General features: G+C 42.1%; 3 protein-coding genes across 3 annotated transcripts; 2 read left to right on the plus strand and 1 right to left on the minus strand.

Moving 5' to 3' along the window:
• Positions 1–5,639: 5,639 nt before the first annotated feature.
• Positions 5,640–9,910, minus strand: LOC141126456 (gamma-crystallin-3-like). Its single transcript, XM_073612400.1, has 3 exons — positions 9,864–9,910; positions 6,887–7,129; positions 5,640–5,961 (listed from the first exon to the last, which is right to left on the minus strand). The coding sequence occupies exons 1-3, from the start codon at positions 9,870–9,872 to the stop codon at positions 5,686–5,688; spliced, it is 528 nt and encodes a 175-aa protein (XP_073468501.1). The 5' UTR covers positions 9,873–9,910; the 3' UTR covers positions 5,640–5,685.
• A 21,069-nt stretch (positions 9,911–30,979) lies between these two features.
• Positions 30,980–36,294, plus strand: LOC141121762 (gamma-crystallin-3-like). The gene is made up of 3 exons (XM_073611483.1): positions 30,980–31,093; positions 32,510–32,752; positions 35,973–36,294. Exons 1-3 carry the CDS (start codon positions 30,995–30,997, stop codon positions 36,246–36,248), a joined length of 618 nt encoding a protein of 205 aa, XP_073467584.1. The 5' UTR covers positions 30,980–30,994; the 3' UTR covers positions 36,249–36,294.
• Positions 36,295–57,762: 21,468 nt separating this feature from the next.
• Positions 57,763–61,686, plus strand: LOC141126465 (gamma-crystallin-3-like). The gene is made up of 3 exons (XM_073612409.1): positions 57,763–57,861; positions 58,824–59,066; positions 61,365–61,686. The coding sequence occupies exons 1-3, from the start codon at positions 57,763–57,765 to the stop codon at positions 61,638–61,640; spliced, it is 618 nt and encodes a 205-aa protein (XP_073468510.1). The 3' UTR covers positions 61,641–61,686.
• The last annotated feature ends 3,266 nt before the right edge of the window (positions 61,687–64,952 follow it).

The following is a 64,952-nucleotide window of genomic DNA, read 5'->3' on the forward strand; positions in this document are numbered from 1 at the left end:
AAAATCTTTTATAAACTTCTATGTTATTTATATGCAAATTTTATTTTATAAATAATCTTTTTCTAGATTGCTTTATATTAAAATTGTTTAAGATTATAGAAAAAACAAAACGATCTTACTATGGCCAGGTTCTGTGGGGAGGACTGGGAGGGATTCATGACAAAAATACACCTTTCCCAGAGCTCAGTGGGGGTTAAGGAAGCCAATTTGGACAAATCATTTGTCAAACTCCAAAAATCAGTTGAAAAGAAAAGAATTTTAAGGGTACAAATTTTTCCCAACCTTAAAAAAAGTACATGAAGCACTAAAAAACAAACGGGAATCAATCCTACAATCATTTTCTTTAGGGATGATGTCCTTATTATGTTATCAATATGAGATTGAAATTAATGAGGTAGATGAACAAATAATAAATGGTATGCTGAACATGTGTCTTTGGCGGGCCTATCCTCCTTTTTAGGTAAGGAGCGCGAGCTAAGAGAGCACATTGAACAATATACCATTGAGATTATAAATAATAAAGAGATTAAATTTATACGGGATCAATCAGCACATGATATGGGCTTTGCCTATGAATGGAATCGGCAAACACAACCAAGATGTTTAGCTAAACAGAATAACCATTTGCAGTCGAATCATACTACTCATATATCTGATGCTTGTTCTGTTTCTCTTACATCTTCTAGCCAATCAACTGTCTACCAGGACATTACTAATGAAAGATCTTCTAAAAAACGTAAAGGAGATTCTAATATATCCTTTTCAGATAATGTAAAGAGCGCACCGGTATCTACGCACGAGCGTGAATCACCAGTGGTTCGACCAAAAAATTCACAAGGTCTCAACACCTCTCACCCTTCTATTAGAAAATTCACGTGGCACTCAAAATTGCAAAACTAATGTTTCAATGGTTTCTTTATCTATTCCTATTTCTTGTTCTTCAACTTTAGCACCCACAATAATGCCTACTAAGGTAAGTGACTCCACTCCTTCTATAGTTAGCAAGATTGACCCAAAAGTAGCTTCAATTTTTTTTACCTCTAGGAACACCAGAGAACAGAAATCCGGTGAAACCACATACCCCTACTGTATAATCCCTGATGAGGGGAAACAACTCCAAATCTTGAATCTTTCATCCAATACACTTACCTGTGAGGAAACCAATGTCTTGCAGCTGGGCCTTACTTTTTGCCCAGATGCAAACATTGACTGCTTTGACGTCATTAAAGACATCCATCTATTCGCTCGACGGTTAATGTTTAAAACCATTTATCATAAATCAACTCACATAGACCATCTCACCACTTCCACTGGTGATAATGATTTAACAATTAGAGAAATTCAAGCTATACAGGATTTAATGGAACTATGGAAGGAAGATGGTGACGCTAATGGAAGGAAGACGGTGACTCTATTAACTCGCCTTTTAAACCCCCCCCATCAGGAGTAATTACTTCAAATAGATGTTTTCCCCCTCCACAGTTATTTAGACCCAAATCAAAGAATTTTCCCACTTTGGGTAACAATCCCAACATTTGGGCTTTTGTACAACAAACAACCAAAGAAATAGAGGATACTACATGGTTGAGGTCTTTCCAAGATAATCTATCCCCCCCCCCCCTTTGAGGAAGGCATTGATATCATTACAAACAAACACTGAACTTGTAATTAAATCAGCAGATAAAGCCGGTAATTTGGTGGTAATGAACTGCAATGATTATGAAAGAATGTGTCTGTACAATCTCCAAAATCGAGAGTGGTATAGACCCATTTTAGTAACAGTCATTGAGTCCTATTGTAAAGAACATAGAAACATCATCTTAAAAGCCTATTCTAAGAACTTGATAGATAAATCAACTTGGACGTTCTTGGATGTCAATAAACCTGAAAGTCTTGACCTTTTATGCTTTACCAAAAGTTCATAAGTCATTAACAAATCTCCCCGGTCATCCCATCATTTCCAGATGGAAAATGCGAGTAGCTTAATTGATACCTATCTAGGCCCCCAAGTTAAATCTTTATTTTCCTATGTGCAGGATACAATTGATCTCATTAGAATAATCAAAGGCATTTCCATCCCTTAGGATGCATGTCTTGTCACTGTTGATGTGGAGAGCCTCTACAACACGATCCCACATGATATGGGATTGCAAGTTGTAGTAGATCACCTACATGAACGAAGTCAAACCACATATAAGTATAATGAATTTATCTTGGATTTATTAAAGTTTATCTTTACAAGGAACGTATTTATGTTTGGTCTCTCCCACTACCTCCAGGTGCAGGGGGTAACGATGGGGACACGCTGTGCCACATTGTATGCCAACCTGTACCTGGGGGGTTGGGAGAGAGACCATTTTGGAAGAGAAGATATTAAAAAATATTTGGATTATATAGTAACGTTCCATCGCTATATTGACAATATTTTAATGATATGGTCAGGTGCACATCAGGAGTTGATTGAATTCATGGAAATCTTGGGTAACAATAAATACAACCTCAAATTTACAATGCTATGTGATAAGAAATTTATCCGTTTTTTGGATATTCAGATTTTTGTTGAAACAGATGGCTCCCTGGGTACATCCCTATTCAGGAAGCCATCAGCCAGTAATGCTATTTTACACGCATCAAGCTCCCATCCAAAATCTTTGATTAACAGCATCCCCTACAGTCAATATCTCAGACTGAGACGCAACTGTAGTAGGGATGAGAACTTCAAAACTGAGGCAAATGCCCTTTATTTACGGTTTACGTGAAAGGGGATACACGCACAGTAATCTCAAAAAAGCATTTCATAGAGCCACGTTAGGGATACTCTAATTTTCAAAAAGAAAAGTAAGCCCATATCACAACCAGTGAGAATAATAACGTCTTACACAAAGCAACGTAGAAAAGTAAGACAAATTATTAATAAATCTTGGCCACTTTCATTGGCAGGTCCCATAGTGAACAAATATGTAGAAAGACAGCCACAAATAACCTATAGACGAGCAAAATCCTTAAAGGACCGTTTGGTCCAAAGTCATTATAAAACTTTAACATCATCTACTTTACCTTCTGGAACTTTTTCATGCAAAAAGTGTGACAATTTGTCGTTTTATGCCGAATAATAATGAGATAGAACTAACTAATGGTCAAATCCATAGGATTAGACATAGAGTGACATGCCAAACTCCTGGCATTGTATACCTGATGAAATGTACCTGTAAGTGCTTCTATATCGGAAACAGTAAGAGACCCTTCTTTAAAAGAATAAACGATCATATATCCCTTATTGAGGAACATAAAATGGAAACCCCGATAAATCGCCATGTGGCGTTGTGCCATGGTTTCAACTTACACACTATAAAATGTATGGCCTTAGAACACATCCCTACTGATGTTAGAGGTGGCAGTAATGATGAAAAGTTCTTACAATTAGAATCACGATGCATTCATCTATTGAAAGCGACAGCTTACCCCGGATTGAATGAAATGTTAAGCTATAAACCCTTCCTATAATATTGATATATATCCATCTGACTGACATTACTGGCCCTTCGCTATTAACTTTGCTCTTTCCTTCTTCCCTTGCCTCTTCCTCCCCTCTTTTAATCGCCTTTTTATCCCCCCATTTTCCCTTCCCCCCCTCTCCCCCCCTTTTCCCTCCCCCCTCCCCCTTCCCAACCCCCCTCCCTTTCCCCATTCCTGCCTTCCCCTTTCTTTCCCTCTCCCCTTCCCCTTTCCCTTTCCTCCCCTTCTTCCCTCCCCATTTTCCCTTCCCTTACCTTTCTTTTATGTCATGAATTCCGGTTTTTCGTTACACCTCCAATTGCCCCCCTCCCGTCCTTTCCCTTTTCCCCCCCTTACCTGGTATATATATATGCGAGATTTGATTTATTTACTCTCCTAATTAATACCTATAAATATTGGACCTTATGCCATACGTTACATGCTATTAATGCATAGATTGTTTGACCAATATATATGGCTAACAACCTGACATGTCTTTTGATGAATTTATTTTATTTTTATTTCTATTTTCTATTTTTGCCCGCATTACTCCTAAATGTACTGTTCTGAGACTAATATGAATTTTCTTGTAAATATATGTGCGTGTCCGCACCTGACCACACTGTCTGATCCTGTTGAAATCCATCCTCCTCAAGAATCCTTTCCATCTTTAAGCCCTATTGAGTCCCCATTTAAGCCCTTTTGCAACCTTGTTTCCTGGCATTGGGATGACCATATGGACGCTCGGGGCACTTGTGCTATAATTGGCCAGACGCCCGTTATACCGTCCCGCATGCGTTCTGTCGCCTCACTTCTATTTTCTCCTTTTCACATGATCTTTTCGCATCCCTTTGAGATGCGGTGAGATTTTCCCTCCATCCACCAGAGGGAGTGACGCCCCTCGCCTCTGGAGCCGATGGTTAGGACCCAGCCGCGACGAGCGAAGGAGCGGGCGTGACGCGGTTCGCGCATGCGCGGTATGGTCCTCACATCCGCTTCTGGTCTAGGCTGGATGGGGGGTATTTAAGGCCACTGGTTCCAAATATTAGAAGCTGCTGGAACCCAGGGATACATGCATGCTGCTATTGAATGCCAGGTAATCATTTGCTATTTTCGGATTTGAAAAAATCTTTATGTTTATATTTTCAAGAGAACGCATTTAGTAGTTTTTGCTCTGTTGATGAAATACTCAATCTGTTTGCCTTTATAAACTGCAACTGCTTCATTGTTCTCTAATTAGTCTTTGCTTTCTGTGTTCGTTTTTCTGGATAGTTTTATCAATAGACCTTGGCATTCTTTGACAGCGTTTGTCCCCTGATTCTGAGTCTACCGCAGAATTTTATTTCTGTTAGTTGATTTCTTTTATATACTTGGCTTCTTTGTGTGGAGATCGGTTTAATGTCTATATTTAAACTAAATTTGATTCAATTTGTTATTTAGTTGGTCCTTGAATCACCCCTAGCATATGGTTCTTTGGACGCATATGGATACCTTGACCCATAAGTGGTTTATTTGATTCTTTCAAGAGACCAAGGTAAGGAGTGTTGTCCAGACTGCAGACACACGCATGTATAGTTTATATTTGTCAAAACTTGTAAAATTTTCTAAATTAAAATATTATATGTATATTATGGCTTTAATATCTATTGTTAACTATAATCACTGTATGTATGTGTTTCTTTAATAGAAGGCTTGTACCGTTTTCTTGGACAGCATCCCCTGAAGAAGCCTGATATATGGGTGGAACATGTTGGGAACTGTATCTATTTATGCTGTATCCATAAATACCTATTGATTGTACTTGCCAAACTGCTGTAATTTTTTATAAAATTTTATTATTTTTTTTTCTAAAACAATAAAAAAACTTTCTTATATAGTATAGTTGTTACTACTATTTTTCAAATCAAATTGCACCTCGAAAATCTCACTCCTCTTTTCCTATATACTTGTTACAACCACTTAAAGCTTTGACAATAAAATGAAGAGCGACTCTCATCCAGTCTACCGTATATAGTCATATACTGTAGATGATTGTGTCTCTGACTAAAAGTGGCTTTTGACCGCTTGTATGGGTTGCTGCACTTTACAAATTCTCATCTCATCAAATCAACATTGCATAAAAAACAAACAGAAAAAAATGTCTTTATCAAGTTTATTGTCTAGCAGAAAACTTAAAATGTTTTTAAACATTTAATAGAGATGATGGAGACGTCTGAAGGACCCAATTCTGGGACTTGTGGCTCCCCAGTCGGTGTATCTCCTGTACTCTCCAGGTCTCAGGTAATACTGACGTCCTCTATAGTTGGGCTCCTCATAGAACATCCAGTAGCCATCATGGACATGGCAAGAATTAATGTCATTGTAGCGGAATCTCTCATAGACATGAGGGCAATCCTCAGTGAACTCCATCATCTGACCTTTGAAGTCTTCTCTCTCATAAATCCTGATTCTAAAGGAACCTTGGTGCTAAAGAAGGAAACAAAACTTGAAATTAACCAAGCAGTCAAACATCAACACTAACAATTTTCTCACTTCGGAGTTTTCTTCTCTCACTTCCAGTGCCTATATATATATATGGATTTTTCAAAAATGTTCTACACTTTTGTTTAACTCTCTTTATTACGAATTTCATGAAAAAATATATCACTTTTCTGCATAGTCACCTTCCTTTGCGATGCATTTTTCCTAGCCTCGTATCTTTTTAATGCTATCAGCAAAACTCCGCGCCCTCACTGTTTCCAATGGAAATTTAAAAGTGTGGAAACTTTTTGAAGACCCCTCATATGTATTATTTATTTATTTTGTTAGGCATTTTTGGTCTGTGTTGTTTTGACATATCTTAAGACTTATGCCTCGTACACACAATCGGACTTTCTGACAACAAAACCGTGGATTTTTGTTAGAAGGATTTTGGCTCCAACTTGTCTTGCATACACACGGTCACACAAATGTTGGCCAACAATTACGAACGTAGTGACACACGAGACGTACGTGATATCTCCATTACGAACGCTAGTTTTACAAGACCGAGCGCTTCCAGCTCGTGCTTGATTCCGAACATGCGTGGACTTTTGTCCGACAGACTTGTGTACACATGATCAGAAAGTCCGACAAGAAACATTTGTTGGCGGAAAATTTTAAAACCTGCTAGCCAACATTTGCTGGTGGCAAGTCTGACAACAAATGTTCGATGGAGCATACACACGGTCGGACTTACCGCCAACAAGCTCACAGCCAACATTTCCCGTCGGAAAATCCGACCGTGTGTACGCAGCATTACAGTGTAAGATGGATCACAGGCGTCAAGATCCTAAGCTGGCTACACAGGAGATTTGTCACATGACTAGGGGCAGCGGTATGCTTTAATTCACATTGTACTGCATTGTATTACCTGGGGGCTCAGACGCACAGACCTAATGGAGTCATTGTAACCCATCCATTGCTGGAAGTCAGGATACTCTCCTCTATGGAGGAAGTACTGGTGTCCTCTGTAGTTGGGTTGCTCATACAGGATCCAGTTTCCACTTTCCACGCGGATGGAGTTGCAGCGTCTGAAGTATGAGGACAGGTCGGGACATTCAGAGCTACACTCGTAAGAGCGACCCTGGAAGTTCTTGTCTTCGTAAAAGATGATCTAATGGAATAAAAGGGTAGACATTTATTCGTATAAGCCGTGAAATGAATTTTACTTCTTGATTGTCAAAAAAAAATGAAGGAATGTTCCACACTCAATATATAAACCTAAAAACTCAGCTGAGCACACACAAGATCACAGTTAGATAAATATTAAAGCTTAACATTAGACAAAACATTTTTATTTTTTATCAGGGTGGGGAAGAGTTCAAACCTCTGTTAGACTTTGATCTTTGTTTAAAGCCTTATTGGTTAGATTTCATGTCACACTATGTCAGTCTTTCTCATCGAGGGTTTCTTCGGAGGTTGCCAGTGGTTCCTTGAACAATGAGCAATATCTGTCTCTCAGTCATTATTGACATCAGTGATCTTTTTTAGCTATTGGTAAGGGGGGACACTTTTTAATTTATATCAGTATAGTAATGGTGACCCACTGACCATTAAACTAAGGAGTCACACTGACCATTACAGTAAGGGAACACTATGCTGACCACCAATTTAAGGAGGCACTTTTCCACTGACCACCAACATAAGGAGCATTCTTCAACTCAACACCAATGGGCACTACAATTTTCATTGTCAGTGTTTCTCCCCTGGCAATTATCATTATTCATATAATTTTGTGATTATTTCTAATTTTCTCTTTGAAGTGAAACCTCAGTCAAAGAGTCAAGGAGCATTGTGCTTTTAGTTTCAATGAGAGTACATTGGGGTAATTATCCCTGTATATACATATAGCTTTTTTTTCTTGATTCTAGCCCTGACAAAGTCCCCAAAACACATTTGTTTTTGATGAAGAAAAAAGTATTTTTTGGAATGTGTGAACTGTAGCCCTAGCCCCTAAAGGGCCGTTGGGTCCCCCTTCTCCTGCACAGCCAGGAAACACCCATTTTTGGCAAGCACTTATTAGTCAATAATTCAGTCCCTTGGCTTGGTTTTGATATTTTTTTTTTTTTTTTTTAGGGGATGTAACTTGGACAGGTTTAGGGAAGTATGGGGTGCCGTGAGGACAAACTGGATAAAAATTGCTGACTCCCAGCACAAATTCCCAGGCTGTACTCCTTTAAGAAAACTTCCAAAACTAACTGTGGGAATCTTGGGAATCTTAATCTTTTCCCACTAAAAGAAATCTTAAGGCATGCAGCTCAATACTTGAAATGTTCCCAGCAGGTATGAAGGTAGACTAAGCTCTGTCCCTCCTGAAAACTAGCTAAGTCTTGCACCTGGATGTTTTCTCCCTTGTAGGCTTGGGGCGGGGGGGTTAACAAATAGAGATCACTCACTCAGTCCATTCCTGGAGCAAATATGGCAACTTCTCTCCAGACCTTCTTCTGTTAAGGTCCCTCTCGCTGGCATGTTGTCACAGCCAAGCCTGACTGAGAATGCATGGGGTGGGGAAGTCTCTGGCTCGTTTTCTTCTCCCCCTCTCTCTCTCAGCAGCACACTTATACCTGGAGGCAGAGCCCCCCCCAGCACCGGGGTCCCCTCCAGGACTCTGGATCCTGGACTCTCTCCCAACATGGCCAGTCTCCCGAATACCTAAAGGGCACTCTCTACCTACTGGTTGGTCCTTCCCCCAGGGGTTAGTTGAGTCCCCATGAACATTCAGGCTGAACTCTCCACCCTTCCGCCCACTAAGTTCTGGGACCTTCTAGAAGCTTCCTGAAGCCAGGGGGAGGTGACTGAGACCTTTACATGACCCTTAATAACCTGGCTTCATAGGCTATAGTGAAGCCCAACTAAATTTACCTACATTAACCAACTATGTCCACAAGGGGGTACTAAAGAACTAATGCGGTGCTCCCATCTTTTAAATTTTTTTTTTTAGTAAATTCCTCTGAGGGTCGCAGTTGTTGGAGAAGCAACCTCCTCATACCACATGTAACATTACAACAAATCACCACAAGGTTCAGCGCTCCAACACCCGAAAAGCAATAAAATCCTGGCAGAGGCTCTAACCTTTCCATACTCTGTTAGAAGGATTGTTTATATTGCCATCAATGTTTAGTTACATAGTTACATAGTAGGTGAGGTCGAAAAAAGACACAAGTCCATCAAGTCCAACCTATGTGTGTGATTATATGTCAGTATTACATTGTATATCCCTGTATGTTGTGGTCGTTCAGGTGATTATCTAATAGCTTCTTGAAACTATTGATTCCCCCCGCTGAAACCACCACCTGTGGAAGGGAATTCCACAACCTTGCCGCTCTTACAGTAAAGAACCCTCTATGTAGTTTGATTAAACCTCTTTTCTTCAAATTTGAATGAGTGGCAACGAGTCTTGTTAAACTCCCTGCCTCGAAAAAGTTTTATCCCTATTGTGGGGTCACCAGTATGGTATTTGTATATTGAAATCATATCCTCTCTCAAGCGTCTCTTCTCCAGAGACAATAAGTTCAGTGCTCGCAACCTTTCCTCATAACTAATATCCTCCAGACCCTTTATTAGCTTTGTTGCCCTTCTTTGTACTCGCTCCATTTGGTGGTGCACTGGTGCCCAGAACTAGACAGTATACTCTAGGTGCGGCCGGACCAGAGTCTTGTAGAGCAGGAGAATTTGCCTTCACTTGCTTTGTCAGACACTTGCCAAATAAAAAGGAAAGGATGGAAAATTTACCAAAGACAGCAACAAAAACAACATTAATTACAAAAACAATTTAAATTAAAAAAAGTATTGGAAAAAGTCAGCCTTTATTTTTAGTCCAAAAAAAATAATTGTTTTTATAAACTCACCTTTCCCATTTTGCTTGATTTGTCACCGTGCTACTATTCGTTTACACCAGTAATTGCTGGGATGTCTATGGCCCTTATATACGTCCTTTACTGCTTACACACTCACATGCTGACATTGTGCTTTGTGTGGAGTATGAATGGCCTTTTCCCTTTACTGTGTTGAACTTTGCTTGGTTTCTTTCTATAACTATTGTTTGGATCTTTCTGGGTGCATCAGCATTCATATGTGCCCACCTGAACAGAGACGAGAGATGAACAGAGATGAGCTATACACACACGTGAAGGGTCTACAATGTATATATATATAGATATGTTTTTATGTACTGTATGTAATAGCATTATGTTAACCACTTCAGATCTCACATCTGATCAGCCCCATGGATCAGAACAATTTAAGCATTTCTGCTACGGGCCTGTTTATTCAACAATTATACCCCGTACACACGGTCGAATTTTCTGACGGAAAATGTGTGATAGGACCTTGTTGTCGGAAATTCCGACCGTGTGTAGGCTCCATCACACATTTTCCATCGAATTTTCCGACACACAAGGTTTGAGAGCAGGATATAAAATTTTCCGACAACAAAATCTGTTGTCAGAAATTCCGATCGTGTGTACACAAATCCGACGGACAAAGTGCCATGCTCAGAATAAATAAAGAGATGAAAGCTATTGGCCACTGCCCCGTTTATAGTCCCGACGTACGTGTTTTACGTCACCGCATTCAGAACGATTGGATTTTCCGACAACTTTGTGTGACCGTGTGTATGCAAGACAAGTTTGAGCCAACATCCGTCGGAAAAAATCCTAGGATTTTGTTGTCGGAATGTCCGAACAAAGTCAGACCGTGTGTACCGGGCATTACTCTTTCCTTAAAGTGGTTGTCAACCCCCATGAGACATATTTACATATAGATAGGCCTATAATAAGGCTTACCTATATGTATTGAAAATCTCTCCTGAACGTGCGCCCTTCAGGAGATATTTCATGTACAATGCGCCGATGATGTAATTGTTGCATTCGCAGTGAAGGATCTTCCTCCAGCGTGTGCCGTGACTGACGGCTCCCGCACGTATGCACGGGAGTGACACCATGCGGCTCCGGCCAGTCACAGAGCCGGAGTCCGCGGCCCCGGAAGGAAGAGGGGTGAAGATGGATGCTTCCACCAACGGGGACATTGCGGGCTTCGTTTGCAGGTAAGTGGAAAATAATGGGCTAGCATGCGATGCAATCTTTTTCGCCTTCACTGATGTGCACTGATGGGCACTGATAGGCTGAACTGGTGGGCATTTATGAGGTGGCACTTATGGACACTGATGAGGTGGCACTGATGAGGAGGCACTAATATGCTGCACTTATGGGCACTGATAGGTGGCACTGATATGTGGGAATGATGAGCACTGATGGGCACTGTTAGGTGGCACTGATGGGCACTAATAGGTGGCACTGATGGGCACTGATAGGCGGCACTGGTGGGCACTGATAGGCAGCACTGGTGGGCACAGATAGGCGGAACGGATAGGTGGCATGGATAGGTGGTACTGATGGGCACTGATTGGTTGCACTGATGGGTGACACTGATGGGCAGTGATGGGCATTGATGGGCAGCACTGAGCAGCACTGATAGGCAGCACTGATTGCCAGCACTGACTGGCATTGCTAATGGGCACTGATTGGTGGCACTTGTGGGCACTGATTGCTGGCATTGGTGGGCACTGGTTGGGCACTGTATGTTGACACTGTTTTACTATACTGTAATCAGGGCACTGATGATCAGTGCCCTGATTACATTCCTATATGTCCCCCTGCTTGGAGATGCCGCTGATCGTCTCTCCTCGCCACACACTCTGTCAGTGTGAGACGAGGAGCGCCGATTACCTGCACTTCCTTGTTTACATGTGACAGGCTGTGATTGGACACAGCCGATCACATGGTTAAAGAGCCGAGCTCTTCACAGAGATCGGGGTCGCGCCGTGTCCTAGCAACACGGCGTGACCGTGATTGCCGCCGCGGTCGCACGAGAGCGGGCGTTCTGGGACGCCATCATATGACGTCGTCCTAGAACGAGAGCCGCACCACCCCACCGTGATTTGATGCTGGCCGGGTGGCAACCAGTTAATGGCATCCCAGTCTAAGTCCGTAGGGTTTAATATTGAGTTGGTCCACTCTTTGCAGCTATAACAGCTTCAACTCTTCTGGGAAGGCTGTCCACGAGGTTTAGGAGTGTGTCTATGGGAATGTTTGACCATTCTTCCGGGAGCGCATTTGTGAGGTCAGGCATTGATGTTGGATGAGAAGGCCTGGCTCACAGTCGCATAGTGTTCTATGGGGTTGAGGTCAGGACTCTGTGCAGGCCAGTCAAGTTCCTCCACCCCAAACGTGCTCATCCATGTCTTTATGGACCTTGCTTTGTTCACTGGTCCAAATCATTTGGTGGAGGGGGGGTTATGATGTGGGGTTATTTTTCAGGTGTTGGGCTTGGCCCCTTAGTTCCAGTGAAGAAAGAAAGATGTAACCTGTCACAACCAAAGTGACATGCCTCCATCTCTTATAACATATATGCAAAGGAGAAAATTGGTCATGGGACTTTAAATGAAACATGTTACATCATGGTAATACAAAGAGTATGTAGAGTAGAAAATGTATTAACATATAAAAAATGGACAATTCGTATCCTCAAAATTCATGGTGTAATATAGTCATAAAAGGCCATTGAAAAGAGCCGACATAACACATGATTGGTATAACATGGATATACAAGTACATGATCAAATTTACTTGGGTGGTACAAAATGAGTTAAAATGTAGAAATCAGACCATCTTGACATTATTGATAACTTTATGCATTTCATGGATCACGGCCACTTGTCAGGAGTATGCCAAGGATATCTATAAAAGTCAGTTAAAGAAATGGTCCGGCTTATAAAGGGGGGAAGGAGGGTGTCGCAGGCAGTATCTGACCCAGGGCTGAGGCAGGAAATATCCCGTCCATGCCAAGAGAGAAGCCAAGAAATGGCCCGATTGACACAACACAATTTATGGGGAAAAGTAGCTAACCCATACAGATATTGGTGTCTCCACTGAATGAACCAGGAAAAGCATGCTTGTGTGTTGAAGGAAGCATGAAGACTTAGTTGCAGTGAAGGGAACTCTTAAGGCGTCAGCATACCAAGACATTTTGGACAATTTCACGCTCCCAACCTTGTGGGAACAGTTTGGGGATGGCCCCTTCCTGTTCCAACATGACTGCGCACCAGTGCACAAATCAAGGTCCATAAAGACATGGATGAGCGAGTTTGGGGTGGAGGAACTTGAAAAGAGTCCTGACCTCAACTCGATAGAACACCTTTGGAATGAATTAGAGTGCAGACTGCGAGCCAGGCCTTTTCGTCCAACATCAGTGCCTGACCTCACAAATTTGTTTCTGACCATACAGAGGTTTAACAGGACAGGTTCCACTCAGAACAGGCTTCGCCATGGTCGACAAAAGAAGTTGAGTGCACGTTCTCAGCGTCATATCCAGAGGTTGTCTTTGTGAAATAGACGTATGAAACCTGGCAGCATTACTGCAGAGGTTGAAGGGGTGGGGGGTCAGCCTGTCAGTGCTCAGACCATACGCTGCACACTGCATCAAATTGGTCTGCATAGCTGTCTTCCCAGAAGGAAGCCTCTTCTAAAGATGATGCACAAGAAAGCCCGCAAACAGTTTGCTGAAGACAAGCAGACTAAGGACATGGATCACTGGACACATGTCCTGTGGTCTGATGAGACCAAGATAATCTTTTTTGGTTCAGATGGTGTCAAGCGTGTGTGGCAGCAACCAGGTGAGGAGTACAAAGACAAGTGTGTCTTGTCTACAGTCAAGCATGGTGGTGGGAATGTCATGGTCTGGGGCTGCATGAGTGCTGCTGGCACTGGGGAGCTACAGTTCATTGAGGGAACCATGAATGGCAACATGTACTTTGACATACTGAAGAAGAGCATGATCCCCTCCCTTCGGAGACTGGGCCGCAGGGCAGTATTCCAATATGATAACGACCCCAAACACACCTCCAAACACATCTCCAAGATGACCACTGACTTGCTAAAGAAGCTGAGGGTAAAGGTGATGGACTGGCCAAGCATGTCTCCAGACCTAAAGCCTATTGAGCATCTGTGGGGCATCCTCAAACGGAAGGTGGAGGAGCGCAAGGTCTCTAACATCCACCAGCTCTGTGATGTCGTCATGGAGGAGTGGAAGAGGACTCCAGTGGCAACCTGTGAAGCTCTGGTGAACGCCATGCCCAAGAGGGTTAAGGCAGTGCTAGAAAATAATGACAGCCACACGAAATATTGACACTTTGGGCCCAATTTGGACATTTTCACTAGACATGTGCAGAACGAAAAAATGTGTTTTGTTTTGTTTCGATTCGTTATTTACATAAATTTGTTTCGTTAAATTTGTTTCATTAGTTTAATTCATTTTCGGAATTTGTTTCATCTATTAGTTTTTGAATTGATTCAAATGTTTTGAATTTGGATGGATTCAAAAAGTTTTCAACTCAATTTCAAATAGTTTTTCGAATTCGAAAAGTTTTCAAATTCGAATCGTTTTCTAATTCCCAAAGAGAATAAAATAGAATAGAAAATAAAGGAATAGCATAGAAAAAAAATAGAATAGAAAATAATATAGCTAAATATATTACCATATTTATCGGCGTATAACACGTGCCGGTGTACAACACGCACCCCAATTTAAGAGGGAAGTTTCAGCGAAAAAAACTTTTTAAAAAAAATAAACCACTTTGAAGCAAAATAATGGTCAGTGAGCATCTCATCATGATAAATCTCCATGCCTTAGTAGAAGACACAGCCCATATATTGCACTGTTATCAGCATGTGGAAGCACGCACAGCAAGTACAGGCAGCACATTAACTGAGTGTAATCGAGGCCAGTGGGACTGATCTGTGTATGTGAGTACTCTGGCTTATAGCTGTATGTTCCTCAGTGACTCAGAAGTTAGGGGGCAGCAGAGGATGGATGGTGTACACATGGATGTAGTATATACTATGGTGCAACTTACTTGTGCACTACGGGAATCACTAGTCCCTGTAGTATTGTAGATGCCGTCACCGAGGGGAAGGAGGGGCCGAGCGCTGCCGAAATAGAGCCGGATCTCCTGTGTACTCGGCTCGACATCTCGCTCAGTCCCGCCCCTTGGCCTGGATCCTATGATGGACACAACGCCGGTCCAATGCCGGGACATCCATGCTAGGAGCCGTCCAGGGGGCAGGACTGGGCGTGACGCCGAGCCGAGTACATAGGAGATTCGGCTCTATTTCGGCAGCGCTCGTCTCCTCCTTCCCCTCGGTGGCAGACTATATCGGCGTATAACACGCACACAGGATTTTCCCCCTATTTTAAGGGGGAAAAAGTGTGTGTTATACGCCGATAAATACGGTATATTGTTTTATTTTCTGTTATATTCTTTTCTAATCTATAAGTTATTTATTTTTTTATTCTATTTTATTCTCTTTGGAAATTGAAAAACGATTCGAATTCGAAAACTATTTGAAAAGTATTCGAAAACTATTAGAATTCGAATTTCGTCCGAATTCTTTTTCTTGTTATTTCGGATTCATTTAAATTCGGTACTATTGTAATTCAGAAATTCGGATGTAAACAAAAATTCGTACAAATTTTAATTTGAAACAAAACGAATCGCATGTGTCTAATTTTCTGTTATTTTCTTTTCTAGTCTATAATTTATTTATTTTTTTGTTCTATTTTATTCTCTTTGGCAATTGAAAAATGATTTGAATTTGAAAAGTATTCAAAAAGTATTCAAAAACGATTTGAAAATGATTAGAATTCGAATTTCATCCTATTTTTTTTTTTTTCGTTATTTCGGATTCATTTAAATTCGGTACTATTGTAATTCGGAAATTCGGATGTAAACATAAATTTGTCCAAATTTTAATTTAAAACAAAACAAATCGCACATGTCTAATTTTTACTTAGGGGGGTGTACTCACTTTTGTTTCAAGCGGTTTAGACACTAATAGCTGTGAGGGGTGTACTCACTATTGTGAGATACTGTATATAAAAAAATTAGGGCTAACTTTACTGGTTAATTTTTTTTTATATTCATTGTATAACAAGTATATTTTTTCCCAAAAAATTGCATTTGAAAGACCTCTGCGCAAATACAGTGTGACATACGGTAAATATTGCAATGACCGACATTTTTTTCCACTAAGAAAATATATATAATGTTTGGGGGTAATCTTTTAGCAAAAAATACAGATTTTTTAAGCATCAAATCTTAGAACTAGGCTTTGTCTTGAAGTGGTTAAAAAAAAAGTGTTAAGCCGCGTACACACGATCGGACTTTCTGACGGGAAATGTTCGATGACAGGCTGTTGGCGGTAAATCTGACTGTATGTATGTCCATCGGACAATTGTTGTCGGACTTTCCACGGACAAATGTGTGTTGTCGGATTTTTCAAGCGCGTGTACACAAGTCCGTCGGATAAAAGTCCAAAGTACAAACACGCATGCCCGGAAGCAGAAGCGGTCGTTCTTGTAAACTAGCGTTCGTAATGGAGAATTAACATTCGTGACGCGGCGAATTAGGAAATCTGGAAATGCAGCGCACAATTATCTTCTTCTTTAATGGGATAATAATGAAGCTGCTTTGCTGGTGATACTGATGGAGTTATTGTAAATTAATTTTCAAAGGCTTTTTTTTCTAGTGATATCAAGAATAATATTATGTTTTTTGTTTTTTTTTTAATTTGGGCAAGTTACCACATCACCATTATCCCGTAGTTTTTAAGATCAAAGATACAGCTATGTTGGTGTCCCTTGTCAATTTTACATTGTATTTTTTAAATGTAACTTCCTACTCCCACACTGTCATTTGAAGTAAAACGCACAGCCAAGTATTATTCTACACAATTTTTTTTATTGTGCATTAAAAAAAAGAAAACAAATAAAATTAGACATGCTATCTGCCAATAGAACTTAACCAAAAAGTGCATTCTATGAATCCAAAAATATAGAAAATATACCAAATCAAATCATTATTATTCAACCAGAAAAATAATGTCAAAGCAATAACTCCAAGGCCAATAATCAATAACACGTTATCTCCTCCGATTCCGCAACATGTCTGGATGACAATCTAAACAAACTGAAAAGCACAAAATGAGAAGAACTAAATGAAAAACGAAAAATGAAAAACGCAAACTGAAATGCGCGAATCAACACTCACCAAACTTCTACTAACACGAAATTAGCAGAAGGAGCCCAAAGGGTGGCGCTAAGGAGCTGAAAAACCACGTAGTACGTTCGTAATTGTTGGCCAACAATTGTGTGGCCGTATGTATGCAAGACAAGTTTGGGCCAATACCCTTCAGACAAAATTCCACGGTTTTGTTGGCCAACAATCCGATCGTGTGTACGAGGCTTTACTGTAGAAAAAAATTTATAAATTTTATTTTATTTTTTTTCCTGTTTCAAATGACCCTTAAATTATGATTGTGAAACAAAGAATAGCACAGTTTATATAAAAATCAAATAAAGCTGTTTTCTTTCTTCAATTTTGCATTTTTTTATATGACAAAACACAAGTACACCTGAAAGAAGTTTAAATTAAAAGTTAAAAAAAAAAAACAGAAGTAGGTTCCAGGAGGGGGGTGGGGGGGTGAGGTTCAGTGCATCATGCTTCCCCCCTCCCCTTTTCTGGTCAGCCTGGATACATGATTAAATGAAGATGGATGGGTTTTTAGGGGGGCTCACACATTTTGTATTTGCTTTTGTGCATAAGAATCTCCCTTAACCACTTGCCGACCGCCTAACGTACATGTACTGCAGCAGGTCGGCTCTGTTGGTGGGTGGTACCTGTATGTCATTTTGCGATAGCCACTAGGGGTCGCACACACTGCCGGAGGTGCGATCGAGCACTGATTGGACAGAGAAGAGGCCAATCAGCGGAACTGTTGTCTGCCGGCCTCCCACGATTGTTCCTGAGTGAGGCAGAACAGCGATCTGCCTATGTAAACAAGGCAGATCACCGTTCTGACAGGGGGAGAAGATCGTGAACACAGATTCCTGTCTTCACCCAGTCAGAGCAACACCCCCCCCACAGATAGCAAGCACCCCCTAGGAACACATTTAACCCTTTGATCGCCCCTGATGTTAACCCCTTTCCTACCAGTGTCATTAGTACAGTGATAGTGCATATTTTTAGCACTGGTCACTGTAGCAATCAGTTAGATGTCTGATTTTTCTGCCGCAATCCCGCTAAAAATCGCTGATCGCCACCATTACTAGTAAAAAAAAAATGCCATAAAAATATCCCATAGTTTGTAGATGCGATAACTATTGCCCAATTCAATCAATATATGCCTATTGGGATTTATTTTTACCAAAAATATGTAGCAGAATTGTCTAATATTGCCAGAATATACATATTGGCCTAAATTGATGAAGACATTTGATTTTTTACATGTTTTATTGGATTTGTTTTATAACAGAAAGTAAAGAATTTTTTTTTTTTCAAAATTGTTGGCCTTTTTTTGTTTATAGCGCAAAAAATAAAAACCCGCAGAGGAGATCAAATGCCACCACAAGAAAGCTCTATTTGTGGGTAAAAAAGGACGTCAATTTTTTTTGGGTATGGCGTTGCGCGACCGCGCAATTGTCAGTTAAAGTACCGCAGTGCCGTATCGCAAAAAAACGGCCTGGTCATTAAGTGGGGCATGGAAGCGGAAAGAATTTTGGGTGGGTATGTTTGCCAATCTAAACCTTGCTGGGCAAGATAGACTGCCAGTCTCTTAAGCACCGTACACACGGGACAAATGTCGGGCGACCTCGGCCGGTTAAATTTTTAAAAAGTCCGACATTCGGGATGTGTGTAAGGCAGCCGGTCCGACAGAAAAGAAACAAAGAAACTGCTCTCTGATATTATAACATACATGTCAATAGTGAATAAACAATAGTGAATAAATAAAAAAAATAAATACATCTTCTTTTAAATTATAAAAAATACATATAAATTGTGAAGTCCATGTATAGATTAGACATGTGCACAACCAAAAATGTTGTTTCGTTTCTTTACGTTTCCGTTGATTCGTAACGATTCATAATTTCGTAGGACGCGAATTTTCATATTCTGACTTGTTCGTATTTTCGTAACGGTTTTATTTTCGTTGATACAAAATGATTCGTAATTCCTAATTTTGTTATATAATAATTTTCGTATATTCGGTACTACTACTCGTTATTTAGTAATTGTTACTTTTGTGAGATTGCCTTTTTCGTTGATTCGTACTTTCGTAGGAAATAAAGAATAATAATCCTAGGCTTGATTTTCTAATAAGTCCTCCTGTACTTACTCCAATCCACTCCCTCAGTCACCAGACCGGACTCCGTCTCCTCCTCAACTGAATCTAAAAGGATTCGGTAATGCCGTGTGACTCCTACACAAAAGGGATAAGCTGATTGGCTAGATACATCACTCACTAGGGATGAGCTTCGAGTTCGAGTCGAACTCATGTTCGTCTCGAACATTGGCTGTTCGCAAGTTCTCCGAACAGCGAACAATTTGGGGTGTTCGCGGCAAATTCGAATGCCGCGGAACACCCTTTAAAAGTCTATGGGAGAAATCAAAAGTGCTAATTTTAAAGGCTAATATGCAAGTTATTGTCATAAAAAGTGTTTGGGGACCCAGGTCCTGCCCCAGGGGACATGGATCAATGCAAAAAAAAGTTTTAAAAACGGCCGTTTTTTCAGGAGCAGTGATTTTAATAATGCTTAAAGTCAAACAATAAAAGTGTAATATCCCTTTAAATTTCGTACCTGGGGGGTGTCTATAGTATGCCTGTAAAGGGGCGCATGTTTCCTGTGTTTAGAACAGTCTGACAGCAAAATGACATTTTGAAGGAAAAAACTCATTTAAAACTACCCGCGGCTATTGCATTGCCGACAATACACATAGAAGTTCATTGATAAAAACGGCATGGGAATTCCCCAAAGGGGAACCCCGAACCAAAAAATGACGTGGGAGTCCCCCTAAATTCCATACCAAGCCCTTCAGGTCTGGTATGGATATTAAGGGGAACCCCGGCCAAAATTTTAAAAAAAAAATGACGTGGGGTTCCCCCTAAATTCCATACCAGACCCTTCAGGTCTGGTATGGATTTTAAGGGGAACCCCGCGCCAAAAAAAAAAAAAAAAACGGCGTGGGGTCCCCCCAAAAATCCATACCAGACCCTTATCCGAGCACGCAACCTGGCAGGCCGCAGGAAAAGAGCGGGGGATGAGAGTGCGGCCCCCCCCCTCCTGAACCGTACCAGGCCACATGCCCTCAACATTGGGAGGGTGCTTTGGGGTAGCCCCCCAAAACACCTTGTCCCCATGTTGATGAGGACAAGGGCCTCATCCCCACAACCCTGGCCGGTGGTTGTGGGGGTCTGCGGGTGGGGGGCTTATCGGAATCTGGAAGCCCCCTTTAATAAGGGGACCCCCAGATCCTGGCCCCCCCCTGTGTGAAATGGTAAGGGGGTACAAAAGTACCCCTACCATTTCACTAAAAAACTGTCAAAAATGTTAAAAATGACAAGAGACAGTTTTTGACAATTCCTTTATTTAAATACTTCTTCTTTCTTCTATCTTCTTTCATCTTCTGGTTCTTCTGGCTCTTCTGGCTCTTCTGGTTCTTCCTCCGGCGTTCTCGTCCAGCATCTCCTCCGCGGCGTCTTCTATCTTCTTCTCCTCGGGCCGCTCCGCACCCATGGCATGGGGGGAGGCTCCCGCTCTTCTCTTCTTCTTCATCTTCTTCTCTTCTTCTCTTCTTCTCTTCTTCATTTTCTTCTCCGGGCCGCTCCGCACCCATGCTGGCATGGCGGGAGGCTCCCGCTGTGTGACGGCGCTCCTCGTCTGACAGTTCTTAAATAACGGGGGGCGGGGCCACCCAGTGACCCCGCCCCCCTCTGACGCACGGTGACTTGACGGGACTTCCCTGTGACGTCACGGGGAATGCCACAGGGAAGTCCCGTCATGTCCCGTGCGTCAGAGGGGGCGGGGTCACCGGGTGGCCCCGCCCCCCGTTATTTAAGAACTGTCAGACGAGGAGCGCCGTCACACAGCGGGAGCCTCCCTTCATGCCAGCATGGATGCGGAGCGGCCCGGAGAAGAAAATGAAGAAGAGAAGAAGAGAAGAAGAGAAGAAGATGAAGAAGAAGAGAAGAGCGGGAGCCTCCCCCCATGCCATGGGTGCGGAGCGGCCCGAGGAGAAGAAGATAGAAGACGCCGCGGAGGAGATGCTGGACGAGAACGCCGAAGGAAGAACCAGAAGAGCCAGAAGAACCAGAAGAACCAGAAGATGAAGGAACATAGAAGAAAGAAGAAGTATTTAAATAAAGGAATTGTCAAAAACTGTCTCTTGTCATTTTTAACATTTTTGACAGTTTTTTAGTGAAATGGTAGGGGTACTTTTGTACCCCCTTACCATTTCACACGGGGGGGCCGGGATCTGGGGGTCCCCTTGTTAAAGGGGGCTTCCAGATTCCGATAACCCCCCCGCCCGCAGACCCCCACAACCACCGGCCAGGGTTGTGGGGATGAGGCCCTTGTCCTCATCAACATGGGGACAAGGTGTTTTGGGGGGCTACCCCAAAGCACCCTCCCAATGTTGAGGGCATGTGGCCTGGTACGGTTCATGAGGGGGGGGGCGCACTCTCGTCCCCCCTCTTTTCCTGCGGCCTGCCAGGTTGCGTGCTCGGATAAGGGTCTGGTATGGATTTTTGGGGGGACCTCACGGCATTTTTTTTTTTTTTTTTGGCGCGGGGTTCCCCTTAAAATCCATACCAGACCTGAAGGGTCTGGTATGGAATTTAGGGGGAACCCCACGTCATTTTTTTTTTTTTAATTTTGGCCGGCGTTCCCCTTAATATCCATACCAGACCTGAAGGGCCTGGTATGGAATTTAGGGGGACTCCCACGTCATTTTTTTTTTTTAATTTTGGTTCGGGGTTCCCCTTTGGGGAATTCCCATGCCGTTTTTATCAATGAACTTCTATGTGTATTGTCGGCAATGCAATAGCCGCGGGTAGTTTTAAATGAGTTTTTTCCTTCAAAATGTCATTTTGCTGTCAGACTGTTCTAAACACAGGAAACATGCGCCCCTTTACAGGCATACTATAGACATCCCCCAGGTACGAAATTTAAAGGGATATTACACTTTTATTGTTTGACTTTAAGCATTATTAAAATCACTGCTCCTGAAAAAACGGCCGTTTTTAAAACTTTTTTTTGCATTGATCCATGTCCCCTGGGGCAGGACCCGGGTCCCCAAACACTTTTTATGACAATAACTTGCATATTAGCCTTTAAAATTAGCACTTTTGATTATTCATGTTCGTGTCCCATAGACTTTAACGGTGTTCGCGTGTTCGAACGAACTTTTTTCCTGTTCGCATGTTCTGGTGCGAACCGAACAGGGGGTGTTCGGCTCATCCCTATCACTCACTAATACACTGCCTATTTGAAAGAACTTACGAACATACATATTAAGATACACTTACACTGTCCATTTAAAAGAACGATCCGAGATCACGAAGAAACGAAATTACGAATGGAAGAAGAAACTAGATTACGAACACACTAATGAAAATACGAACATATCAAATTATGAACAGACAAAGGATTGAAAATACGAAATGTAAATCATTCGTTATAGATGTCATTTTCTTTCTTTTACGGTTTCGGAGTTTCATATTTTCGTAAGTTTGTCCGTTCGTAAGTTCTTATTTTCGCGTGTTCGTTATTTTGCTTATTCGTAATTTTGGTAATTTTCGTATTTTGGTTCTTTCAGCTATTCAGATGTTCAGATTGATCCGAATGTACGAATACTGCCAATTTGATACTAAAATCTATTTGTTACGAACCGAATCGCACATGTCTAGTATAGATCCCACACATGAATAACTTCCTCAGTGAGTCCACCACCATGCAGACACACAATGCACTCACCAAACTTAATTGACCCCTATTACAGGGAGTCCAGTTATGCATATTGGAAAATCCAAGATGTCATACATGAGGCCACAGGAATGAATCCAAATCGCTGTTGTCATCCATTTAATATATATGTAGATAGCATATTCAAAGCTCCAATTTTGCCAAATAGAGAGCGAGAGGAAAGAACACTCTCATGGGGCAGTAATTCAAATAATTTATTCAAAAAAGGTTGTATTGCACTTACATCAAAGAAGACAAGGATCAGCATGCATCGTATGAGAATTGACGGTTATTGCTCCACCTACGTTCCAGCTGATTGGAAAATGTGCAATTCGTTTAGTTTCAAATTCGCTTTTAACAAATTTTGACAAATTCATTAATTCCGAAATCTTTAAATTCCTGAAATATCGAATTTCCAAATTTCTGAATTTTGAATTTCCGAATTTCCGAATTCCGAATTTCGAATTTCCGAATTTTCAAATTTCCGAATTTCGAAGTCAATTAAGTCTGGTGAGTCTTGAAATTTGAAAATTCAGAAATTCATAATTAGAAAATTCTGAAATTAGAAAATTCTGAAATTCAAAAATTAGAAAATTCAGAAATTCTAAAATTCGGAAATTCGAAAATCCAAAGATTTGAAATTCGGAAATTTGAAAATCCGAATTTTCGGATTTCCGAATTTCTGAATTTCGAATTTTCGGATTTCCAAATTTTTGAATTTTCGAATTTCCGAATTTCCAAAAAAAGCAAAAAAAACAAATGAAACGAAAACGAACACATTTTTCTTTGTCAGTGCTCATGTCTACCGGAAATTATGTATATAAAAGACCACACAACGCCGTTTAGTCAGACTACGTCTGGCATCTTCAGGCCGGCTTCTGTTGGACAAGCAACAGCCGAATGGCTCCTGATCAATTCTTTCAGCCAATGGGCTGAGAGTAGGGATGAGCCGAACACCCCCCTGTTCGGTTTGCACCAGAACATGCAAACAGGAAAAAAGTTTGTTCGAACACGCGAACACTGTTAAAGTCTATGGGACACGAACATGAAAAATCAAAAGTGCTAATTTTAAAGGCTTATATGCAAGTTATTATCATAAAAAGTGTTTGGGGACCTGGGTCCTGCCCCAGGGGACATGGATCAATGCAAAAAAAAGTTTTAAAAACAGCCGTTTTTTCAGGAGCAGTGATTTTAATAATGCTTAAAGTCAAACAATAAAAGTGTAATATCCCTTTAAATTTCGTAGCTGGGGGGTGTCTATAGTATGCCTGTAAAGGGGCACATGTTTCCCATGTTTAGAACAGTCTGACAGCAAAATGACATTTCAAAGGAAAAAAGTCATTTAAAACTACTCGTGGCTATTGCATGGCCGGTCCGACAATACACATAAAAGTTCATTAATAAAAACAGCATGGGAATTCCCCACAGGGGAACCCCGAACCAAAATGAAAAAAAAAATGATGTGGGGGTCCCCCTAAATTCCATACCAGACCCTTCAGGTCTGGTATGGATTTTAAGGGGAACCCCGCCCCAAAATTAAAAAAAAAAAACGGCGTGGGGTCCCCCCAAAAATCCATACCAGACACTTATACGAGCATGCAACCTGGCAGGCCGCAGGAAAAGAGGGGGGACGAGAGAGCGCCCCCCCTCCTGAACCGTACCAGGCCACATGCCCTCAACATTGGGAGGGTGCTTTAGGGTAGCCCCCCAAAACACCTTGTCCCCATGTTGATGAGGACAAGGGCCTCATCCCCACAACCCTGGCCGGTGGTTGTGGGGGTCTGCGGGGGGGCTTATCGGAATCTGGAAGCCCCCTTTAACAAGGAGACCCCCAGATCCCACCCCCCCTGTGTAAAATGGTAAGGGGGTACAAAAGTACCCCTACCATTTCACTAAAAAACTGTCAAAAATGTTAAAAATGACAAGAGACAGTTTTTGACAATTCCTTTATTTAAATGCTTCTTCTTTCTTCTATCTTACTTCATCTTCTTCTTCTTCTTCTGGTTCTTCGGGCTCTTCTGGTTCTTCCTCCGGTGTTCTTGTCCAGTATCTCCTCCACGGCGTCTTCTATCTTCTTCTCCTCGGGCCGCTCCGCACCCATGGCATGGGGGGAGGCTCCCGCTCTTCTCTTCATCTTCTTCTCTTCTTCATCTTCTTCTCTCCTTCTCTTCTTCATCTTCTTCTCCGGGCCGCTCCGCATCCATGCTGGCATGGAGGGAGGCTCTCGCTGTGTGACGCGTCTCCTCTTCTGACGGTTCTTAAATAACGGGGGGGCCCCCTCTGACGCACGGTGGCGTGAAGGGACTTCCCTGTGGCCCCGCCCCCCGTTATTTAAGAACCGTCAGAAGAGGAGACGCGTCACACAGCGGGAGCCTACCTCCATGCCAGCATGGATGCGGAGCAGCCTGGAGAAGAAGATGAAGAAGAGAAGAAGAGAAGAAGAGAAGAAGAGAAGAAGATGAAGAGAAGAGCAGGAGCCTCCCCCCATGCCATGGGTGCAGAGCGCCCCGAGGAGAAGAAGATAGAAGATGCCACGGAGGAGATGCTGGACGAGAACACCGGAGGAAGAACCAGAAGAGCCAGAAGAACCAGAAGAAGAAGAAGAAGAAGAAGAAGAAGAAGATGAAGGAAGATAGAAGAAAGAAGAAAGAAGAAGCATTTAAATAAAGGTATTGTCAAAAACTGTCTCTTGTCATTTTTAACATTTTTGACAGTTTTTTAGTGAAATGGTAGGGGTACTTTTGTACCCCCTTACCATTTCACACAGGGGGGCGGGATCTGGGGGTCCCCTTGTTAAAGGGGGCTTCCAGATTCTGATAAGCCCCCCACCCGCAGACCCCCACAACCACCGGCCAGGGTTGTGGGAATGAGGCCCTTTTCCTCATCAACATGGGGACAAGGTGTTTTGGGGGGCTACCCCAAAGCACCCTCCCAATGTTGAGGGCATGTGGCCTGGTACGGTTCAGGGGGGTCGCTCTCTCGTCCCCCCCTCTTTTCCTGCGGCCTGTCAGGTTGCGTGCTTGGATAAGGGTCTGGTATGGATTTTTGGGGGGACCCCATTTTTTTTTTTTAATTTTGGCGTGGGGTTCCCCTTAAAATCCATACCAGACCTGAAGGGTCTGGTATGGAATTTAGGGGAACCCCCACGTCATTTTTTTTTTAAATTTTGGTTCGGGGTTCCCCTGTGGGGAATTCCCATGCCGTTTTTATCAATTAACTGTTATGTGTATTGTCGGACCGGCAATGCAATAGCCGCGAGTAGTTTTAAATGACTTTTTTCCTTTGAAATGTAATTTTGCTGTCAGACTGTTCTAAACATGGTAAACATGCGCCCCTTTACAGGCATACTATAGACACCCCCCAGCTACGAAATTTAAAGGGATATTACACTTTTATTGTTTGACTTTAAGCATTATTAAAATCACTGCTCCTGAAAAACGGTAATTTTTAAAACTTTTTTTTGCATTGATCCATGTCCCCTGGGACAGGACCCAGGTCCCCAAACACTTTTTATGACAATAACATGCATATAAGCCTTTAAAATTAGCACTTTTGATTTCTCCCATAGACCTTTAAAGGTTGTTCCGCGGCATTCGAATTTGCCGCGAACACCCCAAATTGTTCGCTGTTCAGCGAACCTGCGAACAGCCGATGTTCGAGTCGAACATGAGTTCGACTCGAACTCGAAGCTCATCCCTAGCTGAGAGCGCTGACTGGAGTGTTTTGGCTGTTGGTCCCTCTAAGAGAGTTAGTTCAATCCTCCATTTGCCTGATGTCCTCAACACTAAAGGTAATATATTAACTATTTATTAATAGAATAACAATTCTGCCCAAGGTTCAGCTTTAAACAATCCATTGGAATGAATAAAATCAGCTTGAATGGAAGTCTATTCCATATTTTCACAGGTTTTACTGTGAAGAAACATTTCCGTATGTGGAGGTTAGACCTTATTTTTCTCCAGATGCAAAGAGTGCCCCCTTGTCATTTGCAATGACCATAAATGAAATAACTTTGCTCCAAGTTTATTATGAAATTATAAAGCGCTACGTAAACTGTTGGCGCTATATAAATTCTGTTTAATAACAACAATAATTATTATATGGATTGTTTACGTATTTATACATGATGATCATATCCCCCCTTAAAAGTCTCTTCTCAATGGAGAATAACTTTGGTTCAGCTAATCTTTCCTCTTAACTGGAGTCCTCCAAGCCTCTTATCAGTTTGGTTGCCCTTCCATCAGCTACCTCCAGTTCCCCAAGATCCTTTTTTGTGAACTGTTTCCATAAACTGAACTGCATATTCCAGATGAGGTCTTCATAATGCTTTGTAAATGGGTAGAATTATGTCTCTCTCGCTCTCTCTCTGCGGTCTATACCTCTTTTAAGAAAACAAAGTACAAGGGCTATACCAAACGTAATGCAAAAGTGGGCACAACTTTTTTATTTATTAAAGCAGAACTTTACCCATAACAACTTGACAAAAACGAAAGTTCTTTAGCAAGAACATACATTCCACATTGTTATTTATGCTACCAAAATTAGTGTGTGCTGTAAATTGCCTCCAGCGATGCTCCTCTTTCCTGATGCTGGAGGCTGCTATTTTGCTGAAGCCCAGAGCCCCTCAGCAGAAGTAAATCAAGCAGACCTAAACCCATCGAATGATCAGTTTCAAAAAAGTTACATCCTTGGAATGCCAAAATTCCTAACTGTCAAGTTTACTCAACCAAACTGTCAAACCATCAAATGGCTGGTGTTGTATCTTATCACGTGTGCAGCAGCATGGCGGTTGAAGGTCAAACAGAAGCAGCTTCCTCGATTGTAAAGGATATGAGGGTTTTATTCCGCTTTAAGGCTGTCAGCAGATTGACCTCTACAAACTCGTCAGTGCCTAAAAATGCCTAAAAATGGAGAGCAGCTGAGCATGTGCAGAGCAGGGTGAGACAGTGTATTACTGGGATTTTACACAGTATAGGCACTTATTTTTTATGTTTTACATAGCTATACCTGTAAAAGGGGCCAGCCTGAAGTCATCTAGCAGGACTTATTTTTCTGACTAAAGTTCAACTTTAACTTACATAGGCCGTTCAAATTTCATGTTTGTAGAGTAACTTCTTAGTAGAGTAACTTTCTAGAGGAAAAGAGATTTCGTCTCCAAATACGGAAAGGTTTCTTCACAGTAAGAGCTGTGAAAATGTGGAATAGACTCCATCCAGAGGTGGTTCTGGCCTGCTCAGTAGATTGCTTTAAGAAAGGCCTGAATACTTTCCTAATTGTACATAATATAACTGGGTACCGACATTTATACGTAAAGTTGATCCAGGGAAAATCTGATTGCCTCTTGGGGGATCAGGAAGGAATTTTTTCCCCTGCTGTAGTAAATTGGAGCATGCTCTGCTGGGTTTTTTTTGCCTTTCTCTGGATCAACTGTGGGTATAGAAATGGGTATATTGGATTGTACGATATTTTTAATTTAATTTATTTATTTATTTTTTGTGGTTGAACTGGATGGACTTGTGTCTTTTTTCAACCTGACTAACTGTCATTTTATGCAATAGAGTTTGTCTGTCAGCTTACCTATCACCATGTGTTCATCGCTAGAGACCAGCCGACTCTCACCTGACTGCTTTTATAATCTCTCCTCTAGCATGGCTCCACCCCAACTCCTATCAGAGAACACTATATTAACCTGAGCACTGCAAGCCAGCCCTGCTGATCAACCTTTGTGTGTTTGGCTTCCTGTTTCCTGCTTGCCGTGTGCTCTACATTTGTTTTCTGTTACCGACCTTGGCGTGTTCTCAACTATTCCTGTCTGCCTGTGACCCTGAACCTTTGGCGTGTCTCTGTTGTCCTTGTCTGCTTGTGGCCTCGACCTTGGCTTATTCCCTTACTATCCCTATCCTCCTGTTGCCTACTGTGGGCGTGAGCTAGGGGACCCTGGGGGCCGCGACCTGGAGCCAGTTGCAGCCCAGTCCATCCTCACCACTAGAGGCTCTGGTGAACAACTACTGGCTCTTAGACTACGCACTCTAGGGAATCTTATGCTTTAACCCCAGTGGGATCCGTGTTGGTGTTCCAGCGGCCCTGCCTTCCTTTCCACCCTGACTCCCATCCGCAACAGTTAGCCGTAGGGTCCACTACCTTGCGGTGCATCCCTGATCCCAACTGTGTGCATCTGTCACCTAGCCTCAGGTGACCTGACACTAACTATGTAACTATGTAACTCTTCCTCTATAGGAACGCTTCTTCGTTTTCCTGTTCATTGCAGGTAAATAATGGATTCCCAGCTGAATCAACGCACCGTCATTGAGTTCTTGAAGAAGGAGGAGGTGCAGGCTGTCCAACATCCACAGAAGCCTACAGAATGTGCACAGATGGATGAAGAAGTTTAAAGAGGTTCTTCAGTCCCCCCCCCCCCAAGTCAGCAACTACATATACTGTAGCTTCTGGCTTTAGATAAAAGAACACTTACCTGTCCAGGGATCCAGCGCTGTCTTCACCCATGCCAATTCTTCACTGGTCTTCAGGTCTCCAGTGCCACCATGATAATTGTGGGAAGCTGACCATGACTCTGCAGCTTCACAGCTGGCTCCCCACTGTACATGTGCGAGCCGCACTGTGCCCTGGGAATGGTCCTGCAGCCTCTTGGGACCTGTGGTGTGTCCCAAGAAGCTGAGGGCGAACTTCCGCTTGGATAACCTAGGCGATCCAAGTGGAAGTTGAAGAGGGTACTTGTCAAAACCACTTCCATATATTAAATATAGCATAAAAAAAATTAAAACCAATGAGTGACACTTTTACTGATTTAGGATGCAGAGAGACTTACAGCGGAGCACAGGACTGGACAGGGGAGCATGAGCTGTCAAAATGAACCTTCCCTATTAACAAGCTGGTGATTGGTTGTTGCTAGACATGGATGAGCGAGTTTGGGGTGGAGAAATTTGACTGGCCTGCGCAGAGTCCTGATCTCAACCCGATAGAACACCTTTGGGATGAATTCAAGTGGAGACTGCGAGCAAGGCCTTCTCGTCCAACACCAGTGCCTGACCTCACAAATGTGCTTCTGGAAGAATGGTCATTTGTGAGGTCAGGCACTGATGTGGACGAGAAGGCCTGGATCGCAGTCTCCACTCATCCCAAAGGTGTTCTATCGGGTTGAGGTCAGTCAAGTTCTTCCACCCCAAACTCGCTCATCCTTGTCTTTATAGAACTTACTTTGTGCACTGGTCCAAATCATTTGGTGGAGGGGGGATTATGATTTGGGGTTGTTTTCCAGGGGTTGGGCTTGACCCTCTTGACTCCAGTGAGGGGAACTTTTAAGGCGTCAGCATGCCAAGACATTTTGGACAATTTCATGTTCCCAACTTTGTGGGAGCAGTTTGGAGATGGCCCCTTCCTGTTCCAACATGACTGCGCACCAGTGCACAAAGCAAGGTCTATAAAGACATGGATAAGCGAGTTTGGGGTGGAGGAACTTGACTGGCCTGCACAGAGTTCTGACCCGATAGAACACCTTTGGGATGAATTAGAGCGGAGACTGGGAGCCAGGCCTTCTCACACAACATCAGTACCTGACCTCACAAATGCACTTCTGGAAGAATGGTCAAACATTCCCAAAGACACACTCCTAAACCTTGTGGACAGCCTTCCCAAAAGAGCTGAAGCTGTTATAGCTGCAAAGGGTGGGCCAACTAAGTATTAAAATCTACAAACTAAGACTGGGATGCCATTAAAGTTCATGTGCGTGTAAAGGCAGACGTGTGCATGTTTTAGTCCCCAGATACTGAATTTTACATTTATAAACATTAAACGTTGCCACATAGTTGGCCAATAAGAGCATCCAGATTGAACTGTAAGTTTTGCAAAAAAAAATAAAAATGGTAAAATGAATCCAGAACTCTATATCACATAACACCTTACATAAAACACACACATATACACAGATTCCAAACTATTCAAGTGACTGGTTGCTGCAGCAAAAGTTTTGTTTCAGTTAGGCTGTCTAGGTAAAGCATTTGTGTGCTGATGCAAGGGGAAAGATACAAACAATGGTCTCACAGAAACACTGAACAATTCTCAATAGCGTGGAAAAGCTATTCATTCTGATTGGGCAAAGCCTAAACATATGAGAAATGTTGCAGGGTATATAAAGGGCATTTTCCACCAGCTATCTACCAGTGCAGACCAACAGGAGCACACTGACAAGACAAGCAAAATGGGAAAGGTAAGAAGGGCATAAAAATATTCAAATATCAAATGAATCTTTAGCCAATGGTTCAGCCTGTAGATATTAATTGCTAGTAGCTGAATAACTCTGTTTAAGTTTTATCCTTAAAATTGTGTAGATTTGTCAATACTGAGGTCTATTTTATAGGCAGTTTGTCAAAAGACATTGATTATCTGGCACTGCTGAAGCTGTCATTTATATTATATGGCCAAACATTTGTGAATACCGGACCCTTATGCCTCGTACACACGGTCGGATTTTCCGATGGAAAATGTGTGATAGGACCTTGTTGTCGGAAATTCCGACTGTGTGTGGGCTCCATCACACATTTTCCATCGGATTTTCAGACACACAAAGTTTGAGAGCAGGATATAAAATTTTCCGACAACAAAATCCGTTGTCGGAAATTCCGATCGTGTGTACACAAATCCGACGGACAAAGTGCCACGCATGCTCAGAATAAATAAAGAGATGAAAGCTATTGGCCACTGCCCCGTTTATAATCCCGATGTACGTGTTTTACGTCACCGCGTTTAGAACGATCGGATTTTCCGACAACTTTGTGTGACCGTGTGTATGCAAGACAAGTTTGAGCCAACATCCGTCGGAAAAAATCCTAGGATTTTGTTGTCGGAATGTCCGATCAATGTCCGACCGTGTGTACAGGGCATAACACCTATATGAGCTTGATGGAAATCCCATTCCAAAACCTTGGCCATTAATATGGAGTTTCTTCCCCTTCACGCCTAAAACAGTTGCCAGCTCTTTTGGGAAGGCTTTTGTGATACTTTAGAGTATTTTTGTAGGAATGTGGGCCCATTTTGCCAAAAGAGCATTTATAAGGTCAGGTACTGATGCGGGTCAAGAATGCTTGGCTTACGATTGGTATTCTAATTCATCCCAAAGATGTTCAATGCGGTTGAGGTCAATGACGAAAGTCTGTGATATATTTGGCTGTAGTGGTTAAATTAAAAACAGTCTTTCTCAAACATTTTACCCCATAGGAACCCTTAAAATAATATTCACATCTCAGGGAAACTCCTGCTAGCATTAGTCCAATAGGGGGTCATTAGGAAAAATGCCCCTTACATTGCTGGTCGGTGGGAAGAATGTCCCCCCTTAGAGTGGGGATTAGAATGCCACTCTTACAGACAGCTTTAAAAATCATTGGTGCATGCTACTGGCTCTGCCAAGTGGTGATGGACCTGGATCTATGAAGCCACCATCAGATGGGAGGTCAATTAGCCACAGCTCAAGGAATCGTCAGCAACCTCTGGAGGAACCCTAGGATTCCAATGAGACCTGGTTGAGAATGGCTATATTAAAAATATTGTCCACGCTGTTTCATGTAATTCTAAAACTCAACATTCTATTGATCCTGAATTGACCTGTTCTTGTTTTATCAATCAACAGATCATCTTCTACGAGGACAAGAACTTCCAGGGTCGCTCTTATGAGTGTAGCTCTGAATGTCCCGACCTGTCCTCATACTTCAGACGCTGCAACTCCATCCGTGTGGAGAGCGGGAACTGGATCCTGTATGAGCTCCCCAACTACAGAGGACACCAGTACTTCCTCCATAGAGGAGACTATCCTGACTTCCAGCAGTGGATGGGCTACAATGACTCCATTAAGTCTTGTCGTCTGAGCCCCGAGGTAATAACACATTGTGCGCTCTGGTGCCAAAGCTGTCTATAGCTGTTAGATGATAATGTCCTATTGTAATCACTGTCATTTTTATGAGGTGAAATGCCCACTACTCCTATAATTACAAGTGATCATTGATTGTACAGGTAAGAAAACCTATTTTAAGCTTTACTTGTCCTGCCAGTATACACTGCCCCAATGGAGTTGTTCTTCTCCTCTCTCCTATTTCTCTGCTCTGTAGGGCTAAACAGAAATCCTCAACTAAGCCAAGGATTTTAATTTTATTTGAAAAAATTGTGAAAATTGATGAAGCACAGTTGGATTAAGCATGGCCAAGTAACCTTCTTTATCTGTGGGCTCATTATATGATACTCATGTCAAGTGCGCATTACACTCAAGGGAGAACTGGCCTGCAGGGCATTTGCCCCTTGAGCCAGGACTAGTAAAATACAGTATGTTGTGCTGGTGTAACTAGATAGAGATACTTTGCCATTGAGACCTCCGACATAGCCAAACCCTTCAATCTGTAACACTGACTAATGGGTGTTAGTTAGCTACCTGCTCTCTGTTCAGACCTCCAATTACAGTAAATGTGGATTCAGGAAATTATTTGAAGCAATTGTAAATGTATGAATTTTTTTTTAATTAAAATAACAAGCAGGTTATACTTACCTGCACAGTAGAATGGTTTTGCACAGAGCATCCCCGATCCTCCTCTTCTCGGGTCCCCTGTCGGGATTCCTCCCCTCTGTCTAGTGCCCCCATAACAAGCTGCTTACTATGGGGCACTTGTGCATGCTTGCTCCCAAGCTCCACTACCACTGCCTCCTCACTGGCTGTGATAGACAGCAGCAGGAGCAAATAGCTGCTGTCTGTGAGCCAATGAGGAGGGAAAGAGCCAAGAGAGCTGCCGCTCTCATGCACATCGCTAGATCAAGATCGGGCTTAGTTAAGTATGGGGGAGGCTGGGGGGAAATGCTTGCTATGGGGGCAGTCGTGTATGCTCGCTCGCAGGACCCACTCTGTGCCTCTATTGACTGAAGATTTTTACCTCAATGTTGAGAATGCATTAAGGTAAAAAAAAACTTCTGCCTTTAGAACAACTTTGAAAGAGGAGTAGAGTCTGTCAAGTTATTGGATTGGGGGTGGGGGTAGGGGTGGTAAACCTGAAGAAAAGCTTTAACAGACAGCTAAGTCTGAGGTTTTAATCAGACAAATGCAACCTCAAAGCAGGTGCTGTATCATTAGCTAACCCATAGTTCTTTAGATCCCTTGTCATGTGTTAATTGTTTATCTATCAAAAAAAAAGAAAAAATATATAAACAGTTTAAGAATATAGAATAAAGAAAGTAAAAACCGTGCTGCAAAGTTTATAGTCCTATATAAAAAAAGTCCAACAATGATAGATCATAGGTGAGTGACGTGAAATTCCTCAAAATTCAAATCTTGTGGGTGAATGATCAAGTGGACACGTCTAGAAGGTAGAGCGCTTACCAGAAGTAAGCCAAAATAGGCGAGTGGCTTAAAACCCAGCCGGGGCCTTTGGAAAACGATCCCAATGGAATAGAAAAGTCACACTCGAGCCGTAGGTGCAGATCCGTCAAGGATTATCCAAAAATATATGAAAAAAACATAGCATAATACTGATAGCAAGACCAATGCAAAAAAAGAAAAAAGTGCAGCACCCCACAAAACAGAAAATCATATAAAATCATAAACCATATCCAGTGTCTCAAACACTACTAAGATTGATAGGTGAGTGCCATGCAAACATGCAATAAGTGAAAATCACTAAATGAGTTATATTGAACCTTCCAAATAGTCTGCTTACCAGATACTTAAAAGCTAGTGAGCATAAAACCAACACCAAAATAAACGGTATAGAAGAGAGTCCCTCTGGGTGCAACGAGCCACTAGCAGAATCTGCTTACCAGATGTCAGACTAAAATGTGCAGATTCATAGAGCTGAAATTCAAACACCATAAGGAGTGACACAGGGTATGAAGTTCCAGCGTGCCTGGTGAAAGTCCTGCTTACTAGAAGTCAGATTTAGGTAGGCAGACTGACTCACACAAAGATCAATGTCCCAGCAGGAACAGCATGGATGCATCCTGGAAATCCTGGCCCGAACTTAGCAGTACAGAATCATTCGGAAGAATGTCAACTTATGACGAAACGCGTCTGGGAGGACGGGAGCTTTGCTTTTAGTGGCGGCCGGCATCGCATTTTATCTTTTCATCTATTGTAAGTGTTATTTTATTTAATAAAGCCTTGGTTACATACAGTATTACACTATTGGCCATTTCTTCCATATGATTCTGCACTGCTGAGTTCGGGTCAGGATTTCCAGGACGCATCCACGCAGTTCCTGCTCTATGAATCTGCACATTTTAGTCTGACATCTCGTAAGCAGATTCTACTAGTGGCTCGTTGCACCCAGAGGGACTCTCTTCTATACCGTTTATTTTGGTGTTGGTTTTATGCTCACTAGCTTTTAAGTATCTGGTAAGTAGACTATTTGGAAGGTTCAATATAACTCATTTAGTGATTTTCACTTATTGCATGTTTGCATGGCACTCACCTATCAATCTTAGTAGTGTTTGAGACACTGGATATGGTTTATGATTTTATATGATTTTCTGTTTTGTGGGGTGCTGCACTTTTTTCTTTTTTTGCATTGGTCTTGCTATCAGTATTATGCTATGTTTTTTTCATATATTTTTGGATAATCCTTGACGGATCTGCACCTATGGCTCGAGTGTGACTTTTCTATTCCATTGGGATCGTTTTCCAAAGGCCCCGGCTGGGTTTTAAGCCACTCGCCTATTTTGGCTTACTTCTGGTAAGCGCTCTACCTTCTAGATGTGTCCACTTGATTATTCACCCACAAGATTTGAATTTTGAGGAATTTCACGTCACTCACCTATGATCTATGATTGTTGGACTTTTTTATATAGGACTATAAACTTTGCAGCGCGGTTTTTACTTTCTTTATTCTGTTTTGGTGTGCCTCACTTATAACTGCAGCTTTTTTATTTTTATTAGTTTAAGAATATACTGTATAAGGTTAGAATAAAGTTCTATTGACCCCAAATCATTAATGTTTAATTTTAACATATAAAAATGTTTAGGGTGCATTTTTATTAAAAATGATAGCAGTAATGTGACCAATTCCTTTTTTTTGTTTACATTGCTTTATGTTTTATCGTTGTGTAACTTATTTTAACAGCACCAAGGCTCCTTCAGAATCAGGATTTATGAGAGAGAAGACTTCAGAGGTCAGATGATGGAGTTCACTGAGGATTGTCCTCATGTCTATGAGAGATTCCGCTATAATGACATCCACTCTGTCCATGTCCAAGATGGCTACTGGATGTTCTATGACGAGCCCAACTATAAGGGACGTCAGTATTACCTGAGACCTGGAGAGTACAGGAGATACACCGACTGGGGAGCCACAAGCCCCAGAATTGGGTCCTTCAGACGTCTCCATCATTCCTTTTAAATGTTTAAAAACATTTTACGTTTTCTGCTTGATAATAAACTTGATAAAGACATTTTTTCTGTTTGTTTTTCATTTATGCAATGTAGATTTTCGATGAGAGTTTGTAAAGTGCAACAACCTATACAACCGGTCAAAAGACACTCTTAGATAGAGACAAAATCATCTATATGAAAATATATTGTACACCTTGATGAGAGTCGCGTTCCATCATAAAATCACGTATTAATTTATTCCATGCAGAATAAGTTAGTTGCTCATAGAAATACTGGAGAATATTTACTAAAATCAGATGATGGAGTTCACTGAGGATTTCCCTCATATCTATGAGAGATTCCGCTACCATGACATTAATTCTTGCCATGTCCATGATGGCTACTGGTTGTTCTATGAGGAGCCCAACTACAAGGGACGTCAGTATTACCTGAGACCTGGAGAGTACAGGAGATACAGCGACTGGGGAGCCACAAGCCCCAGAATTGGGTTCTTCGGATGTCTTCATCATTTCCATAAAAATGACAAAAAAATCTCCAGCTGGGAACATACAGGTTTATGTTCAAAGTATTACAAGATGCAGGTCTAATTTATACAGTTTCTTACAATGCAAGCATATTAGGTACAACATGATTGGTTGCTAAGATCTACGTCAATGTAACTGACCATAAATCTGACACCTGTCATACAACCAGACAAACTTATTCATTCCCAGAATTCCTATATGTTTATTAAAATAATTTATGGTTTTGTCTATGATTTTATCCATAACAATACTTGTGTAGAGACAGTATGGCACCCGGTCATGTTAACTCAAACCCTCCTTGTCCTGATAAGACTTTACCAACTCAAGGATAGCAGATTTACGACCTTGGGAAAATGAACTTGCAATCACCCCACCTTAAGTGTTATATGCCTTATTGTTTTTCACTATACAATTCTATGTGTATGTATTCATATATTGGTTTCACAAAAAAGTACTGTATTATTTACATTATATATATATATATATATATATATATATATATATATATATATATATATATATATATATATATATATATATATATATATATTAATATATTATACATACACAAAGCTAACTACTTTATTCAATATTGTCTTATTATGAATACATACATACACATCAGTGTTCTTCTTATTCAATGTATTTTAACAGTTTTAATGAGGGCACAAGCAGACCCTTTTGACCCTGTCAGACTAAATTAATGTACATAACTTTCCCATATTCCACATAATCATTTTAAAACCACCAGTATAAGAAGTTTTATCACTTATTCTTGACAATGATTATTTATTACCTTTAAGGAATATTATCTTATCAGGCTGTAGTTCAACTGCTGTCAAAGTGTTTCTCATCTAATTAGTGAACTTAAAAACTAAAAATGAACTATCCTAATACATTTTCACCCAGTAAACGTGTGACTGTCTTATAAAAGAATATCAACATGAAGCAGAGAGGTCATCTAAAGTTCAACATTTAAAAATGAAGGCTTTCTCTATATTTATGGAATAACATAGTATATATTAATAAAGATTAATAACTATTGCTTTACTATTGAATAATAATATTGATAAGACCACTACTATATAATATTAATAAAAATAATAATATGAATAATAATTATATTATCAATAAAACATATGCAAATTAATATGAATAACATAAAATATACTGGTTAATATGAAATTCTACTACATTTCCCCCCTGTTGAGGCATAAGCCTCAAAGCAATAACAATGCAGACTGCTCATCATGTTCCCCGACCACCCTATTCATCTAACACTTATCACACAAACAGCCCAAAAAATCAGTTTGATCAAAAACACACTGTATCTTCTTCTGTAGTTGCAAAGTCTTGTCCATTCGCTGCAAAGAGACCATTGAAGTTGATTTTAGCGACATCATAGCAATTTTTGCTGTAATCTTCTTGCAACAGGTAATAATCAGTCCAATACAGCATAATAGCACAACAAGAATAACAAAGATAGGAGCAAACAGTTTTATCAAGGACCAGTTTTATCAAGTCACGGGTCACGTGGCTTCATCAGCGGCATGCCCCTGATATGCCCCCGATGAAGCCATGTGACCCGTGACGCCACACGTAGGGACAGGCACCGCCCACTGTCAGCAGTGTATGAGCTCGCCGCTCATTTGGATACACTGTACTGCTCGTTTTTAACTATGTGAGTACCCTGTACATTGCTTATGTGAAATAAAGCCTTATACTTACTTAAACTACTACACTATGGTACCTTCATCTCTCTATTTACCATGATGCCCCCAATGGATCTGGGGTCTGGTTAATGACAGTTCTAGGACCCCCCTGCACAGGAGACATCACAAGTGCTGTTTGATCTATGCTGTAACCTCAGTATAGTGAGGTAAGGGGCCACTACCTAGCATTAGAGGTTTGTTGCATGGAGAAGATCCCATTGTACACTGCACATTCACCACTCTTTTAAAGAATTATAGTTTTAATCCAGCTGCCATCTGCACATTTTTGTTTATTAAGCACAAACTGAAGCATTGAAGTCGCTCTTTTATGTTGCACTAAGTCACTGTTACTGAACTGTGTTATTTCAAGCTGGAGCACCCCCTGCTGGCGCTGGACACTTTATTTGCATGAAGCACATTTTTGAAGATCACTTTGGACATTCAATGTAACACTGTAGCTTATGGCATTTTTTCGTTTTTATTACTGAGTTGCTTTATCATCTTTTTATTTATTTATAAGGAGCACTATTTATTGTATATTATTTACTTCTTAGCACTTTATACTAGGATTTACCATTTTAGTGGAAATGTTTTATTTGTTAGGATTTTGTAGTTCATCCTTTACTTTTCTACTCAAATTTTTCTCTCTCCGGACTTGAGCAGAGTCTTCATTATCGTCGTACGCTGTAGTCAAAATTGAGATTGTTATGCACACTGTCCTTTTTGGCAGACATCACCATTCTACACACTCATTATCTTTAGGATTTTTTTATGTTGTATTTTCTATGCACTTATTGCTTGCACGTGTACATAGAGGCATACCTCTTTAGTGTTATCTAGATTACCGCCCGTTACCCCACCATAGGCAGCAAGCAAGCCCCTACCCATTACATCCTAGTATATCGAGATATTGCAGCTCACTTTAGGATTAGCGCAGCACCATCCCCACTTAACATTGTAAGTGTGCTACTTTCTTTTAACCACTTGACCACAGTGCTCTCACAATTTGAATGAAAATTACTCAGTCATGCAACACTGTACCCATATGAAATTTTCGTTGTTTTTTTCACACAAATAGAGCTTTCTTTTGGTGGTATTTGATCACCTCTGGGTTTTTTATTTTTATGTGCTATAAATGAAAAAAGACCGAAAATTTTGTAAAAAAATGCATTTTTCTTCATTTCTATTAAACATTTTGCAAATAAGTAATTTTTCTTCATAAATTTGCCCAAAAATGTATACTGCTACATATCTTTGGTAAAAATAACCCAAATTAGTGGATATTATTTAGTGTGTGTGAAAGTTATAGCGTCCACAAGCTATGGTGCCAATCACTGAAAATGTACCAATTTGATCACACCTGATGTACTGACAGCCTAATTTCTTGAGACCCTAAAAAGCCAGTAAAGTACAAATACCCCCAAAATGACCCCTTTTTGGAAAGTAGACATTCCAAGGTAGTTGGTATGAGGCACAGTTAGTTTTTTGAAGTTGTCATTTTTTCCCACAATTCTTTGCAAAATGAAGATTTTTTTCTATTTTTATTTTTTTTCACACCAAATTGTCATTATAACAAGTTATTTCTCTCACATGGCATGTACATTCCACAAATGAAACCCCCAAATATATACCACATGTGTTACTTTTACACAGCCTGGCCACATACAGAGGCCCAACACTGAAGTAGCCCCTTCAGGTGTTCTAGGAGCATAAACTACACATCTCATTTCTCAACCATCTATTACACTTTTGAAGGCCCTGGAGCACCAGGACAATGGAAATGCCCACAAAATGACCCCATTTTGAAAAGCAAACACCCCAACGTATAATCTATGAGGCATAATGAGTCTTTTGAAGGGTTCATTTTTTTCCAGAGGTTTTTGGAAAATGTGGAAAAAAATGAAAATGCATTTTTTTTACACAAAGTTGTCCATTTATAAGATATTTCCAACACATAGCATGAACATAGCAAAAATGACACCCCAAAATGTATTCTGCTACTCCTCTTAAGTATGGGGACACCACATGTGTGAGACTTTTACACAGCCTGGCCACATACAGAGTCCCAACATCAAAGTAGCAACTTCAGGCGTTCTAATCCCTCAACCACCTATTACACTTTTGAAGGCCCTGGAGCACCAGAACAATGGAAATGCCCACAAAGTGACCCCATTTTGGAAAGCAAACACCCCAATGTATAATCTATGAGGCATAATGGGTCTTTTGAACAGTTAATTTTTTTTCCAGAAGTTTTTGGAAAATGTGGAAAAAAAATGAAAACTTATTTTTTTTTACATAAAGTTGTCTGTTTATAAGATATTTCCAACACATAGCATGTACATAGCAAAAATGACACCCCAAAATGTATTCTGCTACTCCTCCTGAGTATGGCGATACCACATGTGTGAGACTTTTACACAGCCTGGCCACATAGAGGCCCAACATCCAAGAAGCACCATCAGGTATTCTAGGGACATAAATTACACATCCAATTTCGTTACAATCTATCACATTTTTGAAGGCCCTTCATATTTCTAACACAGCATGTACATACAAAGAATTACACCCTAAAATACATTCTGCTGAGTAAAGGGTAAACAAAAGATTACCTGTCAGACTTCCATGTAGCAGACAGGTGAGCCCGATGTAGCAGGGGAAGGCCTCCCTTACGTATCTGGTTCCCGGCCCCTGGTAGTATGGACAGGAGGCACGGGAGCACAGAATGGTATTAGAGCCTGGCGGTTAGCTGCAGAAGGATCCCGGTAAAGGTGGTTATGGAGATCTCCAGTAACTGAAGCACAGGCAGCAGATGCAGAGCAGGAGTGGAGCAGGCAGGTCGGGTCACAGGCAGAGGTCGGCAACAGGCAGGCAGCATAGTACAAAGGAGCAGGCAGATTCGTAGTCAGGACAGTCCGGGATCAGTGGCAGGCAGTAAGCAAGGAGGAATCAAAGACAGGCCGGTGGTCAGGAGATCAGGTTCAACAGGAAACAGGAAACAGGAAACAGGTGCAGGGATACAGGGAGCAGAAGATCGGACAGCACCGAGCCCCCTGTGCAGACGGCCTAAATAGGCAGGTTGGCGCCAAACACCGGACGCACGTGCACGCCGACGCGCGCCAACGCACCGCGATGCCCACCAACAGCGCGTCTGCCCAAGGGAGCTCTCTGACATTACCTGTGGTTTTAGTAGTGCAATTGTCCACAGGAGGAGAGCCCTGATCCAGGCAGCAGGTAGGGATGTGGTCAGTGACAGTGAATGGAGTTGTCCAGGCAGCAGGCAGGAATATTGTCCATAGTCAGTAAAGGCAGGGATACTGTCCATATACAGTCCAGGGTCAGTGTAGGTAGAGATGTTGCCAGCAGTGCCAAAATATTGGTGCTGGTAGTAAGCAGGAACACGGTCCAAGTAGCAGGCCAGGAAAGAATGGGGACAGAGGTAGAGGCTTCTCCCACCCAAATCTCTTTGAAGTCTCCGAGTCTCCAGACCCTAATCCGGGAATGAGAATACTAAAAAATTATTTTTTTTCATCCAGAAAAACAATTCTGGAGCCCCTCACATATGTGAGACCCCTGTGTTCCCACTAGCATAGCAGGGTAAAAAAATCAATCCAAAAGGCAGGCAAAAAACTTGATGAAACAGTCCAGGGTCAGTTCCAGAGCAGGCAGAGGTAGGTACAGTTTAGCGTTAGGTAGAAGCGTGGTCGTATAACAGGCCAGGGTCAGTTCCGGAGAAGGCAGAAGTATGTTTAGCGTTAGGCAGAAGCTTGGTCATATAACAGGCCAGGGTCGGTTCTGGAGAAGGCAGAGGTATGTACATTTCAGTGCAGTGGCATAAGGGGTGTGGAGGAAAATGACAGGAAATGAGAATTACGTTTACCATATTTCCCTAATAATGTAGAGAAGTATGGTAACGGCGGAAATATTCACCTGTACAGAGGCCTGGTTGGGACAATAATGCGTGGTGTCTCTTCTAATTCCCCCACTGGAGCACACCAGGCATTTCTTCTGACTTCTGTGGCCTGTTTCATAGGGGGGGATTTTGTCAGGAAAGTGGCGCTCGTGGAGTCTGCTCAGAGCGAATAGTTTCTGGTGGGCTTTCAGGGTACAAAAGGGTGGAAATAACTTATTCTTGGTAGTGCAGATAGGATACGGGGTTCTCTGTAGATTTTTGGTAAATAACATAAGTGTTATACATGGCCAAACTGAAAAAATAAATAGACACTTTTTTATACCAGTGGCAGGATTTTCTTGTGGGAAGGTAGGGTTCAATCATCTGATCGTTGAAGTCCACTCCCCCATACACAAATTATAATCATAAACACAAACTGGTTTCTGGACTGGGCCATTTCTTCTGGAGAACTCCACATAGGTATCATAAATTGTCCTCAGCATGTTGACGTTTTGTCTGTCCCTCCATTTGACAGCCAATAGCTCCTGGTTCCGCAAAGATGCCGCCTCCCCCCATCATAGCCTTACATTGATGAGTTTTTGCGGGAAGCCCTTTCTATTGGCTCTTACTGTACCACATGCTTCGGGTGTCTCTCCGGTGAAGATTGCGGAAGAGGGGCAAGCTAGTAGAAAAATTATCCACGTAGATGAAGATGGTATCCCTTTCCAAGGAGTGGATAGACAAGCTCCTAGACTACTCTTCCGCTGGCTCTGATGTACTCTGGGCATTCAGGGGGATGCAGTTGGGAGTCCTTCTCTTCGTACACCAGGAAGGCGTAGATGTACCCCGTGGCTCGGTCACAAAGTTTGTACATTTTTACCACATATCAGGCCCTTTTGCTGGGGATAAATTGTTTGATGCCCAGCCTGCCTGAGAATTTTACAAGGGACTCATCCACGGAAATATTCTGTTCGGGGGTATATAACTGGGGAAATTTTTCAGTGAAATAATTTAGGAGTGGCCAAATTTTAAATAGTTTGTCAAAAGCTGGGTCATTTTGGGGAGGGCACTGGGTGTTGTCATTGTAGTGGAGGAACAGCATAATCATAAGGTATCTTGATCTTGGCATAAGGGATGAGAAGAGTGGCATGTGGTGGATGGGTTTGGTAGACCAATAAGAGTACAATTGTTTTTTTTTGTGAATCCCATAGTAAAAGTTAGGACTAAGAAGATTTTGAATTCCTCTATGGTTAGTTCTCCCCACTCAAAGGGACGGGCATAACTAGAGCCAGGATTGCTTACTAAGTGCTGCTGTGCGTAGAGGTTGCACTGGGCCACAATGGACGATAGTAAGTCTTCGGTGAAAATCAAATGAAAAAAATCAAGCATGGCAAAATCATCGGTGTTCATCTGGACACCTGGCTGGGTGGTGAAAGGGGGGATATTTGCTGCTCCGGAATTAGGGGAAAACCACAGGGGGTTTTAAAGGGCATAGGGAAGGCTGGCATGGCCCCTATCCCTTAGAGGCTGAGATGACACCCTACTGGTGCCTGGCCTTTGTTGTAGTGGCTCTGCTCTCGAGGTGGACGGCACTGCTCTTGAGGTGGATGGCACTGCTCTCGAAGTGGATGGTACTGCTCGCGAGGTGGATGGCTCTGCGCTGCTGGTAGTAGGCTGCTACTCCATGCCAGAACACCTTCTTTTCACGGGCACACATTACTCTTCCGATTCTGTATCAGAACCGCTGCTTGTAACGGGTTCATAGGCTGAATCCGCATCGGACTGAGAGTCCCTGCTGCTCTGATCAGTCATGCTTAGACGCTGGTAGGCCTCCTCGCTAGTAAAATATTTTTTTGATGAGGCTGTACTGCAGAGCACTGTGGTGGCACTGGTGGGCACAGGTGGCACTGGTGGGCACAGGTGCTGATGGGCATAGGTGGCACAGATGTGGCTCTGCAGTGCTGCAGGTGGCACTGATGGGCACAGGTGGCACTGATGGGCACAGGTGGCACTGGTGTGACACTGGTGTGCACTGTAGTGGCACTGGTGTGGCTCTGGTTGCACTGGTGTGGCTCTGGTGGCACTGATTAGCACACAGGTGGCACTGGTGGGCACAAGAGGCACTGGTGGGCACAGGCGGCACTGATGTGGCACTGCAGTGGTGCAGATGAACACTGATGGGCACAGGTGGCACTGATGGGCACTGTAGGGGCACTGGTCTGGCTCTGGTGGCTCTGGTGTGGCTCTGGTGGCACTGGTGTGGCACATAGGTGGCACTGGTGTGGCACAGACGTGGCACAGGTGGTACAGATGACAGATGGCACAGATGGCACTGTTGTGGCACTATTGTGGCACTATTGGGCACTGTTGGACATTGCTGGGCACTGCTAGATCATAAAACTCACAGTTTGGCACACGATTTGTTCTCTTCTCCTCTCACACTGCATTGGTGTGAGGAGAGGAGAGCGATGAACTTGTGATGACCAGGCTTGAAAGTCTTTGTTGACATTTGTGATCGCTCCGTCATTGGACAGATTGATCACGTGGTAAAAGGCCGCTGTCATTGGCCCTTTACCACGATCCGTGTAGCACCAGGTCCCGTGAACCCAGCAAGCATGGATGTTCCCCTTGTGCACCGCCCCAGCGGGTGTGCGGGAACGATTCTCCAGGAGGACATCATAGTACGCCCTCGCAGAGTTAGCAAACCACCCTGTAGCCGTCATTCAGCTATGGGCCGGTTATTAAGTGGTTAATTAATAAACAATCATTAGGTTTTACACTATATGGAGCGTTTATGTCTTCTATGTACCACGCTGTCCATGTGATGGTCTGATTGGCCCTGAGATGATTGCTTGCAATCTGTGATCGTGCCTGCTGTCTTTTGGAGCCAAGTTGTGACTCAATACATGCATTCCTTAATCCTCTGTTATTTGTTGGTGGATTCAACACAGCTTCCTGCTCATAGATTTTGAGGATGGCTTGCTCACAATTTATGGACTTTTACCTCACAGTGCACTGGTGTATTCTCATTTTGTTCTCAATGCTTTGATTTTTAAGTTTTTATTTATTTTGTGTACTTATGGATTTACTCTTTCACAATTATTGATATTCACTTTTATCAATGTATTATATATGGACTTATCAATGTCTTTGGCTTTCATTGATCAGTTATATTGTGGACTTATATTCATTTTTCTTATCACATTTTGTATTTATTGTCATGTTACACACAGGATTCTTTATAATATTTGGTTCATATATGTTACTGTTTGATTCTAGGTCAGAATCGTATGGGTAGCGCAATTCTAATTTTTTCCATATAAGAGCAGTTACAGCAAATACAATTCCTGACACAGAGATTAGCATGCACAGGTGTCGGGGGTTTCTTAGTATAGATACAGTCCAAAAGTCTTTTTTCCTTGGAACAGTCAGTCTTTTGGTTTCAGCTTGCATTGGCTCAAATGATACCATACTGATCTCCCCTGGACTTTAACTGCTGTTGGAGTTGAAAAAATTACTTCAAATGGACCCTCAAATTTCGTATCTTTCCACTTTCTCTTATGCACTTTGATATACACGTAGTCTCCAGGAATCACTGATATTTCTTTTGGATTGCCTCCGCCTGGATGAGATATTGCTTCTGGAACTGGAATCTGTTTGGAAAGAAACTGCACAGCTTTAGTTAACTTTTTTAAATACACTGACATTTCATCTCCCAGGATGCTACACTGGGTCTCTGCATCGGTATTATGCCTTTTTAACAGTCGAGGAGTGGGCATAATTCTGCCTGTCCCATTTTCTTGTGGTGTTAGACAGTCTACCCAAGTCTTACCTGTGGTCCTGCAGATTTTAGCTAATTTTGTTTTCAACAGCCCATTCATCCTTTCAACCAATCCATTTGATTCTGGATGATAAACACTCACCAGGTTCTGTCTTATGCCAAGCATGGTACAGATATGAGCAATTATTTCATTAGAGAAATGACTTCCATTGTCTGATCTGAGAGCTATGCAAATCCCAAACCTGGGAAACACCTCTCGGATTAGACATTTAGCTGTTGTTTTTGCATCTGTGTGTACACATGGAAAGGCCTCTATCCATTTTGAACAAGGGCAGACTATCACAATGTACCTATATCTTTGGCATCGTTCCGTCATATCAATGAAGTCCATGTGAAGATTTATAAAGAAGATATGGGCTCCCTACTTAGCTTTCAGAAGAAGAGAATATGAGAGGTAGGTCATGTACGATCAGATGGGAGGGGGTGCCCCTTTACCCCTCTTCTTTTTTTCTTTTTTTGGGTTTTTAGTGGGTGGGGGTGGGGGTAAGGGAGAAGAAAGGAGAAAAGGGAACTAGAAAAGGTACAATTTCTGGGGAAATTGTGAAAGTGTTCTTGCCTCTACAACTGGAGTGGGCGGAGTAACTGGGTGGGGTGGAGTGGCTTGAGTAACTGTGAAAAGTGTTAAAAAGCTTAATATTTTAAAAAGTATAAATAGTAGTAAAAAAGTTCCATCATTCGCTGAAAGAGCTGAACATTTTTTTCAAAAGTAATTTTTTTTTTCAAAAATGAATTTTTTTTAATCAAAAATGATTTTTTTTTCTTCAAAAATGATTTTTTTTTCAAAAGTAATTTTTTTTTTCAAAGGTAATTTTTTTTTTCAAAAATGAATTTTTTTATTTCAAAAATAATTTTTTTTTCGAAATTATTATTTTTTTTTAAAGTAATTTTTTTTTCAAAAATAATTTTTTTTTTTTCAAAAATAATTTTTTTTTTTCAAAAATATTTTTTTTTTTCAAATATATTTTTTTTTTCAAAAATATTTTTTTTTTTAAAAGTAATTTTTTTTTCAAAAATATTTTTTTTTTTTCAAAAATGATTTTTTTTTTTCAAAAATATTTTTTTTTTTACATGGGGCGGTCATAATGTTTTGGCTGATCATGGGGTGGTCATAATGTTTTGGCTGATCATGGGGTTTTCAGCTTTTGTCACTTCCCACTCTAGTTTTGAACATTTCGCCATTCATTCCTATGGGACCAATTTCGCCGCAAAAACGTCATTTCGTGGACCATTCGGCGAAACATTCCACAAAGTAATAACACACCAATTGGGAACAATCCGCTCGTTTCGGTATATTATTTGTCTCTGTAGTGTGAAAACTGTGGGAGGAGTCTACAAGCATTATCAAGTCTAGCAGATGAAGTCACGTGCATTTGGAGTGTCTCAGCATCTTGTGTTTACAACCACTGTTTCCTAGCAACGCTCATGCCCTGTTTATGCTTCCCAAATACTGCTTCATCAAAACTGCCCCATCAGAATTACCCCATCAAAACTGCCCCATCATATTCCTCTATTATAAATCAGTACATGGTGTGTCTGTCCCCTCCCCCAGGCTCTGTAATCAGCTGAGATGCTCCAGCCACCTTCCCCCCTGTTTATAACAGAAGCTTTGGTAACCATGGCAACAAAACAAACACTAACAGTACACTCTGATTAATGGCTAAAATTTCCTGAAATGACCTCTAAACAAATGGCCGTATTTTAAAAACTATACATCCTACAGCGAAGATCTTTATATTGTGAGAATCACAAGACCCAGACCTAGATTTTGATGTATAGTATGTCTCTGAAATATTAAAAATGAAGGCACGGTCGTAGTTTAGAAATTGCCCTTCAAATTTGGAGGGGGCTAGAGTGTAGTTTCAATGAATGTCAATGGATGGCGTGAGTTGCAAACAAATGGTCATATTGTGAAAACTATCAGGACTATGGCTTAGCCGTGGACATGTTTAGTGGCAGCAGGGATAGCTGAACGTTTTGATATAAGATTTGTGTAGGTGGGCTTGAAAATGAGGGAGTGGCGGCAGTTTAGAAATCATGTTCTGATTTTCCAGCTTTTGTCATCTCCCACTCTAGTTTCCCCATTCATTCCTATGGGACAAATTTCGCCGCAAAAACGACGATATTTCGTGAACCATTTGGCGAAACGTTCCACAAAGTAATAGCACACCATTCGGGAACAATCCGCACGTTTCGGTATATTACTTGTCTATGTAGTGTAAAAACTGTGGGAGGAGTTAGGGTGGTAAATTTGGCTATAATAATAAGAATAATATATATGTGAGATAACAGTAAGTGGTCTTGCTATGCAAGAACACTTAATTATAAGTGCTTATTGAGTAGATAAGACGGAGCTGCATTGATTATGAAATAAATAATGTTGTAGTGATTTGGGAATATGGGGATGTGACAAGTTGTAAGTAAAGAGATGAAGAATATGTTGAAAGCTCATTGTGGAGTGTAACATATGATATGTAAAAATAAAGAATTAAAAAAAAAAAGATTTATAAAAGGACCTTGAGGTCTTGGAATGGTAGACATAACCACCTTTTGCGTGGGACTTGGCGTGTATGTTTGGCAATTGGCACAGTTGTGTAAGAAGTAAGTGACTTGCTCTGCTAAATTAGGGACATACCATTCTATGCTGAGCTGTGCCATACGTGAGTTTTTTCGACTCATGAGTTGGTAAGTGTAATTCTGTCAGCATTACAGAAAGTAATGCTTGAGGAAGCACCACTTTTCCTGACCCCGCTTGTCTCCACAATCCTGCGGCAGGGCAAATTATAGAACCCCTAGATTTCCATAGCTCTTTTTCTGCCACTGGTGCATTTGTCTGACATTCTAAAAGACTTTGAACATTTTCAGCTTTTGAGGATCCTGATTTAGATTCTACTGATTCAGGTGTTACGTTCATAATGTATGCTGGGTACGGTGTCACCATGTAAGCTGCCTCCTTGGCTGCTGCATCAGCCATGTGATTGCCTCGGCTAATAACATCATTCCCCCCTGTATGTGCAGCCCACTTAACAACTGCAAGTTGGTAGACATGTGCATTCGTTTTCGTCCGAATGCATTTTCATCCAAATTTCAGGTATTTTCGTTATCGTTTTAACCACTTCAGCCCTGGAAGGATTTACCCCCTTCCTGACCAGAGCACTTTTTACAATTTGGCACTGCGTGGCTTTAACTGCTAATTGCGCGGTCATGCAATGCTGTACCCAAACGAAATTTGCGTCCTCTTCTTCCCACAAATAGAGCTTTCTTTTGAAGTTATTTGATCACCTCTGCGGTTTTTATTTTTTGTGCTATAAACGGAAAAAGACTGAAAATTTTGAAAAAAAATGACATTTTCTACTTTTTGTTATAAAAAAAATCCAATAAACTCAATTTTAGTCATACATTTAGGCCAAAATGTATTCGGCCACATGTCTTTGGTAAAAAAAACTGTTAATAAGCGTATATTTATTGGTTTGCGCAAAATTTATGGCAATGGCAAAAATGGCAGGGCAGTACAACCCCCCCCCCCCCCAAATGACCCCATTTTGGAAAGTAGACACCCCAAGGAAATTGCTAAGAGGCATATTGAGCCCATTGAATATTAATTTTTTTGTCCCAAGTGATTGAATAATGACAAAAAAAAAAAAATACAAAAAGTTGTCACTAAATGATATATTGCTCACACAGGCCATGGGCATATGTGGAATTGCACCCCAAAATACATTCAGCTGCTTCTCCTGAGTACGGGGATACCACATGTGTGGGACTTTTTGGGAGCCTAGCAACGTACGGGTCCCCAAAAACCAATCACTGCCTTCAGGATTTCTAAGGGCGTAAATTTTTGATTTCACTCCTCACTACCTATCACAGTTTTGAAGGCCATAAAATGCCCATATGGCACAAAACCCCCCAAATGAAACCCATTTTGGAAAGTAGACACCCCAAGCTATTTGCTGAGAGGCATGTTGAGTCCATGGAATATTTTATATTTTGACACAAGTTGCGGGAAAGTGACACATTTTTTTGCACAAAGTTGTCACTAAATGATATATTTCTCACACAGGCCATGGGCATATGTGGAATTACACCCCAAAATACATTTAGCTGCTTCTCCTGAGTATAGGGATACCACACGTGTGGGACTTTTTGGGAGCCTAACCGCGTACGGGGCCCCGAAAACCAATCAACGCCTTCAGGATTTCTAAGGGTGTAAATTTTTGATTTCACTCTTCACTGCCTGTCACAGTTTCGGAGGCCATGGAATGCCCAGGTGGCACAAACCCCCCAAATGACCCCATTTTGGAAAGTAGACACCCCAAGCTATTTGCTGAGAGGCATGGTGAGTATTTTGCAGCTCTCATTTGTTTTTGAAAATGAAGAAAGACAAGAAAAAAATTTTTTTTTCTTTTTTCAATTTTCAAAACTTTGTGACAAAAAGTGAGGTCTGCAAAATACTCACTATACCTCTCAGCAAATAGCTTGGGGTGTCTACTTTCCAAAATAGGGTAATTTGGGGGGGGGTTTGTGCCACCTGGGCATTCCATGGCCTCCGAAACTGTGATAGGCAGTGAAGAGTGAAATCAAAAATTTACGCCCTTAGAAAGCCTGAAGGCGGTGCTTGGTTTTCGGGGTCCCGTGCACGGCTAGGCTCCCAAAAAGTCTCACACATGTGGTATCCCCATACTCAGGAGAAGCAACAGAATGTATTTTGGGGTGTAATTTCACATATTCCCATGGCATGTTTGAGCAATATATCATTTAGTGACAACTTTGTGCAAAAAAAAAAAAAAATTGTCTTTCCCGCAACTTGTGTCACAATATAAAATATTCCATGGATTCGACATGCCTCTCAGCAAATAGCTTGGGGTGTCTACTTTCCAAAATGGGGTCATTTGGGGGGGTTCTAAACTGTCCTGGCATTTTATGCACAACATTTAGAAGCTTATGTCACACATCACCCACTCTTCTAACCACTTGAAGACAAAGCCCTTTCTGACACTTTTTGTTTACATGAAAAACATTTTTTTTGCAAGAAAATTACTTTGAACCCCCAAACATTATAAATTTTTTTAAAGCAAATGCCCTACAGATTAAAATGGTGGGTGTTTTTTTTTTTTTTTTTTTTTCAAACTTTATTTGCGCAGCGATTTTTCAAACGCATTTTTTGGGGAAAAAACACACTTTTTTTAAATTTTAATGCACTAAAACACACTATATTGCCCAAATGTTTGATGAAATAAAAAAGATGATCTTAGGCCGAGTACATGGATACCAAACATGACATGCTTTAAAATTGCGCACAAACGTGCAGTGGCAACAAAATAAATACATTTTTAAAAGCCTTTAAAAGCCTTTACAGGTTACCACTTTAGATTTACAGAGGAGGTCTACTGCTAAAATTACTGCCCTCGATCTGACCTTCGCGGTGATACCTCACATGCATGGTGCAATTGCTGTTTACATTTGACGCCAGACCGACGCTTGCGTTTGCCTTAGCGCGAGAGCAGGGGGGGACAGGGGTGCTTTTTTTTTTTTTCTTTATTATTTTTTTGCTTTTTTATCTTATTTTTAAACTGTTCCTTTTATTTTTTTAAATCATTTTTATTGTTATCCCAGGGAATGTAAATATCCCCTATGATAGCAATAGGTAGTGACAGGTACTCTTTTTTGAAAAAATTGGGGTCTATTAGACCCTAGATCTCTTCTCTGCCCTCAAAGCATCTGACCACACCAAGATCGGTGTGATAAAATGCTTTCCCATTTTCCCAATGGTGCTGTTTACATCCGGCGAAATCTAAGTCATGAAATGCTCGTAGCTTCCGGTTTCTTAGGCCATAGAGATGTTTGGAGCCACTCTGGTCTCTGATCAGCTCTATGGTCAGCTGGCTGAATAACCGGCTGCATTCTCAGGTTCTCTGTTGAGACAGGAGAGCCAGAGAAAAACACGGAAGACGGTGGGGGGGCATTCCCTCCCACTGCTTGTAAAAGCAGTCTAGAGGCTAATTAGCTGCTAGGATTGCTTTTACACGAAAGCCGACCGCTGGCTGAAAAGAATGATACCAAGATGATACCTAAACCTGCAGGCATCATTCTGGTATAACCACTCAAAGTCGTGAATTGCGTACCTGAAGACAAAAAGATGGTTAACAATAAAACACAGTAAACGGTAAAGTATAAAAAATTGCATACCTGAAAAGCAAACATGATAAAACATAATAACAATAAAACATTGCAGAATAGAATACAGTAAAAAAGAGCAGAACAATAGAGAGAGAATAGAGAGAGAGAGAACAATAAAACGACAACTATTTTTTTTGTGTTTTTTTTTTTTTTTACACTTTTTTTTACACTTACACTTCGGGTCTCTCAAAATGCGATGGCATCTTGGGAGACCCTGTGAAAGTGTGCTGAGTCTGTGCAGTGCTGTACGCTAATACTCAACTAGTGTATGGTAGCGTTCAAAACATTCACCAATGCAAAGACCAGGATTATCAGGACAGGAGGAACAATAATAGCTGGTGTCATGCCTATATCTGCGTTTGCTGCAGACACGACATCTTTTTTGGGGGGGTTCGTTGGGTAGGGGTACTCGGGAGGACATAAAGAAAATGCCTCTCATGCAGCCGACTGCATTTGGTTGGGGATGTGAATGGGGGAAGTACAGGTGCTGCAGAAGTGGTGGGTTCCCAATTATTAGGATTGGTGAATGCAGCAGAAGGGCATTATGGGCACGACGGGCCTGTGTTTGTCTTCTTTTTGGTGGCAGCGGGACACTACTTGTGCTTGCCACCTCACCAGCTTGAACTGCACTTATGGGACTCGCCACGTCACTAAGTGTTACTGCAGTGCTGGTTTGACTACGACCGGGGTGTACTAGGCCGCTGGTGCTTTCCACTTCACCAAAACTCTACCAAAAAAAAACTGTTAGCGATCGCAGGGATCAGGCCTGACTCTGCGAACGCTGCAGTTATGCGTTTAGTGTTTTGTAAGTGACAGTGATCGATCGATACTGCACTTGGGTGGGCTGGGCTGGGCCGGGCGGAGGGGCAAAACGCAGGTGCTAGCAGGTATCTGGGCTGATCCCGCTAACACTGCGTTTTTGGGAACCCTAAACTGCTGGGGACGCTAGTATAGATCTGATCGGATCAGATATTGATCCGTTCAGATACTATACCACTAAGGGAGGTGTATGCTGCGTGCCTGGGTGTTACTGGCGCTAACCTGACGCTGCCTGGGGTGACGCATATCACCGCCGGGCAATCAGGGGGCTAAACCTTTATTCGGTAATAAACGGCGGGTGCCCTGACACTATAAAAAATAAACGAACTAACCAGCATCACCCGTAACGGTTATACGGTGATCAGTGGTGAAAGGGATAACTAGGGGGCAATCAAGGGGTTAAAACATTTATTAGGTAGTATATGGGGGTCCCTGTCGCTATAAAACGCTGACGGTGATCCTAAATATTTACCTCCCTAACTAGCGTCACCAGTGACACTAATACAGCGATTAGAAAAATGATCGCTTAGTAACACTGGCGACGGGGGGGATCAAGGGGTTAAAACTTTATTAGGGGGGTTAGGGGGGTACCCTAGACCTAAGGGGGATAATACTAACTGCCCTACCACACTAACTCCCAAACTGACACCAATGCAGTAATCAGAAAAAAAAAAAAACTGCTTGGTGTCAGTGTGACAGGGGGGTGATCGGGGGGTGATCGGGGGTGTTTTGTGTGCCTGGCATGTTCTACTAAGTGTGTATGTGTTGTGCACTCACTCGGATGTCTTCTCTCCTCGGCGCCGGAACGGAAAATACCGAGCCGAGGAGAGATGACATCATTTCCTTTGCTGCTGTTTAGCATACAGGAGCAGAGGAAGAATCCGATTGGCTGGGAGTGATCGCGAGGGGGGGGCCACGAATGGATGGTCTACCCCTCACCTCTCATCGCTCCCAGACACAAGCCGACCGCCTCGGGAACCGGGGGGGGGTCCGATTGGATTCCCCGCCCGCGGGAGGCAGATCACATACCAGGCACGTGATTTTGCCTGCCCGTGCCATTTTGCCGCAGTATATCTGCGTGAGGCGGTCGGCAAGTAGTTAATAAATGATAACGAAAGTGCAGAATCCGAAAAACGAAAGATCCGACATAAACAAATGCTTTATTTTTGTTTTCGTTGCTACAACAGTTCAATATAGATAGGTGATTCGACATGATGATGACAATAACAATCTGTGTCCAAACCTGTGGTTGAATGAGCCTAACCTTAACTGTATTAGTCCAAGATTATTCTACATAGAGAGAAAAGATTCGACATAGAGAGAAAAGATTTGACATAGAGAGAAAAGATTCGACATAGAGAGAAAAGATTCGACGTAGGGGAGAAAAGATCGCTGCTGGAATTGGGTGGGGGAAGTAAAATAAAAATAATGATGATGATGAATGTTATTGGCTGATTGTAACGAAAGAGGAGGAGCAGTAAAATAACTAGAACTAAGTACACACGTACTTTGGCTTTTGGTGTCTGTTGAAAGTTCTAAGAAGATTCGATGGAGCAGGTAAACTATACGGCGTCGTACAGTTTAGCTGCTCCGTTGAATCTTCTTTGAACATTCGACAGACACCATAAGCCTTCAATGACAGATTCGACCTTAATTAATTTGGATTTTCGGACGAATGCAATTTTTAACGAAAAACGAAATAAATAAAAACGAATTTCGGGAGTAACTAAATAAATGTATTTTTCGGACGAAAACAAAATTCCGAAACAAAATATTTCAGTGTGCACATGTCTACAAGTAGGGAGGGTAATGTAACTGCAGTAAGAAGTTGCTGAAGCAAGTGTTTATGCTGTACAGGGGAACCATCACTTTTAACAAACCCCCTGCGCTCCCAGACAGAAGCATTAACATGAATGGTAGAGCAAGCATAGGCAGAGTCAGAATAGATAGTTAGAGGTGAATTTTGAAATTCAGATAGGGCAATAAAAAATTAATTCAGCAGCCTGAGCAGAAAAGATGTTAGGTAGTGCCCATTGAGAAACAACAGCAAAAGAATCATATTGCAGTGCCACTACTGCTGCACCTGTATGCCGTAAACCTGTGCATTAGTCAATACTAGAAGAATCATCTACAAAGACATTAATGCCAGTAGACGAAGGATCTTTGGAGATATTCAAATTATCTTGGTGGGTAGGGGAGTAAACAGCACAATCATGAGGTGGTTTGTCATCAAACTCCTGGGCAAGAAACGTGGCAGGGTTAACAACAGAACACCTCACCACAATACTAGAAGAACCATTTACAAAGACAATAATGCCAGTAGACGATGGATCTTCAGAGATATTCAAATTATATTGGTGAGTAGGGGAGTAAACAGCACACCTCACCACAATACTAGAAGAACCACATACAAAGACAATAATGCCGGTATACGAAGGATCTTCAGAGGTATTCAAATTATCTTTGTGAGTAGGGGAGGAAACAAGAAAAGTGGCAGGGTTAACAACAGAACACCTCACCATGCGCAAATTGGCATTGGATAGGATAACTTCATATCCAGAACATCTTTGAGGAGTGAGACAAGATTTAGCCTTTTCAAACAATGCATTCACGGATTGTTCAGCATACTGAGTAACAGGATGCTCCAAAGTGATGGAAGAGGACTTTTCAACAGCAAAGGCAGCAGCAGCAAGGGCCTGTTCACATGGAGATTTGCAATCTACCGCATGTTAGGTAAATTTAGTAACTTGTTCGTTAGGAAGGTTAAGTTTGCCTCTGTTCCAGCTTGGCTGACGTTGTGGGTGTTTCCGTGCTGACCAGTGGGTGTCGCTGTTATCACTGGTTAGTGTTGGAAAGGCAACGTGTTGAAGCGTATGGATGCTCTTCTGTCCCAGAAACAACTCGGTGGAGGTGGTCCTCCAAGTTGCATTCTGTGCGAGGGTATTTATGGGACAGACACCATTTGTTGGGGTTCGTTTTACAGCCACCTGCTGGCCCTCCTGGCCGACAGGTATGCATTAAGGAGCTACCTCGTGGTCCTCCGTTGCGGAGGCCCACGATACTGCGGCACAGGGGTGGGTCCAGAGGCTTGTCTGGGGCCTACCACTGCGGCCGAGGAATGGTCCTGAGCTGTCGGTCCTGTGTGACGAAGCTGGACAACCGAGGAGATCCCAGGGGAGGACCCGTTTCGGAGGGATCACGCAGCGTGCTGGTCTAGAGAGGGGCCTGGTGACTCGGTTGGAGGACATATCCAAAAGTAACTATACAGCATAGTGTTGCCGGGTTGGCTTAAAGGTTCAGGCACTGTGACTGATATTCATTACAGAAAATCTGATACATCCTGTGGCAGAGGATCGTACGGGTTTGTTCCCAAGCAAGTCTGTGGCAGAGACTTTGATTCGTGCTGTGTACTGGCTGCTAGGCTAGTGAGAGAGGCCTATCCAGGCGGGCAAGGAGTGTGTCCCACGAGGGGAGCGCATTCCATACAATATCTGAATTCTACCAGGACATTTGTCAAAAGAACCCTACAAGAAGATGTTTGAGTTTCTTCTGCAGTTTCCATTCTGCCTCTTTCCTGCTATTTTCTAACTCAAGTGTTTAATAAAGCATTGAAAACGTACTCCAGTGTTGGTGCGTGTGTCGTCCAGAGGTAAACCCAACGGAACCCTAGACCCAGTGCCGGTGAAACAGAGGGAAGTAGAGTGAAGGTAACAGACCCGTTTAAACCAGCAGCTCCACCGTGAGTTATTGCTGCACGTGGGGGCGTCGTCCGGGATTTGTTGACCGTCAATTCTCGCAACCCAGTGGAGTGTTTTACCGGGAGTTTACGGAGAGAGCTGGACTTTGAAAAATAATCTTTCAGGAAGAGAAAAGGTTAAACTGCAGGACTTTATTTCTGAGTGCGTAGATGGCGGGCACCAGTAAAAGGCCCGAGAGCTACGTGACTAGAAGAATAAGTGGGAGGAGTTACCCTACTTGCTACCGCGTGGGACGCATGTAGGTGTTTGGCGCCAGAGGAAAAGAGGAGCCTCGTGATCGTGCTGAGAAGATCAGAGTATGGCCATGTCTTTTCCCAGCGATACAACCAGTTGTGGGACCGAGAATGTTCCCTGCAAGTACCGTGATGAATACTGTGCTATCTGGAACTCTGCTTACAGATACTGGAGTTCGTTTGAAGCCGCAGGGGAGGTTTGTCCTGTATACCTCAGGAGATATTGAGGGACTGGGCATGATCTGCCATCGATGCAAAGGATTGGCCGTGCATCTTCGTCCATTTGGCCAATGTCTGCAACTCATTTGCAAAAAAAAATAAAAATGGTACTATGAATCCAGAACTCTATATCACATAACATCTTACATAAAACACACACATATACATGGATTCCAAACTATTCAAGTGACTGGTTGCTGCAGCAAAAGTTTTGTTTCAGTTAGGCAGTCTAGGTAAAGCATTTGGGTGCTGATGCAAGGGGAAATATGCAAACAATGGTCTCACAGAAACACTGAACAATTCTCAATAGCGTGGAAAAGCTATTCATTCTGATTGGGCAAAGCCTAAACATATGAGAAATGTTGCAGGTTATATAAAGGCCATTTTCCACAAGCTATCTACCAGTGCAGACCAACAGGAGCACACTGACAAGACAAGCAAAATGGGAAAGGTAAGAAGGGCATAAAAATATTCAAATATCAAATGAATCTTTAGCCAATGGTTCAGCCTGTGGATATTGATTGCTAGTAGCTGAATAACTCTGTTTAAGTTTTAGCCTTAAAATTGTGTGGATTTGTAAATACTGAGGTCTATTTTATAGGCAGCTTGTCAGACGTCCATTATCTGGCACAGCTGAGGCTGTCACATATTATATGGCCAAACATTTGTGACTACCGGACCCTTACACCTATATGAGCTTGTTGGAAATCCCATTCCAAAACCTTGGCCATTAATATGGAATTGCTTTTCTTTCATGCCTAAAACAGTTGCCAGCTCTTTTGGGAAGGCTTTTGTGATACTTTAGAGTATTTTTGTAGGAATGTGGGCCCATTTTGCCAAAAGAGCATTTATAAGGTCAGGTACTGATGCGGGTCAAGAATGCTTGACTTACGATTGGTATTCTAATTCGTCCCAAAGATGTTCAATGCGGTTGAGGTCAATGACAAAAGTCTGTGATATATTTGGCAGTAGTGGTTCAATTAAAAATAGTCTTTCTCAAACCTTTTACGCCATAGGAACCCTTAAAATAATATTCACATCTCAGGGAAACTCCTGCTAGGATTAGTCCAATAGGGGGTCATTAAATGCCCCTTACATTGCTGGTCGGTGGGAAGAATGCCCCCCCTTACAGTGGTGCCACTCTTACAGACAGCTTTAAAGATCATTGATGCCATGCTACTGGCTCTGCCAAGTGGTGATGGACCTGGATCTATGAAGATACCATCAAATAGGAGGTCAATTAGCCACAGCTCAAGGAATTGTCAGCAACCTCTGGAGGAACCCTAGGATTTCAATGAGACCTGGTTGAGAATGGCTATATTAAAAATATTGTCCACGCTGTTTCATGTAATTCTAAAACTCAACCATTCTATTGATCCTGAATTGACCTGTTCTTGTTTTATCACTCAACAGATCATCTTCTACGAGGACAAGAACTTCCAGGGTCGCTCTTATGAGTGTAGCTCTGAATGTCCCGACCTGTCCTCATACTTCAGACACTGCAACTCCATTCGGGTGGAGAGTGGGAACTGGATCCTGTATGAGCTCCCCAACTACAGAGGATACCAGTACTTCCTCCATAGAGGAGACTATCCTGACTTCCAGCAATGGAGGGGCTATAATGACTCCATTAAGTCTTGTCGTCTGAGCCCCCAGGTAATAACACATTGTGCACTCTGGTGCCAAAGCTGTCTATAGCTGTTAAATAATAATGTCCTATTGTAATCACTGTCATTTTTATGAGGTGAAATGCCCACTACTCCTATAATTACAGGTGATCATTGATTGTACAGGTAAGAAAACCTATTTTAAGCTTTACTTGTCCTGCCAGTATACACTGCCCCAATGGAGTTGTTCTTCTCCTCTCTCCTATTTCCCTGCTCTGTAGGGCTAAACAGAAATCCTCAACTAAGCCAAGTATTTTAATTTTATTTGAAAAAATTGTGAAAATTGATAAAGCACAGTTGGATTAAGCATGGCCAAGTAACCTTCTTTGTCTGTGGGCACTTTATATGATACTCATGTCATTTGCACATTACACTCAAGGGAGAACTGGCCTGCAGGGCATTTGCCCCTTGAGCCAGGACTAGTAAAATACAGTATGTTGTGCTGGTGTAAGTAGATAGAGATACTTTGCCATTCAGACCTCCGTCATAGTCAAACCCTTCAATCTGTAACACTGACTAATGGGTGTTAGTTAGCTACCTGCTTTCTGTTCAGACCTCCAATTACAGTAAATGTGGATTCACGAAATTATTTGAAGCGACTGTAAATGTATGAATTTTTTTTAATTAAAATAACAAGCAGGTTATACTTACCTGCAGAGTAGAATAGTTTTGCACAGAGCATCCCCGATCCTCCTCTTCTCGGGTCCCCTGTCGGGATTCCTGCCCTCTGCCTAGTGCCCCCATAACAAGCTGCTTACTATGGGGCACTTGTGCATGCTTGCTCCCAAGCCCCACTACCACTCCCTCCCAATGGCGTCCCTGGGGGGGGCAGAGGGGCCCTGACCCCCCCCCCCCCACATTATGCTGTGCCCCACCATGTGCCCCCCAATAAAAAAAAATATATATTTTTTTTTACAAAAAATCAATGTCTAAGAGGGGGAGAGTCCCCAGTCAGCTCCTGTGGGTAATTCCTCCCCCCTCCCTCTGCTTGCTGACACTGTATAATGCGAGCACTCACACAACCACAGCCGCCCGATCTGCTCCTTCCCCTGCATCCTCATTGGCAGGGAGAAGAGCGAGTTGCAGGAAGGACTCCACCAGGACTCTCAGTTACTGAAAAAACAGACTGATTTCTCCCATCCTAAGGACAGGAGAACCAGCCTGTAAATTCCAAGAGATGCCAGACCAGAGCAGTCAATAGCAGGGGCAGGACAGCAAGAGGAGGCTGGGAAACCCCACAGTGGCAGAACACCAGGGCCTGGAGGCAAGACAACCTTTGCAACTCTGATAGTTCTCCCACTGCTTTGGATCCTTATATTTTCTTGGTATGCTGGTGACATATATATCTTGTTTTCTGCCACCCTGGGGGGGCCCAATACAGTAGGAAGGGAGCTCACTGCAGAACATGTGAAAGGGCCATTGTGGGGTCGTAGTAAAGGGCCCCAGTATATATTTATATATCTATATATCTATATATATATCTATATATATATGCATTTTATAGTTGCCCCCCTACTTTTGTCCCTGTCTCCCCATGTGCCCCCCCTAAATATGAAAGCTGGAGACACCACTGCTCCCTCCTCACTGGCTGTGATAGACAGCAGCAGGAGCAAATAGCTGCTGTCTGTGAGCCAATGAGGAGGGAAAGAGCCAAGAGAGCTGCCATTCTCATGCACATCGTTAGATCGAGATCGGGCTTAGTTAAGTATGGGGGAGGCTGGGGGGAAATGCTTGCTATGGGGCACTCATGTATGCTCACTCGCAGGACCCACTCTGTGTCTCTATTGACTGAAGATTTTTTACCTCAATGTTGAGAATGCATTAAGGTAAAAAAAACTTCTGCCCTTAGAACAACTTTGAAAGAGGAGTAGAGTCTGTCAAGTTATTGGATTGGGGGTGGGGGTAGGGGTGGTAAACCTGAAGAAAAGCTTTAACAGCTAAGTCTGAGGTTTTAATCAGACAAATGCAACCTCAAAGCAGATGCTGTATCATTAGCTAACCCATAGTTCTTTAGATCCCTTGTCATGTGTTAATTGTTTATCTATCAAAAAAAAAGAAAAAAATATAAACAGTTTAAGAATATACTGTATAAGGTTAGAATATTGACTCCAAATCATTAATGTTTAATTATAACATATGGGGGAATATTGAATATTTCTACACTCTATCCAAACCTGAAAAAAATTTTAGGGTGCATTTTTATTGGAAATGATAGCAGTAATGTGACCAATTCCTTTTTTTGTTTACATTGCTTTATGTTTTATCGTTGTGTAACTTATTTTAACAGCACCAAGGTTCCTTCAGAATCAGGATTTATGAGAGAGAAGACTTCAGAGGTCAGATGATGGAGTTCACTGAGGATTGTCCTTATGTTTATGGGAGATTCCGCTATAATGACATCCACTCTGTTCATGTCCAAGACGGCTACTGGATGTTCTATGAGGAGCCCAACTATAGGGGACGTCAGTATTACCTGAGACCTGGAGAGTACAGGAGATACAACGACTGGGGAGCCACAAGCCCCAGAATTGGGTCCTTCAGACGTCTCCATCATTCCTTTTAAATGTTTAAAAACATTTTACGTTTTTTGCTTGATAATAAACTTGATAAAGACATTTTTTCTGTTTGTTTTTCATTTATGCAATGTAGATTTTCGATGAGAGTTTGTACAGTGCAGCAACCTATACAACCAATCAAAAGACACTCTTAGATAGAGACAAAGTCATCTATATGAAAATATATTGTGCACTGGATGAGAGTCGCATTCCATCATAAAATCACGTATTAATTTATTCCATTCAGAATAAGTTAGTTGCTCATAGAAATCATGAAGAATATTTATTAAAATCAGATGATGGAGTTCACATGTCCATGATGGCTACTGGATGTTCTATGAGGAGCCCAACTACAGGGGATGTCAGTATTACCTGAGACCTGGAGAGTACAGGAGATACAGCGACTGGGGAGCCACAAGCCCCAGAATGGGGTCCTTCGGATGTCTTCATCATTTCCATAAAAATGACAAAAAAATCTCCAGCTGGGAACATACAGGTTTATATTCAAAGTATTACAAGATGCAGGTCTAATTTATACAGTTTCTTACAATGCAAGCATATTAGGTACAACATGATTGGTTGCTAAGATCTATGTCAATGCAACTGACCATAAATCTGACACCTGTCATACAACCAGACAAACTTATTCATTCCCAGAATTCCTATATGTTTATTAAAATTATTTATGGTTTTGTCTATGATTTTATCTATAACAATACTTGTGTAGAGACAGTATGGCACCCGGTCATGTTAAATCAAACCCTCCTTGTCCTGATAAGACTTTACCAACTCAAGGATAGCAGATTTACGACTTTGGGAAAATTAACTTGCAATCACCCCACCTTAAGTGTTATATGTCTTATTGTTTTTCACTATACAATTCTATATGTATGTATTCATATATTGGTTTCACAAAAAAGTACTGTATTATTTACATAATATATATTATACATACACAAAGCTAACTACTTTATTCAATATTGTCTTATTATGAATTAGGGATGAGCCGAACACCCCCCGGTTCGGTTCGCACCAGAACCCGCGAACGGACCGAAAGTTCGCACGAACGTTAGAACCCCATTGACGTCTATGGGACTCGAACGTTCGAAATCAAAAGTGCTCATTTTAAAGGCTAATTTGCATGGTATTGTCCTAAAAAGGGTTTGGGGACCCGGGTCCTACCCCAGGGGACATGTATCAATGCAAAAAAAACTTTTAAAAACGTCCGTTTTTTCGGGAGCAGTGATTTTAATGATGTTTAAAGTAAAAAAAAAAAAGTGAAATATTCCTTTAAATATCGTACCTGGGGGGTGTCTATAGTATGCCTGTAAAGTGACGCGTGTTTCCCATGTTTAGAACAGTCCCTGCACCAAATGTCATTTTTAAAGGAAAAAATCTCATTTAAAACTGCTTGCGGGTTTAATGTCATGTCGGGTCATGGCAATATGGATGAAAATCAGTGAGACAAACGGCATGGGTACCCCCCAGTCCATTACCAGGCCCTTTGGGTCTTGTATGGATATTAAAGGGAACCCCGCACCCAAATTAAAATAAGGAAAGGTGTGGGGCCACCAGGCCCTATATACTCTGAACAGCAGTATACAGGCGGTGCAAACAAGACAGGGACTGTAGGTTTGTTGTTAAGTAGAATCTGTTTGTAATTTTGAACATTTTTAACGTGTTTAGCTCCAGCCAAAAAATCTTTTCTAAGCTTTTTGGAAAACATAGGGAAGGGTTATCACCCCTGTGACATTTGTTTTGCTGTCTTTCCTCCTCTTCAGAAGATTTCACCTCACTTTTTTGTCCCAATGAAAAATGTTTTTTGAAAATTTGGGTTTTTTTGTGGAACAAGGATTGGAAAGCATCAGTGGAAAGGAGAAATTGTTTTCCCATATTAACTCTTACAGGAGAGAATTTCCCTTCCTAGGGGTAGATTTCATCTCACTTCCTGTTGTCTCCTTTCGTTTGCAAGTAGGAGTCGTTTGTAAGTTAGATGTTTGAAAGTAGGGTCCTGCCCTATATACTCAGCAGAAATTTGGGCCTTAGGTGTTGCTGTGGCCACAACACTGTAAGCCCTCACAGGGCCCTGCTGTGAAATATTAGATCAAGAATTGTAATTACATGCCCCTGTTGAACAGGAGCTGAAAAATTAGGCCTTAGGCACTGGTGCTGGTGCCACAACACTGCAACCCCTCACAGACACTCTAGTTGGAACGCAGGAACGAGCCCTGCTGCAAAGTATTGCTTCAAAAATTGTAATTACACGCCCCTGTTAGACAGGGGCAGAAAAATTGGGCCTTAGGCACTGGTGCTGGTGCTACAACACTGCAACCCCTCACAGACACTCTAGTTGGAACGCAGGAACGAGCCCTGCTGCAAAGTATTGCTTCAAAAATTGTAATTACACGCCCCTGTTAGACAGGGGCAGAAAAATTGGGCCTTAGGCACTGGTGCTGGTGCCACAATACTGCAACCCCTCACAGACACTCTAGTTGGAACGCAGGAACGAGCCCTGCTGCAAAGTATTGCATCAAAAATTGTAATTACACGCCCCTGTTAGACAGGGGCAGAAAAATTGGGCCTTAGGCACTGGTGCTGGTGCCACAACACTGCAACCCCTCACAGACACTCTAGTTGGAATGCAGGAACGAGCCCTGCTGCAAAGTATTACGTCAAAAATTGTAATTGCACGCCCCTGTTAAACAGGGGCTGAAAAATTGTGCCTTAGGCACTGGTGGTGGCGCCCAGAACCAAAAATGTTCTTACAAGCTATCAGCGTGATGATTGAGGAGGAAGAGGATAATTACTCAGGGATAGTCACTCAGCATCAGCATAGGCAGTCTTTGAAGGGATCTGAGATTTCAAAAAAAATTATTCGGTTACATCAGCATCAGGTGCTTGGTAGCTGGTGGTGATCCAAGACTCATTCATTTTTATGAAGGTCAGCCGATCGACCGAGTCGGTGGACAGACGCACCCTGTGATCGGTTACCACGCCTCCAGCAGCACTGAATGTGCGTTCCGAAAGAACGCTGGATGCAGGACAGGCCAGTAGCTCAATTGCATACTGTGCAAGCTCTGGCCAGTGATCCATCCTCAAGACCCAGTAACCCAGAGGATTTTCGGTGGGAAAGGTGTCCAAGTCTGATCTTGCCCCTAGGTATTCCTGCACCATGTAAAACAGACGCTGGCGATGGTTGCTGGAACTGATCATACCTTGGGGCTGCGGACCAAAAAATTGTCTGAACGCATCGGTCAGACGGCCACCTTCTCCACCGCTCCTTCTTTGACTGACCGAAGCCTCAGCAACACGTTGTCCAG

This window comes from Aquarana catesbeiana, linkage group LG01 (genome assembly GCF_042186555.1).
Source record: "Aquarana catesbeiana isolate 2022-GZ linkage group LG01, ASM4218655v1, whole genome shotgun sequence".
NCBI classification, from domain to species: Eukaryota; Metazoa; Chordata; class Amphibia; order Anura; family Ranidae; genus Aquarana; species Aquarana catesbeiana.

Bases quoted from the DNA above. Each gene is read 5' to 3' on its own strand.
- LOC141126465 (XM_073612409.1), top strand. From the start codon at position 57,763: ATGAGAAATGTTGCAGGTTATATAAAGGCCATTTTCCACAAGCTATCT. The intron at 57,862-58,823 runs GTAAGAAGGGCA...ATCACTCAACAG, and splicing joins AGACAAGCAAAATGGGAAAG to ATCATCTTCTACGAGGACAA. The intron at 59,067-61,364 runs GTAATAACACAT...TTATTTTAACAG, and splicing joins CTTGTCGTCTGAGCCCCCAG to CACCAAGGTTCCTTCAGAAT.
- LOC141121762 (XM_073611483.1), top strand. From the start codon at position 30,995: ATGAGAAATGTTGCAGGGTATATAAAGGGCATTTTCCACCAGCTATCT. The intron at 31,094-32,509 runs GTAAGAAGGGCA...ATCAATCAACAG, and splicing joins AGACAAGCAAAATGGGAAAG to ATCATCTTCTACGAGGACAA. The intron at 32,753-35,972 runs GTAATAACACAT...TTATTTTAACAG, and splicing joins CTTGTCGTCTGAGCCCCGAG to CACCAAGGCTCCTTCAGAAT.
- LOC141126456 (XM_073612400.1), bottom strand. The intron at 5,962-6,886 runs GTAATACAATGC...TTCCTTCTTTAG, and splicing joins CTGTGCGTCTGAGCCCCCAG to CACCAAGGTTCCTTTAGAAT.